Source organism: Dipodomys merriami, unplaced genomic scaffold (assembly GCF_024711535.1).
Source record: "Dipodomys merriami isolate MVZ:Mamm:240054 unplaced genomic scaffold, mDipMer1.0.p SCAF_4, whole genome shotgun sequence".
NCBI classification, from domain to species: domain Eukaryota; kingdom Metazoa; phylum Chordata; class Mammalia; order Rodentia; family Heteromyidae; genus Dipodomys; species Dipodomys merriami.
In genome coordinates this window covers 13,160,343-13,232,431 of record NW_027205603.1, presented here as the reverse complement: position 1 = coordinate 13,232,431, position 72,089 = coordinate 13,160,343, and positions in this window count along the sequence as shown.

Below are 72,089 nucleotides of genomic sequence, written 5' to 3'. Positions count from 1 at the left end.
AGATAAAGTGGAAAAGGACATTGAATACCTGTTGCATATCTTATGATTATTTTAACCAAAATTTAAAATCAATAATGCGTAAATGCTTCCATCTTAGTCCAGATCAAGAGTGGTATCGAATTGTGTTGGTGGCCCTGTATACCCACAGTAAGAAGGAAGAGGAGAAAAGGAAGAAAGGGGAGAAGAAAATTTCTGAACAAGATATTGAGTTCTTTTTGTGCTTTGAGTGCTAGAGTAGAAAGACTGTAACTGCAGGAGAAAAATAAAAATAAAAGGTTTTATCTAAAAGTTACTGGATGGCAGTTTGAAGAACATTGCTAAGGGGTCTCTACCTTAGCATATGCTTTGTAAAGTGTAGATTTGTAAAGTGGTTGCTAAGTTATGTACATATGCATGTACATATATATATATATATATATATCATATATATATATGACAGCCTCAGTGAATGGGTACATTCTCTCCTGCCTTACAGTGAGGTGAGTTAGAGCGAAGCTACCTCACTGAGAAAAGCATAACTCAACAAAATAAACACCAGAAAATAGGCACATGAAATGGGTAGGATAGGATCTAGGGGAAAGGGCATACAAATAAAAAAAAGAAAACCAGGAGGAAGTAGAATGCAGTAAAAATTCAATATATATCTTCCAAAGTTAAGAAAAGTGAGGGAAAGAGTAGGTAGGGAGGGGTGGATGAGAACTTGAAAGATCAAGATGCATCATATTCATTAACTGCTTTGTTGAATGACAACCACTTTGTACAACCTCTTAAAGACAGCACCGTGTTTTCTAAACTGGAACCAAATATTGCATTCTCTTCGGCCATGACAGTTCTAACAAACTAAGGCAAGTTTGTGACGTAAGCATAGATTATGATTTTAATGAAGTTTAAAGGACGGTTTTGGTTTTGTCTGTTGATCAGATAGGGATAAGAGAGGCAGGGGAGGGAGGTGGGGAGAAAGAAAGAAGACAGAAGGAGAGAGAAGAAAAAGGAGAAAGGAAGAAATGCATACACTTAAATCCACAAAAGCCCAAGCAGCAAATTCCCCATGCTTTCACTAAAACAACCAGACAATTGTGTTTCTTCTTCCACGTTGCCATTCAATAATGTGTTTACTCATTTTGTCCCAAGATTATAGCTTTGCACTGTAGCGTGGATGGGGAAATTGCCACTCTCCTGTGTTTTCACTGGAAGGCAAATATAGAAAAGAGAGCCAATACTCCACTGGGGGTTACAGATGTTTGAGAGCATAAATAGATTTTCACAGCTTCCCAAGGCTGAGCAGTCCTTGCTAAACATCTTTTTATATGCATGTAAGGGCTGAACATTTTCATGAGGATAATTTTTCCAACAATAATAATTAGGATCAATGAAAATCCCTGATTATGTCTTGAGTTTTATTTCCTAAAATGTTATCTTTGGGGCAATTTAAGCAATTGGTAGCTGGAGCAAACAAATCCCCGAGGACCACTTCTACTCCTTTCTTTGTATCTCATGAAGAAATAGTAGTGTCTAGCTCTTGACTCTATTGTTATTTCAAATGTTTATTGATATTTTAAAATGTACCTTTAACATGAAATCTACAGTCTCCTCTTTTGATGCTGTCCCTAGTAAAACACAGGCCTCAGAGAACTATCTTTCCTCACCTAAAGAGAATTTTGAAACAGATGCACCACCCCTGCCAAATATAACTAGTTGAGGTAGGTCCAAAAGAAGGCAGGAACACAGAGCAGCTGATGACAGCTTGTAGTCCTCAGACCTCCGCTCACTTTGTGACCTAACAGACTTGCTTTGTTCTCTCAGGATTAAAACAGTCAAGCAGGGCCCTCTGTCCAAGGTAAGTTCACAAGGGTGGATCAGCAAAAGAGGAAAACAAAAATCCCAAGGTATTTGTTGTAATATTAGATTGTGTAATACACATGGAAAGAAAACTAAACAAAAAAAATAGTGACAAAGGGTTACTCATGAAGCCTGTGAAAATCAATATAAAGGGGGATGTTTCTGCCACACCACCCTCCACAGGAGAAGAGGTCTAACTAGGAGACATCTTGCCTTTACCATCCAATTACCACACGTCCATGGGCCTGGTTCCACACAAAGTGGACCTTAGAGAGCCCCCTTGGATGAGCCACTGTCCACGCATTCACATGAGATCACCTTGAGCAAACAGGAAGATAAGCAAGAGAGGATGGCAGGGGCCCAGCCTTGGGAAATATGTAAAGTGCTGGGAAATTGTTGAATTTTACTGATTCATGTGTCAAATGCACAAGAGATTTATGATGGTACAGGTAAGAAATAAATACTTTGTGTCACTTTTTGTTTGTTTTGATGAACTTCCTAGGATATACGTGCCTATGCACAGACAAATATTTACTTTTTTAGCTATAGTAAATAATGCTGCAATAAACATAGTCATGCTGGTAGCTTTAGTGTGGTCTTGTTTGTAAACATTTGGGTAAATGCCCAAAAGTGGGATTTCATGCCCCTCAGTAGATGAATGGATCAAGAAAATGTGGTATATATAACAATGGAATTCTATGCCTCTATCAAAAAGAATGACATTGCCCCATTTGTTAGGAAATGGAAAGGCTTGGAAAAAAATTATATTAAGTGAAGTAAGTCAGGCCCAAAGAAACATAAGTCCCATGGTTTCCCTTATTTGCAATGTCTAGTATATGTCTGAGTCAAGCAGAGAAGGTCAGATAAGTTGATGTTAGGGAAACAAACCCTAAGATACATATTCAAATTTTTTTTTGTTTCATGCAATTGTTTCATGCGATATAAGATTATTTCTTTGTTGCTTTGTATGTCCCTCCCTCACAGTATAACCCCTGCTTTCACTGTATTTGATGTCGGTATAATTTGTGGAGGGGAAGGGGAAAAACAAATCATTTAAATAGGGATACAGGTGGACCCATTGCAACAATGAGATGTACAAGTCATTATGTCGAAAACGAACTTTACAATTTTGGTGGGGGGAAGGGGAGGAGGATTGGGTGGGGGGGCAGGGGAGGATAGGAAGGGATGGGAAGGGGAAACAAAGGACGAGGCTACAATGCTTGATAAGAAATGTACTCATTATCTTGCCCATGTAATTGTAACCCCTCTGTACAGTATTTTCACAATAAAAAAACAAATATTTACATTTTTGTAATGTATTTGGTTCTTAATTTTCACATCCATGTTTATTATGTGTCAGAGAATAAATTCCTATACTAGATATACTGCAAGTGTATGTGTAGCATACTAGAGTATGTATCTGTAGTACATAGTATATATATTATATAGTATAATTTATGTAGATATACATATATGCTATATATATGACTAATAATTTGATTAATTGGTGTGAGGAAGACATTCAGTGCAATTAAAAAACACACGAACACAGTATTAACACCAATCTGAAAGTTTCTTTTTTCCCAGCTTTGAGTCCTTCTCTCCCAGGCTTTCTCCTGATTTACCACCATGGATGAATTCTGCTAGCTTTTGAGCTTCTTGCAAATGGAATCCTACTATTATCTGCACCCTTTCAAGCTGAGCTTCTCTTTTCTACAAGATGTTCATAAGATTTGTTTCTGTTGTGGTCTTAGCATACTCAGTTTCATTATAGATTTCTAACCATAGTTCCATTATAGTGTTCTATGAGTAGTATAGAACATTGAATGTTTTACAGAATATAGAACATTATAGTGTTCTATATTCCATCTATGAATATAGCACACTTGGGCTGTTGTCCAGTTTCAACTATTGTGATGTTTAGAACATGCCTAAATATCTTATGATGAACAAATGCACACATTATATCTGGATATGGTTTAAAGATAGAATTATTATGATTAAATAGTTTTGTACAATCCTCTCTCCATGTTAGAGAATTCAAGTAGACCAACATTATTTTTAACAGTAGTTATTGCCTACCATTTTGAATTTTGTTATTCTTAGATATTCAACAGTAACTCAGCTTCTAATGGCTTTTCTAGAATAAATCAACTGCTAATCATAAACTAGTCCAACCTTAGGTCTTTCTTGGAGATTTTGCACAGAGAAATGATTTAGTGGGATTACTTTAAGAAATGCAATAAAACAAAGTGAGCGAGAAACATAAATGTAATTATTGAAGGTCATAAATATAAGATCACAGCAAATGGTTCACTGAATTTTGGCTGAACGCTCTCTAGAAAGTCAACTGCTATGACCTAAGCATCATAGAAAATTCTTGCTTTCTCAGACCAGCCCAAAATATGCAGCCTTAGGATGGCCTCCATTAAGCATATTAGCTTTGAGAATCCATTACAACAGTGTGGGAACTTTGCAGAATATGTTGGACTGGGTTGCATGTATAATTGTTCACAAACTCTAGAAACAGTGGATAATTGGATAATAAGAGCAGATGGTCTCTGAGAAGCAAGTTGTTAGATATATATGTTTAATGTTGATCATATATGATAGAATTGAATGCTAATAAAAAACTGTGCTTTTTATCAATGTATTTTTCCTTCCAAGTCACTATTTTCAAGAATCTACAACTCATTTTTATAAAAGAACATGGGTTAATTTCCAAACTAATGCTAGGAAGGCCATAGTTCAGTACAGGAATTTATTCTGTGAAACATAATAAACTTGGGTAGTGTGAAAATTAAAAGCCAAATAAAATATAAGGACAAAGGGTGAGCCAATGCAACAGTGATGCTCACAAGACACTTTGTTGGAAATGAACTTTACAAAAGAGGTCAGGGAGAGGGAAAGTGGGAGAAAATGAGGGAGGGGGTAACAATGTTCGAAAAGAAATGTACTCATTACCTTACTTATGCAACTGTAACCCCTCTACATATCACCTTTACAAAAAATAAAATTTAATTTAAAAAAAGTAAAGTGGAAGAATAAACATTTAACTACCTGTATATCCTAGGAAGTTCACCACAACAAAGAAAAAAATGTCACAAAATATTTATTTATTAACTCTTCAAACCTAGACCTCATTTGCATTAGGCACACCAATAAAAGGCTTAGAATATCATAGTCTCTTAAAACAAATTTTCTCACAGAATCATTTTATTCTCAATTATCAGCAAAATTCAACAATTTCCCAGTGCATTATACATTTCCCAGTACACTGTAATTTTCGTCCACAAGTATGAACTAGTTTAAAAAAATCCTTGAACTTAATCCAATTACAGACCTCCCTTGTTCTGGTTCTTCAATTGCTAGCCCAGCTAATTGAATTTAGTTGGTCCAAAATTTGACTAAAATATATCTTTGTAGGAGATTGTGAGTTTCAAGAAACCACTTGACAATTCATTTTCCCTTAAATTAAGAGAATAATGGATTTATGTTACCAGAAAGAACAACTAATTGGCTCAGCTACGAGATAGGAGTTCCAGTTCCACATTTAATTCTAAATCAGTTCCAGATATAAAATGTGGCTTTTCCCTGGAGGTCTTTCTGAGTGGAGATGAAGACAGACACTTCATGTTATAAACATGTTCTTGGCAAATACCATGTAAGTGTACTTTCAGACCACAATGTGCTGATATTTATGCTCTGGGTAGTACATGACACTCCCTAACAAGCCTAACAAGTTGAATTTGGCAGAAATTTTATGAATACAAATAAAAATGGACACAGGCAGAGTTTCCCCCTGAATGCACACAAATGGACTCATAAGGTGACTCTTAAAGCCCAGTACGTAGGTGAAGAAACTGGATCTGGAAAACGCAAAACATTCTTTCCCCTAACCCCCTGACTGTATTGGCCACAAATCAATTAAGTACCAAGAATTATCATGGAATAAACCAAAACTGTTAACGATATAGAGAAGATTGAGGGGGGAAAATATCAAACAGGAATGCAAAACCAGATGACTGAGTGATGAATTCATTATGTGAGACTACCCCTGAATGACAAATTCAAATATAATTGGTGTAATTGACAATTAGTAATCGTGTATGTTTATAGGGTACAGTGTGAGGGGCTTTTGTTTGCTGTTTTTTTTGTAACTCAAGCTGGCATTGAACTCACAATTTGTATCCCTCAGTCCCCCAAGCACTAGGATCTCAGGTATGCACCATTATACCATTATGGCAAAGCAAGGTTTTGACCATGTATGTATTGTAAGCGGATTAAATTACAGTACCTAACTTCTTCATTATTATATTGTGTATTAAATTATATTCTGGGAGAATAGGTGAATATTTCTTAGCAATTTTGACACATATAATACATTTTGATTGGGCTCATCTGATGGGTCAATTGACAGCTAAAACTTACTCCTCTAGTTCAAGTGCAATTTCACATCCTTGATGAACATCTTCCTTTTGTCCATCCCTGTCCTCTGGTGACCACCTTTTGACTGTTCCTATGCATTTGACTTTTACAGCTTTCACCTATAAGTGAGATCAGACATTTTGGTCTTTTTTTTTATGCCTGCAAAAGAACTGTTGGGACCTGGCTCAAGTCGTAAAGTGCCTGGTTGGCAAGAATGAGACCCCCCCATTCAAATACCAAATAGCCCCCCCAAAAACTAATAGGAGAGAAACATTTCCATCTACTACATTCTGCTTAGTGGAGATCATTTGTATTTGTAGGTCTAAAAAAGCTAATGTTTGCTGAGCACATCAGAACTTTTCAAGATTTGTCATTTAAGACTTTGTGATGTTCTTTCTCTTGAGGCAAATGCATAAGTATTTGATTACAGTTTTGCAACAGATGCCTTAGACTAAATTTGTGGTTTCAAAACAATGGGTAATTTTAAGAGGAAAAAATCTGTTTTTCTGAAAGGAACTTGCCTCTCACTGGGCCATACGAAAGTTGCTAGTAACAGAAATGCCAGCCATTTTCATCACGTGTATTTTATGGTGACCGATTTTATTATGGTGGGAAATTACTAAAAAGATTTGAATGATTTTATATGTAGACATACATCACTTCATTAAAAGAGTTCCTCATGATTTGAATAGTGCAAAATTAGCTAGTGCTTGGAAAATATTCAGTGTAGAACATTAATACCAAAATAGATGATATTTTTATACATATAAACTAGGTCATCACAAATATTTATAATAATTTAGGAACATAATTAACATATTGAAACTGTCCACATACTGTTATTAAGGATTTTAAAATAAGACTGGGACTGGCTCCGGCTTAGTTCCAAGTTAATAAATAAGCATGCTTTCTATGTAATCATCAATTTGCCTTGCTATTTTATTTTTAAATGGAGTGCTTATTTCTATGCAATCTTATAAAACTGCCCCAGAAAAATCATAGCAATCTTTGCCTTCCTCCCTTTACAACAGGAAATCCTTTCCATGTGTTCCTGGGATTAGAGGTGTTTTCCCTGTTGCATTAATTTTTTCATATAAATTTTTCCTTGTTTTAAGTTTAGACTTGTTTTCATTCTGCAATGTCACACACATCAATGTTAATTGCAAGTACGAATTTATTTAACCTAAGCATGCTAAGTGATTTGTATGTGTCACAGGCTGCATAAGATGAGTGTGATACAATGTTGTCACCCAGTAATTTACAAAACATACCCCTGAGATCTGTTTAAATAATTTGGGCTTTTTGTAATGCAAATAATGCACAATTATATAAGAAAAATAGCAAACCATTGAGGAAAGTTGCTGCTTACATGTCTAGAGCAACCAGTAAAGATTCTAGAAGAGTTTGAATTTAGGGTCAGCTTTGAAGGAATGGTACATTTTGACCTGATTGGTATATTTGTCTTGACTACTGAAGAAATTAAACGTTATTGAGTCAAGAAAATTAATCTCAAATGAGGCCTAAAAATCCAATAGAAATTAAAAAAATATTTCCTGCAAGGATGAAGGTACACACTCTCTGAGTTAGTAGTAGTAGATTGATGCCTGTTTACATTTTCCATCTGATATATTTAGCATTTGTTAGACATTTGGAACTTGATGAGAACTTACAATCAAATGCTATTTAGTTTGAGCCTGTCTCAAATGATTTTATTGAATGAATTAAAGTAATAATTAAACATTGGGAAGCTTTGATGTGTGATCCTGTCTTTAATCAGTACCTCAGAAGAGACTATGAAGTTAGATGTTTTGAATATAGAAGAGTGAAAAGTAGAAATAGGAAGTTTGAAAGAAGAGTGAAGATGACATTTTTCTGGTAGAGCCTGGTTTATCATCCTGAAAGGCAGTCTATGAAAAGAGGTTCTGAGGTAGGCAAATGCCCACTAGAGAGATCTATGAAGGAGCCCGGAGCATTCAGAGAGACTCTGGCAAAGAGAATGAGACAGAAAGCAATTGTTATTCTAGCTTGTTCTGCTTCCATAAGTTTAGAGGTCCATTAATTATAATTTACTGCCTTCTCCTAATGGTGTCTTCTATTAGCTTTGCTTCCTTCAATGAGAGAAATAGAGAGAGAGAGAGACCTCAGTGCATATTCAGATAACTTCTCCCAACCTGTTTTATCATTATGATTAAGACAAATGCTACATAAGCTTTGCCCATTGACACCAGATTCCAAAAATAGGTTTGCTTGTTGGAGTCATCTCTTCCATGTGCTAACCAACAGATAGATTAGATAGATAGATAGATAGATAGATAGATAGATAGATAGATAGCAATATCTATATATACATATATAGATATACACATATATCTATGTGTATACACACACACATATATATATACATATTCCTTTATTGTTTAGAGTAAACAGAGTGAGTTTATTTAAAACTGTAAGAAAAACAGTTGAAACAGACTCTCCAAAGACAGGACTCAGGAGGAATCTCGAGTTGGTTATCCAAAATACCTTTGTCTGGACCTGTCAGATATTTGGTCCCCTGTTCCCTCCCCCTTGGAGGAGCATATCTTTGGTTTGATTGGTTAGTCATTGGTCACTGGAGAGCTGGAGAGCTTTCTGATTGGATCGTCTACCCCAGTATGGAGGGCTGAAGTCAGAGAGTGTGCTCTCCTTCCCACCTTTCTTGAAGCACTGTGTCAAAGTTCTGGAACCTAGGCAGCCTGATGGAAAAGAAAGGTGATTTGTGCTGCGTCCTTCTTTCCTGCCATGTTTACCTTTGTCCCAGTTGCCATTTTCTACCTGTACTTACCTAGCAGGGTCAGCTAGCGGTCCCTGACTTCCATCACACCATAGCCTACAGTCAGTTTCTCCCTACATTTTCCCTTAAGGCAAGAGTGTTTACTCATCACTCTCTTATCCTAACTGGAAAGCTCAGGCCATCTGATTTTCAACCTTAGCTGTTCATCCTCACCTTCTGAGGGATTTTTAAAATTGCCCTGCCTTAAACCAGCTGAATCAGCTTTAAAACCTGCCCAGGCAATTATGAGGTGCAGCCAGGGTGAGACCCACTGAGGAATATCTAGAGGTGATGGGCAGAAGATCCCTTAGCCAGGAAGACAAAGGGAGCCACTCTAATTCACTTCCTCTCTTTACTTCAAAGCACTTGTAACTACACTGCAGCATCAAAGGCCTCTAGAGCCCCTGGGGCTGTGGCTGCCAGAGGCCTCCCAGCTCTGAAGACCCTGAGGGGCTTTGAAGTTCGCTGTGCATTCCGATGGCTAAGAAGAAGAAATGGTCTATTAGGAGAATCAAGGCCAATATTTGCCAGACAGAATGGCTTTCTCTCTCTTTTCCCAGGGACTTTGAGGTGGGAAAGATAAGCATCGACCCCCACTAAATCTTTTCTCTTTAGATCTATTAAATTATTTTTCATTCGTGATAAATAAACACTTGGTGTCTCTGTTAAAGTTAACAAGGACTGTTGATTTTTTAGCAATCTATTCGCACGCCATTAAAAGTTTCTCTGAAGTAGTGTGAAAATTGTTTAAGAGTTTGATGACATAGAAATACAGTACATTAAAATACAAAGAAATCTGCCCCCTCATGGACATCTTGTTTCTTTAGAACATAGTTTAATTCAAATATCCCTTCATAGGAGAAAAGAAAATGTGCAAAATCTCTTTTCTAATATCTTGTAATATCATATTGTAGTTATGTATGTCCTGTCGAGAAAAAAGGTAGAGATTCTTAGGTTCCAGTACTCAGTGTGATAACACACCATCGATGCTCTAAGTACTTCCTTATAACTCTTCCTAGGAGCAAAAGATTGCATAGTATGTCTTTGCTGAATTTTCATACCATGACCTGGTGGTTTCTTCAATGTTAATATGAGGGAAGAGAGAGAGATTGTCCATTTTGCACTCTTACAGTTGATAATAACCGATAAAACTTGAAGACTTGATGATTGGACTATGTTTAGTGTTCATATGCCCATATCATGTCTCATCAATAATTAACCATCTTCCTGATAATATTCAAGAGCCTAGAAACAGGTTATCAGTATTTAGAAATATGTCAATTTGGAAATATGATTAGTAACCAAGTTATTGTATAGTTTATTATAAAGTAATTAAAATTCATTCTGTAATTATGCATTATAGGTAAGTCATATATTAAAGAGTAAAGCAATATTGTTTTTTTGTCAGTCGTGGGCCTGAACTCTGGGCCTGAGTGCTGTCCATCAGCTCAAGACTAGTGCTCTACCACTTGAGCCACAGAGCCACTTCCAGCTTTTCCTGTTTATGATTGCTGAGCCTCATGCATGCAAGGCAAACACTCTACCACTGAGCCACCTTCCCAAGCCCAGTATTTTTAAATACCTACATATCAAAAGAGTCATCTGTGCCCCCAAAGCTGTTCTTTTTTAAATATCTCAAGAGTATCACTTCTTAGGTGATAATTGGACTTTACCCTTACAAAAAAAGTAATATCAAGCCAACGTCTTAGATTAATAAAAGTTAAATAGAAAGCAATTTACATTGCTCCTATGTTTTATAATGAGGTAATCTAAGATTACTTTTTAACTTCTTTTATTTCCACTCCTTCCATGGTCCATTCCTCTCCCATAGGGTATCAATCAGTACTTCTTCGTTCAGTTGGACTAGAAAGTTTATGTGTGGGACCCTATGGGAGCTATTTGAACTCTCTCAGCCTGGACTCTTCACTTGCAGATACAAGTAGCTTTGCTCAAACCTCAGCTATCATTTTGAGAAGTAATGAGAGTTTATGTGAAACTCAAAACATCAAGTATGAAAATTAGGAGGCATTAAATCCACACTGAAATTCTTCCTTTCTGATGAAGAACACGAACAAAACTGATTGACTATGAAGAAAAGATAACAAAAAAAATAATAGCACTTTTTTTTCCTCGCTTTACTTTTTGTTTCCACAACAGTACACAGGAAATATATTCTATTTTCCATGTGCTAGCTAAATTCCATCCATGTCTGGTGGCATACCAAGTGGGTGACAGGCAGGGGTCATCGTTAGATTTCATTGGTCTTGTTCAAGTCAGGCCCTGTATTTCCAAGAGAGCCATTTTTCACTAGATTGGTGGCGTTTTGCCCAATATCTCTTAACACAGTCTGATGATTTTTCACATGCCTAGTGATCTTCCTGCCCCCCCCCCCACCCGTTTGGATATGTTTTTCTCATAATAAAACCTTCCTGTAAAACTCAGGGCAAATTTTATTTTAATGTGGAAATATATTCCAGCTTGAGAATGAATCAATGCCACATTTTTTTCCATGGAATGAAAACACGATGTCATCGAGCTTTTGTGTTTTCACAGATGGTATTCCTTTTTGGCCTGGATATGAACTATCCAAACATATTTTGTAGTTACATGTGGGTGCACCTTGAAACTGGAAATCAAGAGGGAATAGTCTGTCTACTGAAATTTTCAACTGCTTACATTTCTATTTTAAGTAATTCTGCCCACCAGAAAAGCACATATTTGGTATATATTTGTATCGACCTATCAGCTCTACTCACCTCATAATGGGACTTTTTAAGATAAAGAGAACACAGTTTCCGGCTTCCTGTGACATGAGGTAGGGACCGGCAATAGTTTCTTTGAATAGTCCTAGGATGTATTACTAACCTCTGTCTCTTTGCCTAATGATTCATGCCCTTAATTATACAGCTTTTGAATAGCTGGCAAGATAACTCAAGACCTCTCACTCTCCTTTAGCCTTTGTACACTAGGCTGGCTGTCTACCACTGGAGTCACACCTTCAGTTTCAGCTTTCTGCTGGTTGATCAGAGATAAGAATCTCTCAGATTTGTGACTTCAAACTTTGATCCTCAGATCTCAGATTTCTTTGCAGCTAGGGTCACAGCTGTGAGCTACTGCTGTCTGGCTCAATAGCATAAATATGTACATATATGTTATTTAGAATATTCAACTTGAAATATTCATTGTTTACATATGTGATCTTTACTTTTTAATAAGACAGAAAATGAAGATAAATGGTGTGGGCTGTCATTCCTACCTATGACTAGCATTAATGAGTCTACATGGCTATCCTTAATGAGTCTTTCAAAGTAAGTTTTGTACGTTTCCATGTAACTCTGTCCTAAAACATTTCCTATAATGCTTTATATAGATCAGTATACACAGCTTAGAACAGAACTAAAAAGAAAACATTAGGTAGAATCCAAGGCCAGGAAACAATGATGTTAGCCATGATATAGCAGAAAGCAGAAAGATTTGGACCTGGTGCATGGTGATGAACTCTCCAATTCTCTGGAGACTCAAGAAATTTCTGAATTATGGACTCTGTGCTAATAATATCAGGACAGTTGGTTATTCCAGCCAGCTGCTGGCCCCGGTTGGGTTCATATGATAACTCCACCTATTACAAGCCTTGAGGTCTTCGGTATAGGAAATTTCCAGAGCCTCAGATGCTGTAGCCTGTTGATATCCCTTCTCTCCCAGCCATGAAGCAACTACAAGAGAAAATGTCCCCAGGAAATTAGTGCCTAGGCCCACTAATGATCTCTTTCCTGGTCCTAAGGACTCTCTCCACCTTCTCTTTAATTGCTTTGTCTGGCTCAATCGAAACAAACACTTGTTCCCGTTATTTTCTTCAGTTCAGAACGCTTCCTTTGGGTATGGTGTCCTCTTCCCAGCATCCTCTCCTTAGAATGCTTTTGGAAGTCACGTTGAAAGCCATGCCAATTCTATTCATTTTCCACAATCAGAACGGAAATGTAGTGTGATGGATCCCAAACAAAAATGCAAACATCTGCTCTTTGACATCCTCCCGCTGACTGACTACCTTTACTGATTTGATTGAGCTACTGTTTTCATTGTTGTTGTTTTTGTAAATCATGCCTCCCCACATGGAAAACAGAACTGGTGTGCTGTGATTTCTCTTTGAATCCAAAGAAACTGAACCTTCATGATTTTCAGTGCTTAAAATCCTAGGATCAAATGGACAGCTTGCTTTCAGTACCGTGGTGATAGTGCAGTTAACTCAGGAGCTAGGGCTTAGAAACATCTCCAGAATCATTCCTGTCCACGAGTGTTTGTTTTCTTTTCAGTGACTCTCTCATCTGGATTCTGGCTCTCACGGTAGTCTCATCCTCAATTTATTTTGTGGTCAGAACACTAACCATGGAAGACAGCCTGTGGCCATTGTTTGCTGGGCTGTACAGAACAATCTATAAAGTACAATTCTGTTATTTTAGGAAGTCAAGGCCCATAATTCTCCTGGCATTTTTTTTTCACACAGTGAACATTGCCAGGACTCTGAGCATTGTTGTGTATAAGCTGCTGTGATCGTCTGTGCCAAATTTTACTTGCCTTTTCCATTACTGGCTAATTTTAATCCACTTGCTTTTGCTGATGTAAATTTCCTCTTTCTTTTCCTTCTAGACATTAGTGAAAAGCCCCCACCATCCCCACTAACCCCCCCCAAAAAACATGACCATAAATGACTACATCAGTTCTTTCTGATTAACACATAAATATCTTTATAATATTTTCTTTTCTATGTATCACTTAAGTATCATAAGGTTATTGACTTTACCTCTGAAAATATATAAGCAAATAACAAATTCTGTAGTATCATAGGATTTTTCAATGAAGGGAAAAATAATCTATATTCTTCCTTTCTCTGTTTCTGTACTTGCTATGTCCCTCACCAACTTTTCCATACCTATTGTAACCCTAGATCATAACTACCATACACTCAGTTTTAAAATATGACTCGGCAATTAGACAGAGGCTAGGACTCCAAATATCTGCCAGCAACCTCCCATTGATTTTGCAGTTTCTTTCAGGTTTATACAAACTTAATTGAATTTAATTTTTCTTTTAAGAGTAATGTACAGTTGTGCACATTACTGCTATCTTTCAGAGTCCATGGCAGAGAAGTTGGTGGCTTATGTTCAACTTAACATTTTTGATGGAGAAAAATCATTTGTCTTTTAATATGTTCTCACTATGAAACACAATAAATTATTTTATTATTTTATTTTATTGTAAAGATGCCATAATCAAAATTTAAATAAAGCAAAGTAAATAACTTAATAATGATGGTTTAAAAAAACTCAGCTTTTTTTCATGATAACCAACAGATCCTGGAAACTGTCATGGTTCTGCTTTAAATATACATATATTTTTAAATATACATATATATATGTATATGTATATATATATATATATATATATATATATATATATATATATATATATATATATAAATTGGTCCTAGCTCATGATTCTTTGCTTCATGAGTTGTGGTGGCTCAATATGAGAGAATATGAGGACTTGAAAATTGAAATTTCTCACATTACATACAGTAGTAGAGAAAAGGGAAGGGGCTGGTTTTGTATTATCTCCCTCCAGAGCACTCTTCCAGTGACTTATGACCTCCCCATTCAAACTTACCTCTCTGTTTCCTCCTGCTCCCAAAAACACCTAAGTAGAGACCAAACTTTTAACCTCTGGGCCTTTAAGGGGAAATACAGATCCAAACCAGAGTAGAACTATTCTATTTTTCAAAGGCTGTTAAAATGTGAAATAAGGATACACTTAATTCTGCACTATATTGGACTATTTTGGTATTAAAGAAACAAAACAGTGAAAGTGAGCAAAAATGAGTCCTGCAGAAGTAATAGAGTATTAAATTTTACCAATATAAGTATATGCAATTCTCTCATACACTAACTTGTTGACTATTCGTTAGCATTTCATTACAGGAATTGCAAACATAAAATGCTATAAGAATTACACAGTGAACACTCCTATCCCCACTACCTGGATTTTATATTAGTTGTTAATATCTCTGTTTTGCTCCTTATCCATCTGTTTACTCTTCTATCCATAATTCAGTCCTGTTACAAGTATAATTTTACTTGGTTGAATTATCTGGTTATCCAACCATAGGAATTTGGAAGCAATGCCTATGGACAAAGAAAGAGTACTCAGAGATAGTTCATTCTAGAACATTGACAAACTTAGGATTTCTACGGGTGGACACCTACAAAAGGGACAGGCAGGAAGAGAAGAGAGCTGAGCATCATAAGACTTAATGCTATTGTGTATAACATAGGAATACATGGGCTGGCTAGCTCAATGGTATATGGCTTTCTTATAGTACAAGAACCCAGCAACATATATACACACGCACACACACACTAAAACACACACACTAACATTCACACACACAATAGCAAGAGTCAAGTCATGCCATACACATACAAGCGTTTCTTATGAGGTTATGATCTTCAGGAAGCCCAATACGATGGTAGAGTCTGTCTTGACGCTGAACTTTAGCAAGGCATTACTAATGGATCCAAGTTGGAACTATTTACAGTAATAGGACTTCCTTATTTAGTGTCTTATGCTAAAGCAATACTAACTAATTCCAGTTGTTTGGTTTCATTTAAGTAACCAAACAGAATGTTTCAATATGGGTCTGTGTTTTCTGCTCTACTTATTGGACACCAACCATTCCTTATAGCACAAACTTATACCCCAAATTCTGCAGAAGTATTAAACTTCTTATCCCTTTGTTCATATGCAGTAAAACTATTTAGATCTTACCAGTTTATTTGGGGTATTATGTTTAACAGTATTCAGGGTAAAAATTCTTAAATGCATCCCGCATTTAATGGAAGATGTAGAGGTTCCTATTTCTTGCTCTATGGCCCTCACAATAACAATATTAAAACTTAGAGCTGTAGAATAATATGAATTGCTATTCTATTAATTCTATTAATAGAATAAATGTTATATTCAATTATTCTATTGTCTCTCAGGTATAATTTGATCAATCTCTATCAGACAAATTGATTTAAAATCTTAAATTACTTCGTCATCCATAAGTTATCTGCCATCAAAAAAAGTTCTCTGGCATTAGTAATCATTGCTATCCTAATGCAAGTACCACAATATATTTTGGGCGTCATAGTACTAATAATAACTGGATTAACATCACCAGTGCAAGAATGAGCAATGCAAATCTTAAGCGTGAACAAAGTCACAGCCAAAAACTACTTCTAGCTTAAGGGTGATAAGTCATTCTTCCACTTAGAGAGTTGGGAAAACTTCCAACAAGTCTCAGCAATATAGCTCTTCCATCAATTCTAATTTTAATCATGGAGTTACTCATAATTATATCTTCACCTTTGTGATTTCAAATACTCATGATCACAATAGAATTTAAGTCACTAAACATACACACACGCATACGCACACGCACACACACACACACACACACACACACACACACACACACACACACACACACACACACACACACACTCCATACACAGTCTTGTCCAAATCAAATTGAGACTCTTTTCTGTTCATGGTAAAGTAAAATCCCTTTCAGCATACCCCAGTAACTTCCAAAGCAGCTGAATCAAAGCAACACCTTACTGATGTACATGACAATAAACCTGATTATGAATTAAACATAAAATCAATAAGTATAGAGTCTCTCTCACTCCATATAACCACTCCTCCAGTTTTTGCAAATTTAGGTATTGTTCACATTCCCTTTACTTGGGAAAAGGCAAAGAAAATTGAAGTTTTGCATTACAATTCTCCTCATCCTGAGATGTTTTGGCAGACTGGGTTTGACAGGATGAGTTTTTACAGGCTTTGCTCTTGCAGAAAAGAAGAGAGCAATCCAGGTTAACACATAGCATATGAGGGCTAATTGTGTGGGTTGAATGCTTTTGAGAGTGGGAGACAGAAACAGGACAAGTGCAAATTTTCCTGCACAGCTCAGAGTGAGTGTGAGTTGAAGAAGAAAGCTTGAGTGTGCAAACACACAATCATTTTCTGCCTATTAAATTTCACTGGCATCACATCGTGGTTTTATCATTTGTTAAAATCTGAAAAAAAACTAACCAATTGGACAAACTTGGTGATGTTGTGTCTCCCATGGTAATGTAGGCAATCACCAAGCAGGAACAAAGGCCTGACTTCGAACTCCACTACCACCAACCAAACAACCAACCAACAAACAAACAAACACACTTTGGTAAGTTTGAGTTTGAATCTTTCCTGATTTCTTAAATTATTGATTTTCTACATCCATGTTACCAAAGGGAAGAGAATATGGAACACTCTGAGCAATAAATGGCATGATTAAGCAAGAAGACATGGAGTTTAAATGTATTTTTAAAGGCTACTAGGAAAATTAAATGGTAGCTTTAAAAAAAATTTTTTTTAGGTTCCAGCCTATTACTGAGGAATTTCACTTCTCTAAAAATTCCTGAAAGGGAAATACTTGGCTCATTCTCCCCCATATCATAAATGTGGCATTACTTATACTCAGTGCAGTACATTCTCTGACATGTTGACCTTTTGACGTGAAGTGGAAGCGTTCTTTTTTAATTCATCTTCATTCTAATGAACTAAATTAATTTGTTTAGAGGGTTTTTTTTTGAGATTTACTTACAGGAATGGGCAAATGGTGGTGATGATGTGTGTCAAGCTTACTGGGCGGCTGGATTATGTGTGTGTAATTTACCTCCTTGCAGTATTTATGTAGCTGGGCTCCTAGAAAGAGAGTGTTTCCCTTCCTTCTCATTCCAAGACCCCTGAGGGCATCAAGACTATCTGATTACCAAGCACTGTGCTATAAGAAGGTTACCGGGTCAGGTCCAACAGCACCCTACATTCCCAACTGTGTCTTTAAACACTTCTAGTTGTTTCAGTTCTGTTTATGGTAAAAATTAAAACTGTCACATCTTAGTGGCCACCCTCATGGGCAGGTGGCGTTTGAGGGTGAGATCAAGGTGTTCTCCACTCCCAGGGGGTGGTCTGTGGTCAGCATGGGGGAGCACACATGCCATGAGTCTTCCTGTGCACTGGTAATGTGTATGGCAGCTAAACATGCAAGAAGAACCATCTGTCACTCTGGCGAGTAGATGGAGCCCTAGCCGAAGCTGGAACTGGGTCTTCAATGGGTGGTAGAGCCAAATGAGCTTACAGGTTTTAAGGATGGAGATTTCTTTAAATGCTGAACATTTTGTCCTTTTGTAGATGCCCTCAAAATTCTGCCATCTCCAGGACAACATTGTAGATGAACCTGCTATTACAGAACCATTCAGGCCACACACTTCCATACATGCTGTAATACATTAGAAGTTGGTGATGTGTGCTCCGAGTTGCTAAATAAGCTATGCATTCATTTGTTTCCCCTCGTGCACAATTCACATCTTGTGTGTAGCGAAGAAAGACCAGGGGTTCTGCAGATCACCCAGTCCAGTGAGTAGCACTCTTTCCTGCTGGGTCATTTTGTTTCTATTAGAAAGGGTCACCTCACCCAACTTATAAACCCACAGGCCTGAAATCTCACTGAGAGGAAATGGCTTGATTTCTCCTATCTTGGGAGAGACACTAATGAAGTGTAACTCTTCCTGGAGTCCCTACAGCTTTCAGCTTATCAGCATCAACTAAAGATTTCTAAGCAGAATGAGAAATCAGCAGCAAAGGGTTGGCTTTGATTTATTGTGCCCAGTGCAGGGTCTGAACCTGTACCAGGATAAATGAGGAGAGGATGTCTGGCAATCTCTCAATTCATTTCCCCCCAAAGTCAACTTAGGATGGCTTAAAATATTCTACTCCTTTGTTCTTCTATCCACTTTTCCCCTCCACAAACTTGGCTGGAAAAACTTGACTTTCTTCTAGAGTTTGACAAAGTTCCAACATGAAGAATAACAACTTTCTAATTGAAAGCCCAGGGCTAGTGTTTATTCCTGGCTTCAGGTTTCCTTCCTTTTTCCCAATTGAGAGCAAGCACATCTTGAGGAATCTATGCTCTGTGCACCCCAAAATCCCCTCCTCAGATAGGGCTTCATCTTGTTTCATGAGCTGGTATGGGAGGTGATGTTGAAACCAATCACTGCCAAGGTTTAGTATTTCAGCCAGTCTTCGGAGCTCTCCAAGTTCAGAGCTGGCTACTCCAAAAAATCTATCATCGCATGCAGCTGATGTAAGCCCCATGCAAGTCAGAAGACAGGGCCCTAGGGGGGTGTGCCTTTCCACTTCTGTGTGGAACATCCTTGAAAGCTCTTTGTAAGAGAATGACTCAGGCCAGGAGGTATTTTTAGGAATCCGTTGACTTACTTGTAGCTCAGAGAAGCAAGGTCCAATTGGAGAGGAGTTCCAAGCCTTACACTCAAGCTGCTTTGAATGGGGTAATAGCACTACGGTATCTGGGCCCCGGGGACTGAGTCACCTTGCAAGTGAGCTGCAGAAGAAAACAGAACCAGGCTGTTGCCACAACAAGGAATTGATAAGATAGGAAGGGAAATAAAAGCCAGGGACAGCAGCAGCATAGATTTCTTTACAGAGGGACACTTGCTGGTTCTCCACTCATCTTCTAGTACTTCTCATTTACATTTAAGGAGTACATTTTAGACGTTTTGGTGGAAGGCATTGAAATATAAATAATAGTTTTTGAGGCAATATTCCAGAGTGTTCCTTTGTGTGTGAGGCCTATGAGACTTTAAGAGTGAGGAGCAAAGGTCCGTTTTCCATCTGTGAAAACAGCAAGTGTTTCTTACCCTGGAGTACTTGAATCTTCAAATGTGTGGGGGGTGAGGGGTGTGTGAAAGGGAGAAGATTGAGCATGGATGTTTGTGTTCTCTGTGTGTTCCTGTATTTTTTTGTATTTGTACGTATTGTTCACTGGTTAATTTTATGCATGTGTATGTGATTGCATGTGTGCATATGCAGGTACACACATTCTTCAAGTATTTTTTTTAATTTTATTTTATTTTATTTGAGAACATACTGTACAGAGGGGCTACAATTACATGGGCAGGATAATGCATACATTTTTGTCCACACACATGGGCATTTTTTTTTGTTGGTCATGGGACCTGAACTCTAGTCCTGGGTGCTAGCCCTCAGCTCTGTGGCTCAAGGCTAGCACTCTACTGTATGAGCCACAGCACCATTTCTGGCTTTTTCTGCTCAAGTGGTGCTGAGATACCGAACCCAGGGCTTCATGCATGCAAGGCAAGCACTTTACCACTGAGCCACCTTCCCAGCCCCGTGCATTTGTTTTTGTGTAGCTCAGTTGCTAAGTATCCATTTTAGTTCCACATGATTCAGTCTATCCACCAATTAATGAGTAAGTGAGTGGGGTGTGGAGTTTTCAAACACAATTTTCCTTTCAGTGGTAGGAAATAAATAGCCATCCAATACCCCGAGAGTAATGTTTTTGTGTGGTCTGGGTTCAGTGACAGGAATTTCTCATTTTCCAGTAGTGACTGAAAGCCAAACCAAACAAACAAGCTAATACTAAAAATGAAAGTTTGGTGCTTGTGTGTTTATGTGTGTATGCTACAGTTGCAATCAATCTCATTATGCAGTCCACCTGATTTATCATCTCTTAAACTCTTGCTATTTCTCTCCTACATGCTTAGGTTTTCCCGTATCCAAGAGTTCGATTCTTTTTCAGTATTCACTTGGCCAAATGTACAGGACCGCTCAGCTAAACTTTCTCTCCACGAATGTGTGTCTGTGTTAAGCGATATGCTACCTGGGTTTGGCCAGAGTAGAACTCACATTTATGAACTTAGAGGTGATTCTTCAAGCCCAGCCTTGATACGCTGTTTCAGAGCTCTCCGGAGTGCTTTTCTCAAGTCCTCCCCTTTCACCAGCACTATTATGAAAACAGATGTTGCCTCCTCAGTCCAAGAGGGAGCTACCACAAACAGTTCTAGCAAGTATGTTGGAAAGTTGATGTTTCCTTTTAAATAAACAAAGGATAAGGAATCTGGCCCAGCCAAGAAAGAAAACCAGTTCTCCAGTTTCACTCAAAATTAAAACCACTATAAAGTAGTCCTTTGCTAAAATAGACAGAAGGGAAAAAAACCAAAAACTAACCAGGATCCTTTCACTGAAATTTTGACCAAAGTTTCCATGTTTTGGGCAGTGTGAAGGGCAAACATGGAGATCACTCTTGATTATACTGGGGCTTTGACCCCAACTGAGGAAGTATTAGATGATTCTTGCAAAATCTTGGTAACATTCGCATTTTCTTATAAATAGGAGCACTCCCTCATTAGTGGGTTTCCTCAGAGAGTCGCTTCTATTCTTTATCTAGTAGGCCGCAGGTCCTTCGGTCCCTGAACAAGATGGCTGCATTTTCAAGGAAATGCCTCTTGTTCATTTAAATATCTCAACAAGTAGGCGATAACAATTCTTAACTATGAGCGTAGCTGTTTGGGAGGCTGAGAATAGAAAGAAAAGTTCCCTTCCCCAGCCCACAGGTGGTTCAAAGTAGCCTCTCATGTCTAGCTATAAGAGAAGCTGAAAAGGAGAGGGTCACAGTTCTATTACACCAAGCAAGGCAGAAAAAGAACAGTGAGGCTCCATTTTCACGGAAGGCAAGATAGGCCCCAGGATGCAGGCAAAGACAGGAAGCCTAAAGTAGACAGATTGTAGCTCAGAAGCATATCTGGGCAGTAAAGGGATCTCACCCTAAAAATGACCAGTAAAAGATACTTGAGGCAGGCCTCAAGTGATAAGAGTCCTAGCCTAGCAAGTACAAAGCCATGGGTTCAAATATCTGTACTGCCACCAATGCCTCAATCTCATTTGATGAAAGTGTCATCACTGTTGATAACAAAACACCAGTGTTTTATTTTCAGATGCTCCGGGGTTTAAATTAAGTGCTTCAAGCCAGACCCAGTAGCTTACGCCTGTAGCCCTAGCTACTCAGGATGCTGACATCTGAGGATCACGTTTCAAAGCCAGCCCAGGCAGGAAAATCCGTGAGACTCTTATCTCCAATAAACTACTCAGAAAAGGCTGGAAGTACTGCTGTGACTCAAGTGGTAGAGCACTAGCCTTGAGCACAGAGAGGCTCGAGGACAGCACCCAGGCCCAGAGTTCAAGCCCCAAGACTGGCAAAAAGAAACTAGGTGGTCACACTTCCTGGGCAAGCCAGTACTAAGGCTTGAACTCAGGTCTTTCTGCTCTGTTTCAGCTGTCTTGATCCCAGGTAGTACTCTACCTCTTGAGTCACACTTCCAGTTCAACATTTCTCTGGTTAAAAAGGAGATGGACCTTCTGAGACTCTTCTGACTAGGCTGGCTTGAAACCTCTATCTCATAGGCTTACAGGTGTTAGCCATAGGTGTTCATTGACACTGCCTTTAGAAAAGTTGTTTCTGCTTATACTGGGGCGTAGACCCAGGTCTTCTACTCTCATTTTGTTTTTTCACTCATAGCTGGTACTCTACCATCGAGTCACACTTGCACTTCTGGGTTTTTTCGTCGGATATTTGGAAATAAGAGTCTTTGCAGATTTGGCTTCCTGAGCTGACTCTTAACCAGAATTCTCAGACCTCAGCTTCCTGTGTAGCTAGGATTAGAGGCTTGTATTAACAGTGCCTGGGTTGCCAGTGCCTTCTTAATAATCAAAATTCCTCAGATGTTATCATTCTCTGTCAAACATCCTCCCATTCATGGCTGCTTATTTTGACAATTCTATGCAAGAATTTATGAATAAAATGTAGATGAAATAATATTCAGCTATAGATAAGCAGATATAATTGTTTTGGCTTTGTCACTAACTTGTACAGTCCTCAAAGACAAATGAGGATTCTCAACCATTCAAGATTTTTTTGTCAATTGTTTAGTTAAGCAAAGTGGTAGAACCAAAGTATGAGGAAAGGGTTTCACAGAATGCTTTAGCAACTGCAACAGTACGTACGGTGCCAGCAAAGGTAATGCTAGCTGCTACAACAAGCATGGGTTCGAGTATAAATAAGCCATAGAGTAACAAAGCTCTATTTTCTGCTCCAAAACCATGGAAGTCTATATCTTTCTGAGGGATTGTGAAGAAAGAGGTGACTTGTATCAAAGAGGTAACCACTGATTTCTCTTTCTTTCTGGAAAACAATTGGGCCATACGTTTCCTGGTAGTTATATAAGTTGGTCAGGTGACCAATACACCAGGAATAGAATTTGGTCTGAAAGGACCTCCTTTGTTTTCAAGCATAAGAAATCTCCCATGTAAAATTCCCAGCCTCATCCACCTTTGTTACTACTGTGATCCAAAGGGTATGGCATCCTGAGCAGTACTGAAGTCCTTGGAGCCACAGAGTTTAGGAATATGAGCCTCTGAGTCACTTTCTTCAGGAGAATCATCTACTGATTAGAAACACTCATTTCTACACAATCCCTTAGGAGAAATAGGCTTCCATTTCTTTGGAGCAGGAAATAGATTTCTATTTTTACAGGGTACTTTATAGTTAGATAAGAAAGCTATGAGTTGTAGCTGCTCATAGCAGCTAGTATTACCTTTGCTAATCCATTCTTTTCCCGAAGAATTGCATGAATATAACCTGACACACTTAAAATTACTCCAGAAGCTGGAAGTGTAGCTCAGCAGTAAGTGCTTGCTTTTCATGTGTAACACCCTAGTTAAATCCTCAGCAGTGCTAAGGAAATAAATATTAAACGAATAAACACAATTTCAAACCAGTCAGTAGATACAAAAGTAGAAATCTATGTAAGAGACTCAGACGATGCCCTATAACCTGTGCATTATTTTCCAGCCCAGTTGGAGTTAAGTGTTGAATCTGATAGGATTTACTTTTCTTACTACTGCTTCCCTCTCTTTTTTATTTTTCTGTTTTAATCTTGTGCTGTCATATAGAGAGACCATATAAATTATCTCTGAACATATATTTGTGTGTCAATTTGTTCTGCTAAATTTAAATTCACATATTCTCGCAGTTCATTTTTCAGAAAGCTGTCTTTTGACCTCTGTCTTAAAGACAGGCAGGCATTTTGATTTATACCTCCTATTTCAATGCTTATGTGAAGTCAGACAGAAGAAAATCAACTCAGGAATGGGGGCTACTTCCTCTGCACGAAGACTGAGACTGAAAATCACTCCAGTGACGCCGTGCCAAGGTAGCTGTTTAATTCTCTGAACCTGCTCATTTTTCTTGCTTGCAGAATATGTGGATGGAATCTCAAAGAACAAAGGGCCCAGGAAGATGGACATTTTAATATTTGTACTCTGACAAGGAAGTGTGTTTTCAGATTCTCCACTACATGGCATTATCAGAAATCATGACAAGGAGAAAAGATTACAGAAGTAAAAAGCTTTTCTCCTCTGCTTTATTTGATGGAATCTGCTCTGCATTACTCTATTTCTATCTCTTTCTCTCTCCCCCTGCTAACTCACTATTTTCTACTTTAAGCCAATAAACATGGTACAATGTTTGTTAAGAAATGTGGTGTCAGGAGCTCTCCTGTAGCCTGAAACAATTAAAGAAAAGAAAGGGAAACTGTTAGGTAGATAGGGATAGAAAAAGACAGACATAACTCATGGCACAAGATATGGGGGTTTACAGAGTTTCTCGTTCCCTTATTACCTCAAACTCCTGCTCCTACTTCTTTTTCCCATAATACCCTGGGCTTCCACATTCAAAATCCTGTATCTGTAATGAGATAATGCCTTGTGTATGATCAGGCAAGGCCAATGCATGAACGATTAGATTTACTTCTGTATGCATGCCCTGTGCCAGGGAACCAATGAATGATCTGGGCAGCATATGCACAAACCTCAAAAGGAAAGATACCCAGGAAAGAACTATAACTTCCCCAAGAAGACAAACATGAACTCCAATGCTGGGGCCTCTCTCTATAGAGAGTCTCTACTATCACTTTTAGTAACGTTGCTGTTTCATCACACTGCATTCATTACTCCTATGCCTTTTAATTATTCATCTGGTGGAGAAATGGACTCTGATCTGTAGATAGGATGGGTTCATATCTTGGTGAGCACAACATCAAAACAAGCATAGTCAGGAAATGAGAGCAGAAGAAAAGATTCATTTTCTGCAGTAGGTAAGGATAGCAGGGGAGTTATTTCCAAAGCAAGGCTCTCTTCTTCTCCAACCCAGGATGTGAGAGGTTTTATTCAGAGATTTTATTTATATGTATCATGTAGGACAGCACTTTATGGGACAGGTACACCCCTGAATGTGTTCAATTAGAGAGCTAATAGAGAAAGCTCAGTTTGAGGTCAAGTTACAGAAGGAAACATGGTGACAGGTTTTGTTTTGTTTTTGTCAATTGTGGGCCTGAACTCTGGGCCTGGACACTGTCCCTCAGCTCTTCAGCCAGACTAGCACTGTACCACTTGAGCCATAGCACCACTTCCAGCTTTTTCTGTTTATGTGGTGCTGAGGAATCGAACCCAGGGCCTCATGCATGTGAGGTAAGCACTCTACCATTGAGCCACCTTCCTAGCCCATGGTGACAGGTTTTAAGGAGTTCTTACTCAAGATCATGGAATTCATGTGAAAAGTTAGAAGGGAAACCTTTTGAACAAGTTCAGCTTATAGCATAATGAATGCAGGATAGTGCATCCTTTGGGCTGGTTCAGTTTTCTCAAAAAAGCTGGCAAAAGGGAAAAGACTGAAGGTGTGTTGTGTTTGTCTCAATTAATATCCAACATTTGTGTACATTTGTGTACTTCTGTAAGTGCTTACTGTGAAAATGAGTGCACCTAAGAACAAAGAAATGTATAGATAAGAGTGAAGAGCCTATGCCTGTATCTCAGAGGCTGGAGTTTCTAGTATCTATTCCTGGATTAAGGAACAACTTGCGTATATACTCATGTTGTGGAGTGATGTATTCATCTGAGTATAGGGTGACAATATACTAAGTAGAAGAAAGGTCAGCAATCTATTAATTCCTTGACTTCAGATCTTAGATTTACAATAAGCTCTCCTTATTCATGGGTTTATTGCATATGGTTTTGACCAAGTGCTGTCAGAAAGTAAATGAATACATAAATCAAAAGAAATTTCAAAATCAAAAATTTCAAAAAAATTTAGATTCTCTCATGAATTAATGCACTTCAAATGACGTGAAGAAGTTCTCAGTCATTCATGCATTGTGGTCACTTGGACTTAAACCATTTGTGCCAACTATTGGGTGTTTCCATGGCCTTTGCTTTGTGAAAAGATGTCGCCTCCAAAAGCAAATGGTGGCCCCAAAGAAAGACAAAAGTTAATGTGTTTAGTTTAAGTGGTGAAGTAAAAGTTTTAGGTTTGTTGAAAGGCAGTATGTCTTCAGTAGAAGTTGAATGACATTATGGGGGGAAAAATGAATGAAGAATCCGAGGTATTCAAGATGAAAAGCATGAAATAAGATCTAGTTTGGGTGAGCAGTATTAATGTGAACAAAAACAATTTTGGTGGCCAGAATGTAGTCTAAGCACTAAACTCTGTTCATCCTTATCATCTGTGGCATTTTTTTTCCAGTAGCAGTCTCTTTGGAACCAAGAACCCACAGAGATAAAGAATCTACTGTACTATGTTCTTGCTAACTGTACCACCTTATACATGGCAGTGCTACAATGCCAGCCATATTTCTCCATCTGCAGTTTAAAAGCTTTGCAATAGCTGCATTATAATGTTATTTCCCAAAGACCCAACAATTATCAACCAACTAATGATCAGATCAACTTATTCACAGAGTAAAGAGTTGTGCATTGGCGGTAATAAAAAGGAATAAAAAGGACTTCACAAGATTATTTTTCTTGTCCGAAGTGGTTTCCTTTGGAAATAATAATCAGCAAACTATTTGAAGTTTTGTTTTGGTTAATTTAAATTATCCTACCCCAAAATTGATTGTGTAGTTCAATTTGGTCAAATATTTTATTGATTTAGATTTCATATTCAGATACTGTAAGCTCCCTAGTCTAAGTAGAAATGTGTTGTGGAAAGTACACGGATCTGAGGGTCACAGAACACCTAACATACTTGATTATAAAAGGCTTTGAACTGCCAGAGTTTTATATTAAACTTGAACAATTTTCTTCTAATGAAAATATATTTTATAAATTGGACTTTGAACAATATAAATTAATCATTAATCACCACTGTAAACTTATAGTGTCTTAGGCATGAGAAGGGAAAATGGAAATGATTTAAAGGAGTGGCTCAACTCTACAGTTTTTCATGAGGGGTTGGTTTGGGAAACAAGGATGCTAGATGAGTTCCCTATGGTTATGGAAAACAATTACCATAAGCTTAGTAGCTCTAAGCAACACAGATTCATCTGAACACTTTGGAGAAGACAAGTCCAAATGGTTTCCCTTCGCTAAAATCAGAGCTGCTTTCCTTCTGAAGAGTCTGGGGGATAATTTGTTGGGTCTATAGCTCCTCTCAGTCACTTTTGGCTATGCCAAACTGGATCTCTCTCTCTCTCTCTCTCTCTCTCTCTCTCTCTCTCTCTCTCTCTCTCTCTCTCTCTCTCTCTCTCTCTCTCTCTCTCTCTCTCTCTCTCTCTCTCTCTCTCTCTCTCTCTCTGTTATTGTTGAATTCAGTTTAAACAATGATCCTGATCAATCAATTTAATTATAATGCTCCACCTTGGTATAGGACCAGTCTGATTATTATCAAGATCCACACTTCCATTTTGATAGCCAGAATCCCCTCATTTTTGTTGCATCCTCATAGTAGTCTTCATCTGCTCCACTCACCCGTGCTCTGCTCCATGGCTATCTAGCCTCACTTGTTCTTGGCAGAGTCAGAGTGGGGGCCAGTAAGAGACTTCCATTAAAGTTGTCTTTATGGCTAATGTCATAGTCCCTCCCCATTACAACTCTGTTTTTCCATCTTCAACAAGAGCTCAGATCATTTCTTTCATAAAGAATTTCCTTGTCTTTGCTAAAAGCTCAGGTTTCCAGACTCCAGAATTTTTCACTATATTTACTTGGCTTTGTCTCCTTCCTTTATTGTCAAAGTCAACACACTTAAGTGTCTCCCTGACTTTGTCTCTTCTGTCTCCCTGAACTACTTAGGACTTCTCTGGGTTCATTAGATCCACCTGGCTAATCACAGACAATTTCACTCATCTTAAGGAGCATTAATTCCACAATCAAGCTTAGTCCTCTTTGCCGTGTAACCCAGCTATTTGTAGGTTTCAGGTAGATGAGTATGTACACATGGAAGAGCATCAGAAAACGCAATGCTAATTCTGCTACCAGGGCATAAGAATTATTTCTGACTGAAGACAGTGGGGTAGCTGATGCAAAACTAGCTCTCTTCCCTACTCACTGCTTAGGGAAAATCATAAATGTATAAGGCATCTCTACCCAATGCAAACTCTGTCTCTGTCTCTGTCTGTCTCTGTCTCTGTCTCTTTCTGTCTCTCTCTATCTCTGTCTCTTTCTGTCTCTCTCTATCTCTGTCTCTCTCTGTCTCTGTCTCTCTCTGTCTCTGTCTCTCTGTCTCTGTCTCTCTCTGTCTGTCTCTGTCTTTGTCTCTCTGTCTCTGTCTCTCTGTGTCTCTCTGTCTCTGTCTCTCTCTTTCTCTGTCTCTCTCTCTGTCTGTCTCTCTCTCACTCTCTCTCTCTCTCTCTCTTTCTCTCAAGGAATGACAGAAGTTAATCACCTGACAACTCTAAATCCTTATCAGCCTGGAAACATACCAGAATTATAAAATGTTCATGCTAACATCTTCCTAACTGTCCCTTATCCACCTCCCCTGGAAGTTCAGAATTCCTTCCTTTTAGCAGTCACCTCATCAACACTTAATTCTTCTTTTGCTATGATGCTATACCAGTCTCTTCTAAATACCTTTCAGTGTTACCTAGGAGTTCCCTTACGTGTATTTAAAATGCATGGATTAACAACAACTTCTATTTAATTTTCTTTTGTGTATCCGTCTCTTTTTTTTTGGTCCAGCCAAATTTACATGGCTCCAGATCAATGAACATGGTGGAGAAAAAGGCAAGGTTTTCTTCCCCTACAACACATGTGAGGAAGCTCATTATTCTGCAGATAACTTCCATTTAAGATTGAGTGAGCTGATTCTAACTGGTGTAGTCAACTATCTTTTGACTCAGCAAGCATTAATGAAGCAAATGCTCTGTTCCAGGCTTGGATTTCAAAAGCTGAACAAGACAGATGCAGATACCTGCCCCCAGTGAGCTCCTACCATGAAGAGAAACAGCAAAGAAGAGCTATAGCAGCACAGCCAAAAGGATGTCAGCATTCAGGTCTCTAGAGAAGACCTACACTTGTTTGATGTAAATTTTGTTGCCCATTGCTATCCAAAAATGGGGTTTCGTGCATGAATAAAAAACAGAGATCATAGCAGACTGTTTCCTTCCAGATCGGAAGGTTGACAGAAAAAAAATCTCCCCATTTTCTGTTTCACAGAGCCTGGGGAGCAGCTTGACTAAGCACCAAGTAATTTCTCTAGAAAGCAAATTAAAACATAGGTAAGTTCCTTTGCAGCTGTCTTGGGGTTCTGTCTGTTTTAAAACACCCTGTACAGAGAGGAGCTATTGGTTTTCTAGGCTCCTGATGAATGTCTCCAAGTTGGACAAAGGTTAAATGATGTGAGTGACTACCAAATGCATTTTGTCCTGTTGCATAGAACTTGGCACCGGTGTGGATGCCCATCAGCAACTTGGGACCAAGGACTTTTAGCCACCATTAGTTCTAACTGCCATTAGAGAAAAGAAATGCCACTACTTGCCAGTCAGTAATTGCTGATCAAAGAGCAAAAGGCAATAGGGCACCAGTGGCTCATGCTTTTCATACTAGCTACTCAAGAGACTGAGATCTGAGGACCATGGTTCGAAGGCAACCCAAGCAGAAAATTTCCTGAGATTTTTATGTCCAATTAACCTGCTAACAAGCCAGAAATTGAGGTAAGATTTAAAGCCCCAGTATTGGCACACACACACACACACACACACACACACACACACACACACACACACACACACACACACACACACACACACACACACACACACACACACACACACACACACACACACACACACACACACACACACACACACACACACACACACACACACACACCAGAAGAGACAAGAGAAAAAAGCAAAGAGAAAGATAGAGTCCAATGAAGAATCACTTTTCTTTTTAATCACCCTTCTTTTCTCTTTTTTTACCTGGTAGGTGACTCACACGCCTCACCTTTCCCCCCAAATTTTCAGCTCCCTGCTGCCCTTTCCCTTCCTCCTCTCATCTTTTTTTTTATCCTGCTAGCTATTTGGAGGGAGAATATCTATCTGGAAGAAAAAGATAAAAATGCTTTTACTAAAAAAAAAAAGATCAAATTTCTCATCATGGCAGCTGCCTGGTCTCTTATCTCTGGCCACTATAGCCCAGCAGGGATGTTCAAATCTACTGGACTCTTTCAGTGTGACCCCAGATCAAAGGTCTTGCATTCTCTCACTTTTTATCCATCACAACATTCTATCCTATCACCCTTTCTGACACTGCCAGAGAGAAAGTAAAAGCTTCAAGTGTTTCTTATGGCTACAGCTTAACTTTATAGACAGAGGTGGAAGAATCTGGAATAGATATGGCGTCTTTCCAAATGAAAACTAGCCAATGGAGAAATGTGAAAAATATTTACTAGCTTCTGGTGAGTTATGGTGTCGCCAGTATCAAGTTGTATTTATTGAATATTCTATCAGCCACTGTGATGTTTATGGACTAACATTACACTGCCCAGGAAAAATATTTAATGCATAGCCAAATTTAAGCACCATAGTGGCAAATGTAATAGCTAATCTGTTAAGTAATGGTCACAACATTTTTGGTTAGCTATCGGTGGGAGCATTCTTTTACTATCTCTTACACACAGACCTTGTTTCCTTTGATACATGCTAAAAACAAACTCTTCACAATGTCCTTATTAATTTTTTCAATAATAGTGCTCATTTTAAGAGCTATATTTCTTATTATCTGTGTAGTGCCCTTTAATCAAAACTAATCAGAGATTTCTAAGAAAATGAGGGGAAAATGAATAATATAGCCCTGTCAATGGACTGACATGTCTCTAGCTATTTATCATAAATCAAATCAAATGCCAGTGATTTTTCCTATATCCATATTCCTGATCCATTTTCTCTTCCTCCAATTCCTCCTCTTTCTCTTCTCTTCCTTTTCTTCCTCTTCCTCCTCCATCTTCTCCTCCTCCTCTTTCCCTTCCTCCTCATCCTCCTTTTCCTTCTCCTTCTCCTTCTGCTTCTTCTTCTACTACTCTCCCCATTCCTCCCCCTTCTCCTTCTCCCCTTTCTTCCTTCTTCATGTCCTTTTCTACCTCTTCTACTCCTCCTTCTTCTATTTTATCAATTCCTGTTTTATTCATGAAAATTCAAAGTTACACAAGTCAATTCAAAGAACATTTACTTTCAAATATACAGTTGAGATTTATTCTCAACTTTTTATCACCACTAGTCTGAAAAATACTTTGATACCTGTACAACCTAACATTTTCACTACTGGTTCATTTCTTTCCATGACTTTCACTGACTAGGACCACAAACAACCTAAGCACCATCACTGGCATGGTATGTTCTCAGGGTGTTGTGGACATCATGAAGTTGTACTCTTTGCACGTATCAATTCAAACAACCTCCTACTTCCAACAAAGGTCTTATGTTTAATACGCATTCCAACATTACTCGATCATAGGGTATAAGCAGAGGAAATATAATTTGTTTGATATTGGAATGTAATTCTTGAACTAGCTCTTCAGAACTGACAATAGAGTTCTTTTTCATTTTGTATTATCTTTAAGTAGTTGTACAAAGGAGTTGCCATTTAACAAAGCAGTCTATGATTATAATGTATCTTAATCGGTGTCATCCTTTCAACATTCTCACCCATTCCTCTCTTATCCACCCTTTCCCTTACTCTTTTTGATGTTGTAGGTTATAATTCAATTTTTACTGCCTTCTTCCGCAAATCCAGATAACTGAGCTACGTTTGCAAAAGAGAATTAAACATTCCCCCCCCCCCCAATGGCCAGGAAAAGTGATTTCAACATTTATTCATTGTGAAGTTGATGTATGGTAAGAAAACAGAAGCCATATTTGAGAGGTTGAATCTTGGAGTCTTTATTAAAAAGCCAGCGACTGCATGGTGGACTCCTGTCTCAAAGACTAGCGGCCAGCAAATACACAACAGTATCATGAACCTGAGCCATGAAGTCCAGAGAAGAAAGAAAGAACAAAAACAATACCAACAAACCAATTCAGCTCCAAAAGAGAGCTGAAGTGGGTCTAGAGAAAAGCCAGGAGACAAGAGATAAGACACTGAACACAGAGACACGTGGTATGGCATAATGGCACCTGAGCTGGTCTGGCCCTAAATAGAGTCAGGTCAGGGGGCAGTGTCACAGGAAACTCCAGGCTCAGGCACTGGACTGACAGGTTTAGTAACTTATCATCCACCCCTTCCTCCATGGATTCAGGCACGCCTATCACCTGGGAGGCGGGGCTTCTGAGAAGCAAAACTGTGCTACACATACACGCTAACATGTTTTCGTTCTGCATCTCATTTGTTTTCAGCACTGTGTGAAACATGGATGATACAGAAGGGAGTGAGCCTGACAAGATTTCTGCCTTCACTGAGTCTGTAGTTCAGATGACCAGAGCATCTTGACACTAGTAAGTGCTTCTAAAGAGAAAAAAATAGATGGTGTGAAATTGTGATAAATCTGTAGACTGCTCACTTCTAAATTCTGGTTCCAACATTCACATTGACTGTGAGCAAGGTAAAAAGTCTCTAAACCTCCAGGTTTCTATATGTAAAATCTGAGAGTCCTGTTACTTCCTGATACTGTGGTATGAGGAAGTAAGTGCACTAACTCTTGTGAACTATTAACAAGAGCAAGTGCCTGGCACAGGGTGGAATTAATGCATGTAAGTCATGATTAATGTTAAAAGATTAATTCATATACGAATGCTATAAACTTTATAGTTTATAAATCGTTTAAATAGGAATACAGGTGGACCCATTGCAACAATGAGATGTACAAGTCTATGTCGAAAACGAACTTTACAACTTTGGAGGGGGGCAGGGGAAGGATGGGAAGGGATGGGAAGGGGAAACAAAGGAGGAGGCTACAATGCTTGATAAGAAATGTACTCATTATCTTGCCCATGTAATTGTAACCCCTCTGTACAGTAAAAATAAATAAATAATAAATAAATAATAAAAAACTTTATAGTTTATGAATTTGTTTCATGTATTATACCCTAGCCACACAAATTGGATTTGAAACCCATATTAACATGCATACTTTCTCTTCATAGTGAAGTGATGTAGATATGACAGTACTGTCTTTGCTATTACATTCCTATGCCAAGTTGAACATGATGTAGAAGGCAGTTGAAGACCAAGTGATTCATCACTTTTACTTACTAAGCAAGGATGGAACCAAGTAAGTACAGGCTAGCCCATCTCAGGTTGCTCTCAAATCCTTTGTCTCAGGATCTGTTTCTTGGGAAACCTACATTAAGACCACAGACATGTTTCTCTTCTTTACTTAATTATTCACATTATATATTGCTTAAAGGAATATGAATTCAAGGAAGAGCAGAAACTATTCTACATAAATAAATCAATAATTATAACTAATATTACTAGGAATTTACTTAGTGTGAGACACAATTCTTAGAACCTTAAATTATCAGTTTAGTGATAAAGCTTCCAAGAATAAAATTAATGGCTTTTACATTGCCTTCCAACTGTCTCAGTTTAGTTCTCAGTACATCTGCTAGTAGAGAATCTCCCTATAGCCAATGAGGAAAATTCCATTTTTTAAATTTTCTAAACCAAGTTATTGAATTATGTTAGGCCAATGTTATTCTGTCTTCACTGTAGAAGACTCATCAACCAAACTGCAATTCTTATACCTTGTGAAGGTCTTCAAGAATCAAACACGAGCTTATATAATTAAGAATTAAATCTGAGTTGTTACTTTTATGTTATTCTAAAAGAAGTAGGAAATTATTTTCATGACTGTATGTGTATACACACTTGCATGTATGTGTGTGTGTGTGTGTGTGTGTGTGTGTGTGTGTGTGTGTGTGTGATTTCCACATTCAGAAAACAGGGTTGTCAGACACCAAATAGAGGGTTACTTTGCTTCAAAAATTAAGCTAACCACTTAGTAAAAAGATGGTCTTTACTTTGATTAAAACTTTAAGTTATGTTTGTCTATATACTTGAGGATATACAATTTTATTTTATTTTATTGGATTAGATTCTGAATTCCAGTAAAATTTGCTTTGAGGACTAGAGAAGAAATTAGAATCCATGAATAGGAAAAGGAAATTAGATGAACCCTACTACTATAATAAAAAAGGTACCTTGTGGCTTAAAATGTATGTTTGAATAGACTATGAGCAAATCATTTATATCTTTGTTAAACAAAAAAGAAAGACTTTACTTTTCACTATGCACTCAATTAATCATTTATGGAAATTGCATTATTTTAACTTATTCTTAAGTTGGCTGTGATGATTTACTTTATTTCAGGTGTCTCTGAAAACATGAACTAGACCAACTCTCTCTGTCCTAAGAACTTGCTGATTACCTCATTTATACTGTTGATTTGGGTCAATATTAGTTGAAAGAATGCTCAGTTTAATATTTCCTTGCTCTAGTAACCTGTCACTCTATGAACCCAGCACTCCACTTTCCCTTTTTGATCTTGTTTTGTTAGCTCCAAATTCATATTTACATAGTCCCCAATTCTGACTCATTCGATGTTGGTGTTGTTTTTTATAACATTTGTTTTCTGAGTATTTGAGTTTGGTATCTATCCTGGCTCTTGGATTTTTGCCTATCTTGATGACGTCTATGGATGCTTACATTTAGTGGTTGGGAAGAAAATATTCTGATGTATTTGATGAAGTATGGAAAGTACTGAATGATTTTTTAGTCTCAATTATTTAACCAGAACCAAATAATTCACTATTATTTTTTGTGGTAAGAGAAGAAATATATTTTAGAGACAGGTAGATTTATAGTTGTTGGCTCTTAGAGCCATAGGAAGCCTAGAATGGTAGATTCTAGATGTACCTAGACATCAAGGTCTAATGAGAAAGTAAGCCATTGACCAAATGGAGAAACACATGAAGGGAACACTCCTCTTCCCAGTCCCTCCTAGATTTGAACATGAATATCAGTATCAAGTGAGTGACCCCCACCCTTTTATTTTTGCCAGTTCTGGGGCTAGAACTCGGTGCCTCAGCACTGCCCCTGAGCTTCTTTTGCTCAAGGCTAGCACTCTACCACTTGAGCCACAGCACCACTTCCGGCTTTTTCCATGTATGTGGTAGTGAGGAGTTGAATCCAGGGCTTTATGCAGGCTAGGCAAACACTCTATCACTAAGCCACATTCCCAGCCCTAACCCCACAGCTTTTAACAGACTCATAAGCCTTTTGGATCCTAAAGAACAAGTCGAGAAGGAAGGGATGAGACAGCAAATATCATCAGTAACAAAGCAAAGCTGTGACTCTGTCATTTCCACCTTGTGTAACTTCCCACCCAGAGAGAAAGCTCCAAAGGCCTAGTCTGTTGGTGCTGTGAGGATTTTTCACATGCTGCTTAATTCCTCTTCCCATCATCATCTGATTTAAGACTTAATCTACTCCATAAACTAAGCTTTCACCAGCTCTGAGACATGCTGCCTAATGTGGTTTTTGATGCTAAGAAAGATTTGAGGAAAAAATTAGAAGGGCAAGCTTTGAAAAAAATTAAATCTCAGGGTGATGAAATGAAATATTTACTTAGATATTTATACATTTCATAATAAAACATCATCACTGAGCAATGTATAGGTTTGTGCATTAAAAAATAAAAGTATTCTGTGTACCTTCAGGCATGGAAACTGGTACAATAATGTATCTATTGCTATATTGCAGTAACATTTTCCACAATATAGCTTATGCAATAAGAAAAATGAGTAATTTCTATATTTTTCTATGTAATGTTTATAATTATATACCCTTACTTTCAGATGCTACATTTTTAATGATTAAAACTGTAATGTCACTAGCTATAGACAATGTAATATTGCATAAAAGTGAAAATATAATGTCCCTTTGGTATCTGTAGAGAAGTTACTCATTTTTCCAGCACTTATCAAGTTATGGCTTGCTTAGAGTATTGCATAATTAGGATACCCAAGCATTTGGTGACTATAAACAGATTTTTGCCAACCAATTATGATAACATAAATAAAATAAGAGCAGAATGTCATAGAAGTTTTAGAATTTTATTAGTCATTAGGGACTTCCCAGATATGAGAAAATCATTAAAATTTAAGCTGTTCTAGTAATTTCAGCTCTTCATTTAATTAGAAATACATATGTAGACTTCAAGGTCTAACATTATGGATATAATGATAGTTTGAAACCAATGGAAGAAGCATGTAATTGTGCACTAATATATCAGAACATGCTTAAATTTGTTTAAAATGATATGAAATACATATAGGGAAGAGAGCACTGAAGCCCATGTTAGCTTGAGCTTTGGGCCCAAAATAACAAAATAAAACTTGGTAGCACTTGGAACCATAATCATATTTGGCAAATCTTGCTGTCTGACATTTACACTACTTACATGATCAAGGAACTTGGAAGCTAAGCCATGAGTTGAAGAATTAGCCTCAGACCAACTTTTTCCTTGAGGTTCTTTGCAAACATTAAACATAGCCTCATTATGGGAGATCCTCACAGCTCACCCTAAAAGGGATCTCACATTTCATAATCATATAGTCAATGCAACATCTATGCAAATCAACACCTAAAATAAAGATCCTCCAGTATCAATTCTACAATTTGAAATAATAAAAAAATGGCAAACCAAAAGTAATCTTAAAGGGAATGATATTACAACACTCTTGGAGATAAATAACACAGCTGCTGAACATTTGAAAAGCAAATGCCTGAGCCAGGTAACTCTTTGTTCATGAACCTAATGGGGAAACTGTTTAATACCTTATATACCCTGTAACACCCTGTACAAGGCAGTTTGCACTGCTGAATGTTCTAGAAGACCTACTGTATTATAGGATAGCAATAAGACCAATTGAAGTTCCCTTATCATCAGCAGTTAAACCAGAGGAATAAAATAGTCTTTTTAAAAGAGGAGATAAATGATTCTAAGTCTAGAATGTTTCACTCAGTGAACTGAGAATGTGGACAAAATATTGTCTTTCAAACAAAAACAGTACTGGTTGCCTCTATCTTATGCCTAAATCCTAGCTACTCAGGAGGCTGAGACCTGAGGATCAAAGTTCAGATCCAGACCAGACAGACAAATCTTCCAGACTCTTATCTTCAATCAATCAGCAAAAATCAGAAGTAGAGGCATGTCTTAAGTGGTATAGCACCAGCCAATGACTGAAGCATGAGGTCCTAAGTTTCAAGCCCTACTGTATAAACACATCTATTTCAGAAAAAGAATTAAATGTTTTCACATGATGAATGTGAATTCTCAGGGAGTAAATAGAAATAAAGGAGTTGAGAATATGTGTGAAAAGTTTAAAAACACAGTCAATAAAGAATCTAATTTTTGACATGAAAGAAATAAGACTAGGGTACTTGAAAACACAAAATGTAAGTTGAAAAACATGGTCAGGGATAAAGCTACCTAAATTTCTTCTGCTATTTTAGGACATATTGGAATTGTTTTTCATTTTATTGGGTAAAATGCACATATGAACATTTCTGTGATAACCTCACATAATAGAAGGAGAATCTATAACTGTTTAAAGTAGTAAAAGAAAAAAAATGGAAACAAGGGGAAAAAAGAAACTCCTCAACCAATTTATACAATGGCTAAATAAAAGTAAAATATAAACAAAGAACATTAAGATAGTAGCAATAAATCTATGTGCTGTAATCATCTAATGAACAGGAATGAAGTGAATCATACAGTTAAAAACCGAGGTACCCAGGCTGGATTTAAAATATCCAGCCATATGCTGTTTATAAAAAACATCTAAAATAGATTAGAAAAAATCTGCAGCTCAAGAAACAATGTGTGGTTAGTAAACAGTAAAAATTTAAAGTGGAAATCGACAGTGGCTATTTAAAATCATTCAGAGGCAGGAATTTGGTAGCTCACCCTTAGCTACAAGGGGGGCTGACATTAGGAGGATCACAGTTCCAGGACAGCCTGGGCAGAAAAGTTTATGAGACATTTATTGGGTTCAGTGGCACATGCCAACCTCCCTAGCAACCTGAAAGGCTGAGATCACAAGGACTGCAGTTAAAGGTCAGCAGCAGCAGAAAGCCCACAGATTCTATCTTGGTGTAAGAGGATGGCTGGATGGAGCTTGTCTGTCATTCTAGCTCCAGTGTGAAGTAAAATGTGGGAGGAACAAGTCCAGGCACAGGCACATTGGCAGGAAGTAAAAATCGGTGTGTAAAGGGATAGAAATATAGTCCCGTGGTAGAGCATCTATCTAGTAGCTATTAGGCCTTTAGTTCAAACCCCAGTACTGTAAAAATGAAAACAGAGTAAATAAAATAAAATCACTTAGGCAAAACATTATCTTAAGAAAAAAATGAAAAAAAATTTAAATTATTTTAAGAGCTGGGAGCCAGTGGCTCACAACTGTAATCCCAGCTACTCAGAGGGCGGAGATCTGAGGATTATGATTCAAGCCAGTCCAGGCAGGAAAGTCCCTGAGACTCTTACTCCAGTTTACCCCTAAATATCCAGAAGTGCTGCAGTATCTCAACAAACTAGAATACTACCCTTGAACAAAAAGGCTCAGGGACAGTTCCCAGGCCCTGAGGTCAAGTCCCATGACTAACAAAAAAAAAAAGAAAAAAAACAAAAACTTATTCTTAGCTGTGCACCTGTTGCTCACACCTGTAATCCTAGCTATTCTGGAGGCTGAGATCTAAGGATCACATTTGAAGCCAATTCAACCAGGAAAGTCCAGGAGACTCTTCTCCACAATAAACTACAAAAAATAACTGGAAGTAGTGCTGTCGTTCAAGTGTGGAGTACTAGCCTTCAGCAAAGAGAAACATGACGACAGTGCTCAGGCCTTGAGTTCAAGCCCCAGGACTGACGCACACACAGAAGAACAAGAAGCAAAGAGAGAGAGCCCTTCATGATTTTACTTTTTAATATTCAAAGACATAAAAAATGAAATAATATAAGGGGATATGATATCATCTTTAATAAGTCTAATTTCATTGTATAGTCTAATTTAATTTATTAAATCTAATATAATAAAGTTAATAAATCTTTAATGAAAAGCAAAATATAAGAATGCACAACACAATCAAGTCACATTTGTTGCCTATGACTTGCTTATCATCAGAACTTGTAAAGAAATAGATAAGATTCTACACCTAAATCACAGCAGGGAATCTGTAGATACGTGTTCTATTTTTTCTTGAAGACAAATTTCTATTGTGCAGAGTTTTATTATGATTTATTTGCAATATATGAAAGCATACAGAAGTAATAAAGCATAACAAGTTGCAATATATTTTTTTCTAAAAATGTTGCAAACCCACACTGTACAACTCTGTGTTTAGGAACACATTAAAACTTGGTGAGTTTAAGATGTGAGTTTATTTAAAAAAACATTCTGATGATACAGTACAATGTTTTTTATATTAAGTGAAGTAAGCCAGGCCCAAAGAAATATAGGTCCCATGGTTTCCTGTATTTGCAATACCTAGTATATGTCTGAGACAAGTAGAACAGGTCAGATAAGTTGATGTTAGGCAAAATGAACCCCAAGATAAATATTCAAATGTTTTTTCTTTCTTGAGATTGTTTCTAACATATTTATATGATGATTTATTTGTTGCTTTGTATGTCCCTCCCCCATGTTATAACCCCTGCTTTCATTGTATTTGATGTTGGTATAATTTATGGAGGAGAAGGGCAAAAACAAACCATTTAAATAGGGATACAAGTGGACCCACTGCAACAATGAGATGTACAAGTCATTATGTCGAAAAACGAACTTTACAACTTTGGCGGGGGGAGGGGGAGGGGGGAGAGGAGGTTGGGGGGAGGGGGATGGGGGAGAGGGGGAAGGAGTGGGGGGAGATGGAAAGGGATGGGAAGGGGAAACAAAGGAGGAGGCAACAATGCTTGATAAGAAATGTACTCATTACCTTGCCCATATAATTGTAACCTCTCTGTACGGTACTTGCACAATAAAAAGAAGTAAAAACATTGAAGCTTGTATGGAACAGTAGCATATAGATATATTTCAGATAAACATGCCTTTCAAGAAAAGAAACTACTAAAAATAGTAGTCTATCTCTCTTAATTTTTTTGGTCTCTTAAGGAATCAAAGTGAGACCATATTATTGAATTACTGCCTGCAATTTTGAGAGAAGTAGATAGATTATAAATGTTTGCAAGGGGGCTGGGAAGGTGGCTCAGTGGTAGAATGCTTGCCTTGCATGCATGAGGCCCTTGGTTCGATTCCTCAGCATCATATAAGCAGAAAAAGCTAGAAGTGGGGCTGAGGCTCAAGTGGTAGAGCGCTAGCCCACAGCTGAAGAGCTGAGGGACAGCGCCCAGGCCCAGAGTTCAGGCCCCATGACCAACAACAACAACAAAAAATGTTTGCAAGGCTGTCACATTCAATCATACTGGAGTAAGTATGTGTAGGTGTCTTTCTCTGATGATGTCGGTCATGTAGGAACTTGGGTAGAGCTTGTTACTGGCTGGCCTCTATCTGCCTGGTTTGTGGCTGCTTTTACAGGCAGGATATCTGACACAAAACAAATAAATAAGGTAAGCAGGAATTAAGATTCAGATCATTCAGTTGATAGGAAGGACTATGTATCTGCAGCTGAGTCAGGAGGAGAATGTAGGTCACTGTGTGTGTGTGTGTGTGTGTGTGTGTGTGTGTGTGTGTGTGTGTGTGTGTGTGTGTGTGATTATTGTGATTAACCTTAACCATGTACCCTTAAGTAGTCTCACTAGTGAAAGGGGTTTTGAGAGCATGGAGAACAGAGCTCTGAGCTCCTGGGGCTCGAGGAGCCCCTTGAAAATAAACTGAACTACAGCAAAAGAAATGCAGCTGTATGGTAAATAATGCTGCAATAAACATAGTGGTGCTGGTAGCTTTAGTATGGTCTTGTTTGTGATCATTTGAGTAAATGCCCAAAAGTGGGATTGCTGGGTCATAGGGGAGCTCATTGTGGAGTATTTTGAGGAACCTCCATACTGCTTACCATAGCTAAGACATGGAAGCAACCCAGATGCCCCTCAGTAAATGAATGGATCAAGAAAATGTGGTTTATATACACAATGGAATTCTATGCCTCCATCAGAAAGAATGACATTGCCCCATTTGTTAGGAAATGGAAAGACTTGGAAAAAAAGTATATTAAGTGAAGTAAGCCAGGCCCAAAGAAACATAGTTCGCATGGTTTCCCTTATTTGCAATAACTAGTATATGTCTGAGACAAGCAGAAATGGTCAGATAAGTTGATGTTAGGTGAAATGAACCCCAAGATAAGAACTCAAATGTTTTTTCTTTCTTGTGATTGTTTCTAACATATTTATATGATGTTGCTTTGTATGTCCCTCCCCCACAGTATAACCCCTGTTTTCACTGTATTTGCTGTTGGTATAATTTGTGGAGGGGAAGGGAAAAAACAAATTGTTTAAATAGGTATACAGGTGGACCCATTACACCAATAAGATGTTATGTTGATAATGAACTATACATCTTTGGCGTAAGGCTGGGGAGGGGGTGGTAAGGGGGGGGTAAGGGGAGATGGGAAGAAATGGTAAGGGGAAACAAAGGAGGAGGCAACAATGCTTAATAAGAAATGCACTCATTACCTTGCCCATGTAATTGAAACCCCTCTGTATGGTATTTTCACAATTAAAAAAAAAAAAGAAATGCAACACTAGACACCCAGTGAAAACTACACAGAGGTTTTAGTAATTGCAAAACTTCATTATTTTAGCACATACAAGAGTATAATCCACCAGAACAACTTTTTGTTGTATATAACGCATATTTGATACAAGGATTTAAATAATCTGTAAATAAAAAGAATAGAATTCCACACACTGCTATTAACATAAATGAGATAGATAGATAGATAGATAGATAGATAGATAGATAGATAGATAGATAGATAGATAGACAGATAGATTTTTGTCAATGGTGGGAACCTCAACTCTGGGCCTGAGCACTATCTCTCAGCTCTTCAGCTCAAGGCTAGCGCTCTACCACTTGAGCCACAGTGCCACTTCCAGCTTTTTCTGCTTTTGTGGTGCTGAGGAGTCATGCATGCAAACACTCTACCACTGAGGCACCTTCCCAGCCATCAAGGATATTCTTTATATAACTTGTGCTATTTAAAAACACACACTTTGTATTTGAGAGCAGTTTTAGGTACCCAGTAAAAACTGAGCAGATGGTAGAGGTATTTCTCAAATACCATTTGATCCTACAGATGCATAACCTTCTCCATCATTAATACCCTAGACCAGAACCATATCCTTGATGAAGTTAATGAATATACATTAAAAAACCAATATATCCAAAATGAATAATTTACCCTACAATTCATTTTCCTGTCTGGCATTCTATGGACTATGAGAAGTATGTAATGGGATGGTTCAACTATGGTGGTGTCTGGCAGAAGAGTTTCCCTATGATAAAAATTCTCTCTGCTCCTTCCTTTATCTCTTCCTCCGCTTCTATCACCCATAGCAACCATCAGCCATTCCACTGTCTCCAGAGATCTTGCCTTTTTCCACCTGCCATACTATTACATTTCCAGATTGTCTTCTTCCACTCTACAATACCCATTTCATTATTCTTTTCATAGTTTGACAAGTCGTTTTATTTTAGCATTCCATTCATATTCTATTGTTCAGATATATCCTAGGTTGTTTCCATTCACCTTCTGAAGGATGTTTGGGATGTCCACAAATTTTGGAAGTAATAATGTAAAACTATAAACATCTCTATGCAGGATTTTGTATGGATGTATGTGTTCTCCTTATATGAGGAAATACTGAAGAGTGCAATTGCTATGTGCCTTGGTATTATTCTATTGAGCATTGTAAGAAATAGACTGCCATCCAAAATAGCCACATTCACAGGGGACACAAACACATAGGGCGCTACCTCTCATTCTCCATTCTCACCGGCTTTTGCTTGTAGTATGCTAGACTCTGGCCATTCCAATAGGCATTCCAATAGTGGCAATTTATGTTTGTTTTGATGTATAGTTAATGACATTGTGTTGATTATATTTCATCTGCTTATTTCTTACATGGATTTATGGTGCAGTTACTTGTGCTATTTGTTTTTAAACATTGTAGTATGCCAATAATCATGTTCTATGTGTCTGCCAGAAATAGTTCTTTACTACTTCATTGGAAGTCATGGATACAAGCTTACTGTCAAAATATCTGGGCTTGGACTCTCCCAGTGCAGGGACTGCACTCATAAAGCCAAGTATAACTTTGAAACCATTTATTTGAGTTGTGTTGTAACCTTAGCTATCCAAAACAGGTCTACAAAAACCTTCATCTCATGCCGTAGCATCTTCCTCACTTGACTTTTTGACACGTAGAGCATCAAGTGTAGTACAGATTAAATTCAACCCTCAGGTCAACTATTCAAGAAAGAGATCAGTTTCTATATTAAGACTAAATTAAATTACTGTGACTAAATTCAGTTTTTAAAAGTACATTGTCCTATATCCAACATTGTACTTGGCTATTATGTTGGGATACAAAACGATATTTTAAAACAACTCAGATTAAAATTGGAAAAACTTAACTATTTATTTAAAACAACAACAACAGAACTAGGGCTGTACACAGTGGTTCAAAGCTGTGTTCCAAGGTCCAGCAGCACAGGAGGTGGGAGATGGAGATGATCAGGCCTGGACAGGGTTGTTGCAGGTCAAGGATGGTCCCTGGCAAAAGCATGAATCTCGATCTGAAAAAATAAACGAAAGCCAATAGGATTCCGGGCATGTTTCAAATCTCAGTCTCTCAAAGCCAGTTTTCTTTTAAGAGAGAACAAAAGGTATCAGAATGGATTATGGAGGGGGAAAAACAAATGAACAACACCACTTTTGTCAATTCTACCTTCACCCCTGCTTACAACTCAGATACAATAAAAAATTAAGAGTTTTTTTTAGATCATTTTGGTATGAAATGTAGTGTTGTTTGCATGTTCTTTGTAGATACCCCCTAACACAGCTATGGAGAAATCAGCCTGAGAGCTTTATAAGGCCCATGAAGTAAGTCATTTGGTCAGGCTTTGCCAACACAACCACAGAGAGAACTCAAAATTCAGTAAAGCTACGGGTTATTTTTGTAGCGACATGAATTTATATTAAGTGAATTGTAATACTGATGTAAATTTTAAGAGACAAACAAGTAATGCCCATTCCAGGAGAGACAGGACGCAGATAAGTACATGATGGGACAGGTGCATGTCCTCAGTTGCCTTGTCTGTAGTGACTCAGAGGACAGTCAGGGACAGTCAGGCCGGAATTGCACACACGGGGAAAATGTTAACACACTGTCGTGAAACTACAGCGAGCTGGTTATGATGAGACAAGACACCATGCGATGATTTCTCATGATCTTGATGACCCTGGTGCCAATGACTGACAAAAATGTCCAACTTTCATCCACATGGTCATGATCCACAATCCTCCCAGAAACTGCATCTTGGATGAGGATGACAGAAATGACAGGCCATAGAAAAGACGTCAAGGATCAGTACAACAAGGCTTAGAACTCAAAGCCAAATAACGACATCGTGGGCAACACGAACACTGCACCCATATTAAGATGAAGCAGTGACATTTTGTATGAATGGACACAACCATGGGACAGTTCTTCTTACAAATGCTAACAACCATAGGAGAAACTTTGGATGCTCAGCCTTCACCTCTCCAAGAGAAAAGGGCAAATGCTTATTTGTCCTATTCTATAAGCAGTAATATTTTCAGAAGATAAATCAAAGGGAAATGACATGCAGCCATGACTAATTCACTTACTTTTGGGAAAGACACGCGTTGCATGAAGAGGGGGAAAGATGTAGATATGGAAAGAGTGGCTGGGTTTGACTGGCTGTTATTTGTGGAAGGAAAGAGGAAGAAGAGTCCTTTGTAAGTCCAGTCTTTGAACTTTGATGACCAAGAGCAAGGTTGCTTTTCTCTCTCTCCACACAACAGGACTGCATGACCTCCAGTAGAGTCTGAGATATGTCGATTCTCAATTATATGATAAATGAAAAGAACCAGTTTGCTTAAAAAAAAACCACCTCCATTCCTCACACTACTGCTGATACAATCCTTCCCTAATTATTTTCTTTCTGATAGGCGGTAGAAGAGAAAATAATGACATTTATAGATGATAAAGCAATCAGAACTTTAGTGTTGACAAGTTGCAAAACTTAGGTATTGTAATTCCTACCTTTTAAAGTGGAAATTTTCTTTTATTTTTCTTTATTTTTTAAAATAGATTTTTGTTATTGTTCTGGTTCCGGAGTTTGGACTCAGGACTTCGTACTACTTGGGTTACACATTCTCAGTGAATTTTTGCTTTAATATTTTATCTCAGGGAGTCTTGTGGTTTTGCACAGTAAGGTTCAGACTGTAATCCTTCTCATTTCTGCCTTGTCAGGAGTCAGGATTACAGGTATGAGAACAGTTGTTCTACTCCATCCTTCTTCATATCTACTGCCTCTGTCTTAATTAGACTTATTATTATATCTAGAGGATATAATAATACAGGATCATGACTTTGAATCTATTATTTCACTCCTCAGTTTCTGGGGGAAAAAAAGAGCTTTGTACATGTTGTTAGTGTCCAACAATAATGGAACCTGGGGAAAGGTACTTCTGCTGCAGTTCTGTTTACCTGACTCTAATTCATCTATACTTGTCAAGATCAACATTTGTCTCCCCAGACCAAATATCCTACATAGAATTTCTGTTCATCCTTCTGCTGGCTCTAAGCTAGAAGCCATGCCTACAGGCCTAATGTCTTCTCTGGGGCCCAGTGGCCTTCCAACTGCTGGTGGAGAAATCATTGCCCCAGGATTGCTGCAGTGGCAACCCCCAGAGACCACAGGACAGTGAATGAGAAGAACACCAGGGTAAAACAGGTCAGGGGTGATGTCTCATTCAGTAGTACTCATTAAGAGTCTGGTCTATTATAAATATTCATCTTAGCACCTATGAAAATATTCTCAGGGCCAAGGGCTACAAGCCATAGGATATTGTTACAGTATAGCGCCCTGGGCCTGAGAGAAACCCCATCTCATTCTGTTTATTTTTCTCATGTCACTTTCTTCTTAGGAGGTTCCATTTGTGAGAAGAAAGAGAATATGTTTCTCTCACCTTAAAATGTTATTTGAAGTTTGGCTTTGGGTATCCTGTAGACAAACTATCTAGATGATACAATAAAAGTTTTCTTTGAATCATGACAAAATTATTGTATTGAATGCTCTAAAATCAAACCTGGAAATGTAAAACTCACTTATGCCATATCTGTAGGATGTACAATAATGGATTGCATTATAAATTTTAGAATATGTACTTTGTTTTCTTTTTTCCAGTCTATTTACAGTCATCCACAAGCAAAGTGGAAATGTGGTTAACACAATTCAAAAGTGTTTTCATAAAAATCATACACAGTGAGCTGATTAGATGGATATAAAAGACTATGGATATGTAATAAAACATAGCCGTGGCTTTTGCAATATCCTCAGATAAGTGAGAAAGAGGATTTATTCTAGCCTTTAAGTGGAGTGAAAACCACAAGGAGAGAGGCATCTGTAACCAATACCGCATGGCCCATGCTGGGAGCAGAATCTAGATTGGCTTCATTCAGTCATAACTAACTACAGAGAGGGTAAGAAATGATATACAACTCCAGACAACCAGGTCCCAGACCACTAAAGGCTTTAAAGATAATTACCAGCACCTTTTTTGTTGAGCAGAACCCCAGCATAAGCTAGTAAACTTCAGTATTTATTACTTAGAGTCACTCTCCTGCCTAGATTACATAATTGAATCAGACAGCTCTGAAGTTTGCAAGTTAATAAAATGTGCATTTATACCTACACATTTCTCACAAGAGAAAGATTTGAAGAAATATATCCATCCACATTTAAGCCAATGTTTGTGTGCTTTCTTTGTATTCTCTTTAATATGTAAGAGGTATGAAGTAGTAAAGAAAATGTGTTATACGTGTTCACTTAAATTCACAAAGAAAGGAAAAAAAGTTCTAAGCTAATAAAGTATCTAGAAAGGAAGTGAGGCAAAAACAAGATTATGTTGTATGCATAATAAAAGAAGACCTAAATAGAATTTGAGTTGGAATATATTGATTAAATTTTAGTTTGGGGAAAATTTTGCATGAAGAGATACTTTAAGATCTGCTTAGTAGAATGTAAATTCTAATCTCAACTACTAATTCACAGAGAGGAAAAGTAAAGAACCCTATATAAACAAATCAAAACTGACCAATAAATGATTTAAGAAATATTTATTTATTTAGAGAGAGTTTGTATAATTTTCTCACAACTCATAACATTATTCAATTTAAATTATGGATTGCAGTATTTCAATGCAAATGAAAATACTATCATCATGAGTAAAATGTAAGTTAAAATTATTTAGTAATTTAGGATTCCATAGACCATCGTAATTGTTCAAATCCACTCATTTCCCCAAACATATGTTATCTTAAATGCACAAACACACTCCAGAATTAAAAATACAATATCTTAAAGGATTTTATGATATCTGATTGCATTAGACATTTTTGTGAGCTTGTTTTAGAAGTTATTTTTGTTTCTGTAGTTAATCAAGCTAGCAGTAGTTATAAGGTCAAAAACTAAGGATTTTAGGAGGGTGAGGAATAAACTCAGGTGGAGGGCCATAATGTAATATGAGCTGTGAGACACAGAGCATAAAATTTTAGACTCATTAAGTTCTTTTTTGGGCATTAAATTATACATTGCTTACTAAAGTGACTAAAATGAAAAGGACACACTGTACTCAGGAATATATACAGGTACCTGTTTCTTCATCGCTCTAATTCTATATCCCTGTGAGTGTCTGTCTTCCTAAAGACATGAAGCTTAAGGCACCCCAGTTTATAATAGTCCAGAGTGGAAAGGAACTTAGTTATCTACCATCAATATAAAGATACTTAACTACGAGCTGTAACCTAATAGAACACAGGCCACAGTATACAAAAGAACAGACATTCCTGGATAGACCAGTGGCATTTGAATGTTGGGATGATGTAGCTAGACCCCAAAGCTCATGCTCCACTTGTATATTTCCAGTCGAGTTTGGCTTATTTTTGTCGTCTCGATGTCATAACTAGTCACTTTGAGGTAGAATTATGAACTGGATCCCAAAGGTGTCAGGACAGGAAGTCTGGAAGTGCCTTGAGTCATGATGTAGGTCAGGAATGCAAATTCTTATGAATTTTTTATCAAGCCTGCTGATTCCTGCCCTTCATGGTGTTATGTAATCCAGTTAGAAGATAGATAGGAAAAAAATCAATGCAGCAAGAAGCTAAAATATAAACAACCTCAACAGTTAGTTTGTGTGTGTGGTTGAAATATGATATATGTGTTAAATGTGTTTTATGTGTTAAATGTGTTATACGTGTTATTCACCTCATAGGAGATTCCTTTCTTTCTCTCAATCTCCTTTTTCTGTGGATTTTGTAAAAGCATATTATATTTATAATCAGGAATAAGCAATCAATTACTTTTCTAACCCAGCAGTTATGGCAGAAATAAGACATTTTGTATATTTTTGTAAAATTGATTCACAGAGGACCAGAGATATAACTTAGCATGTTTGGGGCCCTGGGTTTGATTACTAGCACTAAAAAGGCAAAAAGATGGCTTCAGTCCAAAATTCACTTTGTACTTACTGTCTTTACATTTTTACTTTGTGGAAAAATCATATTTATAATGATGGCTTACTATTTAGTCTACAAAATAAAACACATTTTTCTATCTACAATGCGTTCATTTTTTGTTTTTATCAGTGTGCTTTTATATTTTGGAAAAGATTCATGAAACGTTTCCAAAGATTTAACTCTTATAGTTTAGGGGAGAGAGGCAGGCAGTGCATATGAGAAGGGATGTTTTGTTGGCCTGTACGTCAATGTGGTCTGGTGAAATTGAAAACATCTTTGCAGAGGAAATGGCTCTCTAATTAGAACAGTGTGTCCAGCATACCAAGAGAGGTTGAGCGAGAGATTGCCCAGTGCTGGAATCAAGCTCTTAGCCTTTCGGGTTAAGTTTTGTTTACAAGCTGATAGTCACTACACATCTGTTTCCACCTACTGTATGTTTCCCGGGTTCAAAACAATCAGTTTCCCACTTCACACATGCCTTCTGAAAAAAGTAATAATTTGGGCTTATCCTGTCATATTGTTTGTATTTTCAGTTGAATATTGTGATGAGATAATTGTCGATTCACATAAAGTTGGCAGAGATATCCTCCATTAGCATTTTGCAAAATAGTGGGATGATATTAGAAGGAGATATTGAGAATCATAAAACTCATCCATCTTATTCACAGTATCCAAATTTTACTTGTGTGTGTGTGTGTGTATGTGTGTGTGTGTGTGTGTGTGTGTGTGTGTGTGTGTGTGTGTGTGTGTGTGTGTGTGTGTGTATCCGAGTATGTGTTAACCTTCACAGAATTTTACCATGTGTCAGATTCTCTATCCACCACAGTGCAGGTACAAACTAGTTCCATCACCACAAGGTTAGTTATATAGTCATTATTCCCAATATCCTCTTTTATTTCCACATGAATTCTCGAACTTCACTAAACATTAATTTCTTTATTTCTCAAATTTCGTCACTTTTAGAAGTGACAATACTAAATAAGTATTTCACTTTTTAGAAATGAAATAGTAACTTTATAGGTAGATAGTATAACATTTGGAGAGGTGTGTTGTTGTTGTTGTTGTTGTTGTTTTAATTCCATCCATACAGCAGAATTCCCTTAAAATGTATCCAGATTCATTGCTTCATATTACACACACAGGTTCCCTCAGCAATGTGTTACGAGTCTGTTTAACTTTCAATCTAGTAAGTTCTTTGGGTTATTTCCAATGCTTGACCATTACAGCTATATCCTATTTTATCTATAAAATGAAAATGAATGTCCACTTTGCTGGAATATGTTCTCTAAAGTGGATTTATCAGATTTTATGGTCAGTGCATATTTTATTTAATAAGAAATGGCTGATTTCAGAGTAACTAGGCCATTTGGCAGGAGTGCCACAAGAAAGCCTGAACCATCTGGGTTCAGTTCTTCATCCCAGCAAGGGGACTGTCATGGTTATTTTCTTCATTTAGTTGTCCTCACCAGTGTGTGAATGCTGGTGATTCCTTGGGTTATTCTAAGTGTCATTTTCCTAATATCCAGTGAGATCAACTATCTTCTGTGTGCTGCTTCGCATTTCTGTGTCATCAGTTAAATAGCTGTTCATGTTCTTTCCCCCACTTTTTCAAATGGATTATTTCTTTACTGCTGAGTTTTGAATTCTTTATACACCCTGGTTACTAGATCTTGGTCCATCGCCAGATATGTAGTTTAAAATGTTCTCTCCCAGGCTACAGGTTATCATTTCCTAGGCTTTCCTAGAGAAAAGAGATTGTTTTAAAAAAAATCTGATGAAATCAAGTTTATATTTCATTCTTCTCTGAGTCATGCTTTTGCTATTTATTTTATAAACTCTTTGCCTACTCTTTGGTAGTGAAAATTTATATTTTTCTAAATATTTTATAATTTTACACTTCAATTTATGACACATTTTGAGTGAAGTCTTTTGAGGGAGGCTTAGGTCAAAGTTGATTTCTTCTTGACACATGCAATTCAGGATTTTTGTATACCACATGTTGAAAAGTCATTGTTCTTCCATTGAAGCATTTTTTTGTCCCTTTATCAAAAATCAATTCAACAGTATCTGTGAGGAGTTCTATCCTGGTTCTCTCTCTTATGCCTTTGATCTATGGCTTTTACTTTAGCCCTTGGAAAATATGTCATTTCTTTCTTTCATGATAGTTAATGAGAAACTCATAATCATTCAAATATGTTTTCTGTTGGTGATTGTCATTTGTCTATGATATAATTTTAAAACTTCTTTGCCTTTCGTTTTCAGAAATTTAATTGTAATGTAAATCAGCATAGGCACTGATAAGCTACCCAATTTAGAGTTATTTGGATCCTTGGTTTTTGAGTCTGTTCAGTAAAGAAGGGAGTTTCCAGATATGGAGATAGAAGCTTCCAAGTACAGGCACATTTTGCAACAGAGCCTCCTATAGTTGCTTACTCTCCAATTTTCCCTAAAGGCTCTCATCTCTATTCTCAGTGGCAGAAGGAAATCTCGGCTCGTGAGGGCACAAGAGCCTTCCTGAACCAGGGCATCTGTGTCTTCTCTCCAGTGCAATTGTTCATCCCAGAGCTTCCTGATGAGAAGGGGAAATGAAAATATTTAGTGACCAGAAACTTGTGGTGAGACAGCCAGGTCAGTGGTATGAGAAGAGACTTCTAAATCTGGTTCTTTATTGTAATAGTGTCCTTTAGGTTGGTACTTGGCTACCTCAGGTTTCCTGCAAAAGGTGAATCTCACGTCCACAGTGCTTCCCAGGTAATTTTACCTGCAGGATAGTGTGTAGAATTTTTAGGTAAAGAACTAGTCAGTGGGGTCATTCACCTATGTGGTAAAATTTCATAAAAGAATGAGTCCACCTTGCTTCTCTTCTTCTGTTCTTTTAGGTGGGGAACTTCTGGCTTTTACACCTGGTTCTTTGAGTTCCGTAGGGGTGAGACATAAGATATCCTCCTTCTGTGCTGCTTTTTCCATCCTGGGGTCCTACATTTGTTCACTTTCCTTTAAACCATTGTAAACATTTTCTTTCAGTTGCTTCTCAGGAATGTTAGCAACAGTCACTATTGGGGGACAGAGGGAGAGGTTTGGGGTGGTACCTGCATTACCTCATCTAGACCACAAGTTCTAGCTCTTTCTTTTCAAATGGCAATTTATCATTTTTCCCAGCTTAATAAAAACCAAAATATCGGACTGACATCATTTCGCCCAATACCAGAATAATACTGAGCGATTACAACCTTGACACTAAACTCATCTGGTGAATAACTAATGATGCTGCTTTTCAAAAAATCCAGATATTGCCATTTGGGAAGTGGTGCCTATTTATTTTTTAGATTTGCTTTCTTTTTCTATGCTTAAACAATAGAGCTCCATAATTATTTTCCAGATATTTGGGTGTGCTACCAAATAAAGAACAAGTGGAAATAGGTTTATTTTTCAGCTACTACTCCCTTTTAGTATCCTTTTGTATATTATGAAATCAGGGCCTATGTGAGACAGAAACCCCAGTGTTGCTCACCAGTGATTTACAATCCTGTTTGATGACCACTAGAAGTATCATCTGGAGTACCAGGGTGGTGAGACAATCAGATGCAAAGGCCGTTTGATTCTGGATAAGGGAGACGGTAGAAAACACTGTCTGGAGATGCTGTGGGCTAAGGATAACTTTAAACAAACAATACCAACAATAAACAGGAGTGGTCCTTATGTGATGCTTATTAGCAGAAACAACTCAAAAAGAATCTAGGAGATGGAGTTCAGAATGGATGGTGGGAAATGAGATTAGGGTCAATGGGGAAGTATGCATCCTTGCCTCTTCCATTCAAAGGAGTGGAGGCACCTAGTTGTCACTGGGTATACTTTATGGAAAGCCATAAAGTTTCATAGAAGGTAAGCTTATATATTTTTTTCTTTTTAGGCATAAATTGTACATGAGAGCATATGTCAAGGTATGTTTTTGTTAAGAAATAGTTCAGTAAAATGTTCAGTGGTACTTAGAAATCATTTTGAAGGTAGGGAAAAAATTTGCCTATGGCATGAAAGCAAAATTGTTTTGGATCCAGGTGATTTTTTTTTACAAGCACTACAAACCCATACTGTTACATCCTGGGTATTTAGATGTGTACAGATAGGTACACAAGCAATGAAACTGCAGATGAATTTGCCCAGCTGGATAGTATCTACATCTCTTTCTGGGTAAATGTGATGGGAAACATGTCTAGGATTTTTTTTATGGAAAAAGCTGGTCATATATTTGCATTCAGATGTGCATTCCTGCAGCATCTCTCTCAGTGTTGCTCTTTAAAACGTTCAGCTCTGTGGGAACATTTCAGGTAGTTGTCACTTGACCTTAGCCAAAGAGCAGAAAAGTCAACCAAGTGGATGCCACTTCATTTCTTCTACTTCTGCACATCTTTGCAGATTATGAAGGAATAAGGACTAGCCTTTCATTAAGGCTACAGAAACAGGAAAATATGCTCACGAGTAATTAATTTCTGCAAGTTAAATTGGCTGTTATCAGTTATTTAATTGACCATAAGAACCTAACTATGTGTTTTAACCCATGCTATTCATTCAATACTAAATAATTCCAAACGGTTATGTTTCAATAAGTTCCAGCTCTTTTAGGAGCTACAAGAATTATAGTGACACACACAGCCCCTCCTTTGTAACAACCCTCTGTCTTACAGTTTTCTTTTTATGTTACTGACACCAGAATTATTTAATCAATCAAATCTGCCTTTTATGCTGGCGACTGCAAAGTATAAAGCTAATTAATTAGTCTGCTCCACAAGATTCTCTGGTTCCATATATCACACCAGGTCAGAAAACTAATTCAAAGCACAAGTTTACTAGAACAAAATACTCTGCTTTATAGTTAGTTGGAAAACTATAAATTAAATGGAGTTGAACATCATCTTCCCATACCTTTAGCACTTTATTTCTTTACAGTACACACTTTCAGGAATCTTTAAGATATCTCCAAGGTGTGAAGATAACAATATTTCTCATGTTTACCTGTTCAGAAAGTATACATACATGTACAATTGTATTGTGTTTGTGTGTTTTGTGTATATATTCTCAGAGATTGTGACTACTGGAATATATTTTTTATAAATTGGAGAATCTTTTGATAGTGTTTTAGTTAATTTCTTTCTCTAAACTTTTAAATCTTACATTATCTTTATTCTACACCAACAAGAGAAAGTAAAGGACATACTAGCTAGATCATCAAGGGGAAAAACAAACTCATTTTGTTATTAATTATCAGGATTATCACAAATGCAAGAACTCCAAAAGAATGACATTTTCTTTTAAGTGATTTTCCAATCTCCATGTTCAAATTGAATTATAATGCTATATTTACTAGATATGTCAAAAGTGAAGTTCTTAAATTAATTAGAAAATACCAGTCGCATGACTCCACAAAGATGTACAGGTCAAAGATAATTTTCTATCCCTTTCAATATGTGGATAACTTGGCAATTTAAAGAAATAATAAGAATCAAAATATTTGAGTTTCAGTTTATTGTTCAATTCCTTTGAATTGATTTCAGCATGTAATATTAGGCAATAAAAGCATGTCTACTGAATTACTAAGAGGAAACCAAAATGTTATTAAAAATACAATAAAATGAGTCCATGATAGTAATTGTGTTTGAAAACATTGTTAAAAATATTCCTTCCATAACATAGATCCTCAATACAAACCATATACATAGCTTGAATGTATGGTCCCTAGGTAGATACTTATATATTAATAATTAATTTATATCAATATATGCATTATATATTTATAATTATATGTACAAATATACTTAAATAAAACTTGAGTTCTGAGTCTAATCCATATTTTAAACACTGGGTTAAGCAATGAACTTTAATATATTTTGTATGGAATTTTATATACCCCTTGCTTGTGGAGGGAAACTTGGCCAATATACTTCTTGATGACTTATTATGGAATAGTTCAACAAAATATTTGTCTTGGAAAGGGTATCTAGTGCTCAAAACTTCTTGGCTTTGTGATCAGAGTTCATCCCAAGACTTTTTCACATTTTACTCTGAGGAAAGGACTAAAGGGTTTCCTGAAGTTGGTCTTCCAAAGTAGCAACATTTAAATTTAAGAGGAAATATTCTTCATAAAGTTTTCTCCAGTGCTAAAAATTGTAAGTTACAATTTATATTTAAAAAATGAACGCATTTTCTTGTTACCTGAAGGTCATCTTCCTAATGTAATCATTGAATATAAGGATTAAGGTAGTCGATTTATTTTTTAAAGGATTAAGATACTTTAAAAGTACCTAGATAACTTAAAGTAAGAAATATATACAATTGAAATTACAATTTGAAATTATTAAAAAATCCAGAGTAAAACAATGAACATAACAAAAGCCAAACAAGCAACAGTAGAGTTAATGCCTAGTTGGACTTCATTTCATCAATAAATTTTCTTCCTTTCCATAAACATAGGCTATCTTTCCATTTTTGTGTATTGCTTCCTTTACCTCTCCCATATTTTATACTTTTCATTATAGAGATATTCATCTCCTTTAATGAATTTATTCTGAAGTATCATTTTTGTAGCAATTGAAACAGGGTAATTTATAATTCAGATACTGTATTATTGGTATAATAGTGCTACTGATTTTGTGTCTTATAACTTGACTGAATTTATTGCTTCTAAAAGGTTGGTTTTCTCTGAGTCTTTAGGGCTTTCTACCTCTCAGATTATTATTTAAAAATGATGAAAAATGGGCTTACTTTGAATGCCTTTATTTCTTTCTCTTGCCTTATTGTTCTGGCTAGGATTTTCACTATTGTGTAAAGCAGAGGCAAAAATAGGCATTCATACTTTCTAGTAATGTAGTATTAGCCGTTGGTGTATTATATAACCCCTTTGTGTTCCTAGTTTCTTTAGCATTTTTATCATACAGTGATATTGATTTTTAATCAATCTTTTTTCTGCATCTATGGAGAGAATTCTATGATTATCTTTCTTCTTCTGTTAAGATTAAATGTTCTGCTTATTAATTTTCATGTGTTGAGCCATCCTTGCATTCCTGATGTGAGTTCCATTTGATCAAGTAGATTGTCTTTTAAAATGTGTTGTTAGACTGTTTCATAATGGGTATGTTTTGTTGGGAGGGATTTTTGTGTTGATGTTCATCAAGGTGTACCATTTTCTTTTTTTGTGTGTTGTATCTATCAGATTTTGTATAAAGGTTTTGCTGGCCTCAGAAGATAAATTAAAAATGATTATTTTACCTTTCAATGTCTGAAATAAAATTAAAACAGTGTTAGTTCTTCTTTAGCTGTTTGTCAGAGCTTAGTGGTAAAGTTGACTTCAGATTTTTCTGCTTCCTTCATAATTCCATCCTGGTGAGGTGGTGTTTCCAAGAATTTATTCCAGCTGGAGGAGTGAGAATAGAATGTAGGCCACTCTGACAGCTAGACTGTATTTAGGGGAATTAAAGACTACATACCAATGGAAATTCGGTTTAAGTTCTGACTTTGACTCTTCATGAGTTTCTGAGTGATTTGTGAGATGCACATAAATTTCAAAATCATCAAAGCAAAGCTAAAATGTTAAAGAGCTATTTCAGCTGTTGCCTATCTCAGAGAATACAATGTTTAATTCAATTTCAGTCAAGTTAACCGTATTCCAAAAGAAAAAGGAAATCTTTAGGGCCGTATAACAATATGTTCCTGACAATATCCAAGTAAAAAGAAATGCAGTCGTACATAGAAAACAAGAAAATGTGACCCACACAAAGAAAAGATGAAATCAATAGTAATGACCTAGATATAGAACTGAAGAGCAGGCTTTTAAATCAATTACAACCATGATGTTAAGGGTGTAAGAGAAAATAGCATTACAATGAATATAAAAATGTAACATGTTGCCAAATAAATAATATCTAAAAATAAACACAGATGAAATCTCTTTTATATATGTGTGTGTATGTTCATATGAAATATATCATTTGATGAATTTTAAAAACTTCAGTATCATCCAATGTATTATCATTTGTTATTAGAATATATAAATCACTGTTGGGACATGGAGGTTAAAATTATACCAAATCCTAAATGCTAATATATGTGCTTAATCTTAATTCATTGTTTTATTTTAGGACAAAAGGAAATCAGAGGAAATGTGTTTGCCAATAAACTTTAATATATTTCTCCCTAGAGCAATGATTATAAGATTAAATCTCAGAGAAATATACCATACATACACCAAGCAATTCTAAATATGTCAGTTTCTACTAATTTGGCCAAAGCCAGATTTTTTATTTTTTAAGAAACGATCAGTTTCTGTTGAATTTCATTTTAGGCCTTATGTTCAAAATTTGTAAAACTGTCTCTTGCTGGCTTGCTGATAGTGAAATAACAATGAATTCCGCTCCAGGCAGGCTGCTTTTCAGGCAGACCTGTCAGCAAGGAGACAGACAGTTCAGGGTAATTCATTCTTGCCACAGGCTCTCAAGTGACTTGTGAAGGAATCTGGCATTTAAAAAATATAAATAGCATTAACTTGTGGTAAGAAATAGAAAGCCTTTTTTTTGGTACTTATTGAGAGGTGTAAGATAAGTAGTGAACAAGAAAAAGTCATGGTGAGAATTAATGACAAGATAAAGAGGGGAATATAATCATGAAAGGTTTCTGGAAAGTATACCTTAAAAGTCCACAGATTTCCAGGAATAACTGACAACCCTGTGTTTTGTAAATGTGTGTTATTTTTGCAAGTCTATATTATTTTTGTCAGCTTTGTAAGTCACCATTATTATTGTGATACAGACACATAATTACTTATACAAATGAAATTTGGGCCAAGATGAAGAAATAAAGTAGATGACTAAAAATAGAAGGTAAAGAAGTGGAGACACGCTAAGCAGGCTTGGAGCTCTTTCTTGCTTTCTGTCCATTAAGTCAGCATGCAACACAAATTTCAATAGCAGCAGAAAATGTTAAGGCCATAATCAAACTGTCATGAGATTCTAAAGCACACCTGAAGGCTGGACTTCTTCTTAGGTCTTGCTGGCAGACTCACACTAATGAATCAACTGACTGAGAGAATACAAAACTTTTCCCTGCACACTAAGTTCCTACTTTATGGAAAATAAATCTAAGAACTTTATGGTGATAAGTGTTATTACTCCAACAATTCATCCCATGGAATTCATATATAATTTCTATTTCTAACGTCACTACAAAAGTACTAAAGAAAATATGAGACTAAAATGACAACAAGCATTCAGGAAACATTTTCTTTTGATCTCCCCCTTTTCTTGAATGCTCTAGTATGAATTTGTGTACAATCCTAGTTGTCCCTGTGTATAACAAAACTCTTCCCCATTTAGAATTTAGTTGGGCAAGCCTATGAAGGCAAACATGGAACCATCTTCAAAATGTGTATTTTTCTATAGAACAGATCAAAGGAATGGAACAATCATGATGTCAAAGTAGCATCTACTTTTCCCTGGGCAGAAATGAAAATGATCTTGGTGTCATCTTTGTACATCTGGGTCATTTCACAAGATTCATTCCTCTGTTGATGTAACATGAGGAAGTTTTGTGTCTCATGACATTTCTGTATCAATGGAGACCAAGCCTCAAACTAACTACTGAAAATTGTGAATACATACCTCAAGTCAATATTGTGCAACAATAGCCACCTAGACTATGAAATTCATGAAGACTTCCCTCTCCAAGAAATGCAGAATATGGATAGACTTAGCATAATTAAAATGCTGCCTGCTTAAAATCTGTTTCCCACTACATTTTTTGGACACTTTTTATTTAGATAGACTACATTTGTTATCTGATACATAAATTCTATTAGGCTAACATAGCCTGTTGTAGCAACCTGATTTCAAGGTATGGCTTTATACCATAAGGAGCAATGATGTTCTGTTCAGATAGTGACATTTTCACTCTTACTTACATTCACTACAGACATGACACTTGGTTGGTCAAAGTCTCCTTGTTTCTTGGCAATATTATAAAAAAAATACTCCCATGCAGCAGTAAATTTTGGCATTCATACATAGCTATGAGAATGATAACATGGCGGCCCAAGTCTTGTTGCCAGGACAACATCTATACCAATGTAAAAGGAGGTTTTAGATTTGTGACTCGTTCTTCTGTTTATGCATTCTGAGCCTGGATGAGATTCTGTCTCTTAGAATTGAATACATTTTAGTTGAGGCCTTTTTCTCCATGAGTCAACATATCTGCTCTATTGGTCTCAGCATCCTCTTCTTTTTAATCATCCAAGGCTGTATCCCAGCTGTGTGCAACATGGAATGTTTTGGCTGATATCTTTGTCCTTATTGAAACATGTAAACCCATGTATTAGAGAGTGCCAATAATGACTTACTGTCCTGGTCTTTGGCAAAGGTCACTTTCCTCCTAATCTATAAAAAGAGTGCATTTGTATGTTGCTTCAGTACTGCTTCCTCAGTCACTCACACTGCATATCACCTATTGCTCCAATTTACAGGAAAAAGGAGTAACAAAACTGATACTAATAGAATTTCCAGACAGACCACTACTGTGTGGGCTAATAAAGGAGAAGTAATAAAGGAAAGTAAATTATCAGACTGCAGAATGTGATGGGTGTCCTGCTTATGTCACCTGCCTTCCCTAGCTTCCACTAAAATAACAAATAATTCTATGAAAAGTGAAGAGATAGATGGCAGATAATGATTACCGTGTTTTAGACTTCATAATATCTATTTGTGCTCAAAGCAAAGGAAAAATTCTCCTGTTCAATGTAGCTGAGCTAAAATAACTAAGAACTTAAGTATAAAGCCCATTCAGCATAACTTCTTCCACTTATTGACTATCTCCAATGCACATTACACTGCTGTTGAATCTTTGTAAATATTATTTAACTCATTGCATCTTAATGTTTTCTATAGATCTTGCTTTCTCTGTTTTCTTCAGTTTATGTTGAAGTGAGGTAAGTGAAAGACAGGTTAAATAACTTCCCTGGAATACCTCAGCATGTAAGCTTGAATTAAAATGCAGCCTAGAGGTCTGGAATATGGCTCCCATGGTATAGTGCTTGCCTCTTAAGGGCAAGTCCTGCATTAAATTGCCAGATTACTTTTAAAGAAGGAGAAGGAGGGGAGGGAGGGAGGGAAGGAGTGAAAATATTTTTCCCCAAACATTTTAATATCTCTAGGAAACAGACAAGTGGGCTACTTCTGCCTCTATATCAAACAGCTCTAGTTATGTTTGTCCCTCTATCTCTAAAAATGAAAGAGTAAGCACTATCTAGACCATTTCCCAGTGTATTTAGAGAAGATACAGTGTGATACTGGAGTGCTGAGGTGCTATTGATGCAGGCTCTTCTGTTATTATAGTGTGCTACACCTACTCTGTTGGAAAGGGTGACCTGAGATATCAGGCTGTTTCCTCTGAAGAAGGAAATAGTGGGGCTAGGAAGGCGGCTCAGTGATAGAGTACTTGCCTTGCATGCATGAGGCCCTGGATTCGATTCCTCAGCATCACATAAACAGAAAAAGCTGGAGATGGGGCTGTGGCTCAAATGGTAAAGCACTAGCCTTGAGCTGATGAGCTGATGGACAGCACCCAGGCCCAGAGTCCAGGCCCCACGACCGGCAACAGAAAAAAGAATTAAAAAAAGAATGAAATAGTGAGCCTCAAATGTTAGCCGCTGAATGTTGCATCAGTGCTTATTCACCAATGTGAATTCATGAAAATAGGACTTAGGTTGGGGAAAAAAAAATCTATCTAGATAGATAGATAGATAGATAGATAGATAGATAGATAGATAGATAGATAGATAGATAGATAGATAGATATAAAGTCATTTAACCTGATCCTGATTAGCTGATAGATTTGGAAGAGAGTTTCTGGACCATGAGGTTAAATATTCTTTCTTTGTTTCCTTTTTCTTTTCTCCTCATATTAAGGCTGTGGTACATTCTGTATTGTAAGACAAAAACATCCATGAATTTGTGTGTGTGTGTGTGTGTGTGTGTGTGTGTGTGTGTGTGTGTGTGTGTGTGTGTGTGTGTGTGTTTTAATGTGTTAACTTTTGGGAAAATCTCACACAATTTGTTTATCCATGCTGTGGTCCAGGTGGGTCTTGACAACAGTACTTAAGAGAGTACAGAAAAAGCCCAGGTAATGCGGAAAAAGCCAGTCTTAGCATGTGATGTGCCACCAGACTTCTGAAACCTTGTAGGATGGTTTTCTTGGTGGTACCCCCCAAAATTCTCATCTTCAGAATCAAAGATTAGTTCTAATTTTTCAATGTGAACATTTATTCCAAATGCTGGGCTCTCTGATCCATGGTTCCCAGAACAGAAAGTTTAGAAACTTAGAAATGGATAACTTTCTTGTAACAGTTAAAATCAACATTGCCTGTGGGTTGAATTAAGAGCTATATCCATTTTATTCTTTCAACCCCTCTTCTTTTTCTACAAGGCAGAAGTAGCCCACTTTTTTGTTTCTTAGAGATATTAAAATGTTGCAGAAAATATTTCAAGTATATGGAAGAATACCTTGAGATATTTGAAAGTAAGGAAGAGATTATGTCATACCATGTATGAAAAGCAGTAATTCATTCTTATGTATGCAATATGAATTGTGACAAAAGTGTACTGATCAAAGTTTTACATGGGCTTTATTTGCTGACAAAATACTCAAGTATGCACACATTATTCTAATGATCAATAAATAAATTAGTAAGTTGAAGCAATTTAGTCATCAAAAAGAAAAACATATTTTAGTCCATTTGGTTTCTTAGTTTGAGGGAATGTACTGTTGAACATTGTTTTTATTCTCAAGTTGATATACATTAGAGTTACATAAGTAAGGTAATAAGTACATATTTTGTCAAACATCATTACCTTTTCCCTCATTTTTTTCCTACACTATTTAACATTGATGAATATTTTTCATCACTAATGGTCACTTGGTGATTGTCACAGATTTTTGACATCAAATAATATCACATGACCTTTTCTTGATGGAGGGAGCATCTCAGAACATGGATACTGTCCTTGAGCTTCTTTACTTAAAGCTAGCACTCTACCACTAGAGCCACAGCTCTACTTTTAGCCTCTGTCTCTCTCTCTTTCTTTCTCTCTCTCTCTCCCTCTCCCTCTTCCTCTCTCTCACTCTCTCTCCCCTTTTCTTTCATCTGTCTTTCTATTTTATTTTATTGTGTTTTTTATTGTGAAAACACTGTACAGAGGAGTTACAGTTACATGAGCAAGGAAATGAGTACATTTCTTATCAAGCATTGTTGCCTCCTCCTTTGTTTTTCTGTTACCATCCCTTCCTTCCCACTTCCACAACTGCACCCCCCCCCCCACACACACACAAATTGTAAAGTTCGTTGTTCAACATAGCGTCTTGTACATCTCATTGTTACAATGGGTCAACCTATATCCCTATTTAAACATTTTGTTTTTCCCCTTCCCCCCTGCAAATTATACCGGCATCAAATATGGTGAAAATGGGTTATACCATGGGATAGGAACACACAAAGCAACAAAAAAATCACATGGTACCTTATAAATACACTAGAAACAATAGCAAGGAAGAAAAAAACATTTGTGTCCCTATCTTGGGATTCATTTTGCTTAACATCATCTTTTTTTTTTTTTTTGGTCCGGTTGTGGGGCCTGAACTCTGGGCCTGAGCACTGTCCCTCAGCTCTTCAGCTCAAGGCTAGTGCCATACCACTTGAGCCATAGCGCCACTTCCGGCTTTTTTCTTTTTGCTTATGTGGTGCTGAGGAATCGAACCCAGGGCCTCAGGCATGCAAGGCAAGCACTCTACCACTGAGCCAACTTCCCAGCCCCTTAACATCATCTTATATGGTCATATGTACATAGCTTTTGACCTTCTTTGCTCGTCCCAAACATATACTAGTTATTGCAAGTAAGGGAAACCATAGGACCTATGTTTCTTTGGGCCTGGCTTACTTTACTTAATATAATTTTTTTACAAATCTTTCCATTTCCTAACAAATGGGGCAATGTCATTTTTGCTGATGGAGGCATAGAATTCAATATATATATATATATATATATACCACATTTTCTTGATCCATTCATCTACTGAGGGGCATCTGGGTTGGTTCCATATCTTAGCTATGGTAAATAATGCTGCAATAAACATAGTTGTGCTGATAGCTTTAGTATGGTCTTCTTTGTGATCATTTAGGTAAATGCCCAAAAGTGAAATTGCTGGGTCATAGGGGAGCTCTATCCTCAAAGAAACAACTGCCCAATAAATAAGTGAGCTAAAGACTTAATGAGAAACTTCCCTGAAGAAGAAATAAGAATAGTCAATAGACATATGAAGAAATGTTCAACCTCTCTAACCATAAAAGAAATGCAAATCAAAACAACATTGAGATTCCACCTCACACCAGTTAGAATGGCTATAATCAAGAACTCTAATAACAACTGCTGGAGGGGATGTGGCCAGAAGGAAACCCCTACTGCATTTTTGGTGGGAGTGTAAACTTGTTCAACCACTTTGGAAAGCAGTATAGAGGTTCCTCGTCTTTTCTTTCTTTCCTTCTTTCTTTCTTTCTTTCTTTCTTTCTTTCTTTCTTTCTTTCTTTCTTTCTTTCTTTCTTTCTTCCTTTCTTCTATTTTTCTTTATAGTTAATTGGAAATAAGAGTTACAGACTTTCTTGCCCTGGGTGACTTCAAACTACAACCCTCAGATCTCAGCTTCCTGAGTAGCTAGAATTACAGGTGTGAGTCCCTAGAGCCCACCAACTTTTTGTTAAATTAGAACTGGAGATTCAACTCAGAGCCTCACACTTGCTAGTCAGGCACTCTGCCACGTGGCATATGCCCCTAGTCCCTCTGTTTTCATTTGTTTTAGGTAAGGTCTCAGGCTTTTCCCCAGTCAGGCCTTGGAACACAATTCCTCTACTTCCACTCATTACCTCGCTGGTGTTATATGTGTGTACAAATCATATGTCTCAGTCATGATTTTTAAAAATAATTAAGCCTGTAGGCATTGTGGATTACATTAATTGTTTTTTAAGTGTTTAACCAGCCTAATAGACACAAAAAAATACCAGTTTGTTGTAGTATCTAATCTTCATCTATATTTGAATTTTGTGGAGAATTTTTATGTCTATGTTCATTAGAAATACTTATTTTTCTTGCATTGTTTTTCCTGGTATTAGTAGGAGAATAATGCTGACCACATAGAAGATAAAATATATATCAATAGTTTCCTCAAACATATCACAAAAACTGATTTTCTTCCTTTAATAGATTTTACCATTAAACTTGTAAACCTAGCTACTCAAGAGGCTGAAATCTGAGGATCAATGTTCAAAGTCAGCCTACATAAACAAACTATGAGAGTCTTATGTCCAATTAGCCAACAGCATTCAAAGTGTGGTTAAAGTTGTGGAGAGACATTCATGAGCAAAATGCTATGACCTGGTTTATGTGACAGGGCAAATCTTTGTGAATATCTGATGAATTAAATTCCATACTTCCTCTCTTTTTATAAATTATTAATAAGTTCTCTCAAGCCCATTCTTCCCATTCAACATAAAATCATACCGTGCAAAGTGTAAGAACACTATAAAAAGTTGGAGGGTAACATTATCTTCTCTAGACACTTATAGTGTATCTGAAGAGATAAAGGTGACTTTGCCTAAGTGTTTAACAAGTGACCAAAATAAAGTATAGTAATAAAACAAATAACTAAATAGGGATACAGGTGGACCCACTGCGACAATGAGATGTACAAGTCGTTATGTCGAAAATGAACTTTACAACTTTGGGGGGGGACGCGGCGGGGAGGATTGGGGAAGGAGGGGGAGGATGGGAAGGGATGGGAAGGGGAAACAAAGGAAAAGGCTACAATGCTTGATAAGAAATATACTCATTATCTTGCCCATGTAACTGTAACCCCTCTGTACAGTATTTTCACAATAAAAAAAAGAAAAAAATGATGCAATATATCCAAGGGTTTTTTGTTTGTTTGTTTGTTTTGTTTTATTTTGTTGTTTTGTTTTGTTTTGTTTGGTCATGGGGCTTGGACTCTGGGCCTGGGCCCTATCCCTCAGCTCTTCAGCTCAAGACAAGCCCTCTACCACTTTAGCCACAGTGCAACTTCCAGTTTTCTGGTGATTTATTGGAGATAAGAGTCTCATGGACTTTTCTGCCTGGGCTGGCATTGAACTGCCTTCCTCAGATCTCAGCCTCCTGAGTAGCTAGGCGTGAGTCACCAGTGCCTGGCTCCAGGTGTTTTTTTTTTTCTTTAATGACAAAAATCCCTGAAGAGATTGTATTAAGTTCAAAAGGGAAGAGTCATTTGGCTCATAAAACTGGCAAGTTAAGAGAAAGATCTGACTCTAGGCAAATATAGCATAAGCCCCAGATATACCTCCAGACATGGGTTTTACCTGTTGTTGGTGAATATCTGATCTGGTATCAACAATCTCTAGTACCATAACCCCCCCGCCCCCCACCCCGGCCCCATCTATAGAAACTGAGAACTTGGCTACTCAAAAAACTACACAAATGGATCTCAAGTTTGAGTCTGCCTTGTTTTCTGATTCCTCATTACATTCCCATTCCACACTGATCACTTGCCCGAGGGAATGGCTGTTTCTGATAGCTTCTCCTCGATCAATGCTTGTGTCTGAATAGTGGAGACAGAGTTAACATTGCCAGAAGAATATCAATGACCATACACGCTAACATCTTTAATAGACATTTAACTCACTCTCACATCTGATTAAACACACTGATCCAGGTTTAGTGAATTCAAGATAGAACCTGAATTTCTGCATTTCTAGTTACCTCTGGGGTGACATCAGAGCAATTAGGCTGTTAAAGCCTGGTTACTATGAACTGGGGAGTCCAGAAAGCATTTCCAAGACATAAATGGGGCACTTACGTTTGCTTGCTTGCTTGTTTGCTTCTTTTATCAATGATGAGGATAGAAACCAGGATATTACTGGATACACAAGTGCTGAACCACTGATGTTTTACTTGACCCAGAGATACTCTTGACACATGGAGGAGGGATGAATGGAAGTGGTAAAGATAGCCAATAAGTATTAAGACCAGGAATTGAAAAGAAGCCTGATGACGGTGGCTCACAGCTATAATCCTAGCTGATGAGGAGGCTGAGATCTGAGGATCGTGGTTGGAAGCCAGCCCAGGCAGAAAAATCCACTCAACCAATCAAACAAAAGTGGAGCTGTGGCTCAAAGTGGTAAAGCTCTAGCCTTGAGCAAAAAACTCAGAGCCCAGGCTCTGAGTTCAAGCTCCACAACAGACAAAAATAAGTTTAAAAGAATAACTTTGATGAGCTGAAGGGAAGACACAAGCGATTCTCTGGATCCAACTGACTTGACATGGAACCCAGGTGTGCCAATCACTGACATCAAAGTTACCTAGCTATTCTGTATCAATTATTCCTCCACTGTAAACTTGGAAAAAAATTAGCTCTCAAACTCTCATGTCATAAAGCCTATAGTGACTATCAAATCAGTTACTCTCTTTTAAAATACTAGACTAGCATTGCACCTATACAATGTACTCTGTTGATTTTGTAAAATAAAAAAATAAGAAATAAGCTAGATGTGGAAGAAGTTACAAGTTGAGTGATAGTGTTTGTAAGGGTGATAGCATTATGCTCAAAACTACAAAACTCAGATTTCATTGTGCATCAGAATTACCTGGAAGGCTTGTTTCTAATTGATGTGTTACAGTGGTAGGTTATAGTCTCAGTTAATTCACACTTATTAATTAAGTGTTCTTCCACTTGATCTCTCTCTCTCACTCTTTTGGCCTTAATTATTTTTTACAGGGTCTCACATGTTTTGTACATGATAGTATTAAACCACAATCCTCCTACTTACATTTATTTTAGTCGCTAGAATTGTATCTTGTTCTTTGAGATATGACATCACTAACTCTTTTCCTGGATGAACCTCAAATCATGATGCTCCTATTTCAATCTCCCTGTTAAATGGGTTTATCAGCATGAGCCACTGTGTCAGAAGATCTGTTAAAAATAAGTTATCTTCTGGGTCTTATCCCATTGTTTCTGATTCTGTCACTCTTAGAATATGCATTGAAATCATTTCTCTCACAAGCTCTCCATTGACTTTGAATGCTGCTCATTTGATTTTTGTGAGCAAATGGGCTGTGAGTCTCAAATTTGAATGGCTGATAGATGATGACTGGGAAGCCCATCAGGCACAAAATCAAGACTTTAAATTGTATATGACTAAAGTCTGAACCAACAAGATGATATTGTGTGTTTTCCTCCTTTATCCTATGGCTTTCTGTCACGTAAAAGCATGACATAGAAAGACAATGGCCCCACTGTGTCACACATGTGCAAATGGTCTCAGATTTTAGGTTCAAGAAAGCATCTTCTTTCTTTCCTTGAAGATCTGATATATAATGTTATTTGAGTCTAGTCTTCAAATTGTATAATTTCTGGAATGTGTCTCTGGGTAGAGTAGACTCAATAAAGCAATAAAAATTCCAAAAGCTTTCTTCTAGTTAATTTTCAATCTTTATAACCTTGCTCATCATCATTCTCTGAGAACTCTCTTTCTCCCTCTTCAGGCATGAAAATAAAGTTATTGAAAGCAGGTGGGATAAACCTAGCTGAAAGTGGGCAGATTGGAGTTTCAGGGAAGTGGGTGATTTGTGCATAGATTTTAGACTCTCTGGATGTGAGTTTGGAGCATGAACCAAGAAAGATAATTAGGAAACAATCATTGAAGGTGTAAAAGCCAGACCAGGAGTTGGGGTTTTACTTTGTACTCATAGCGAGGCTGTGAACACAGCATTGAGTCATGGGATAATGAATGTTCAGTCCAATTGGGCAACAATTTCTGTCTTTAAACAATTCCCCATTAGTTTGCCGGTTTCCAGAAGTAAACTCACAATGATGAGTTATGAAAAGTCAGGTACCATTTATGAACATTCCCATGCAAGAAGAAACAAAAGAGGAAACTAAAGTCCTAATAATTTAGGACTTTTTGAGTCTCCATCTATTACCAAGTCTATTAAGATTTATTTTCTTTTTGACCTTGGAGAAAATTCTTCTCTACAATAGGCTTTCTGTCCAAAGCCCCATAAAATGATGTGACTCATTTCCCTAAGTGCACAACAACTATGGGAATGAAAATAGTTGGTGTTCTAAATCTAAATCTTCTTTAGGTTTGCAGGATTGTGCAGATACATCCCATTGCACTCATCTTTCAGGGTGTTTCCTTTCTAAAACTCGTGTTAAAATAAGTTATGACCAGTTGGCCTCCCAGGGATATTGTGAAGATAATTTCACATTCCTAGAAAAGAGTAAAGATAATAGGATTCTCAATTGTAGTTGGATTAATAATCATAACAGCAGTGATGCCGCAGCATCTTGCTATGAATATTGTTATTTACAGTCATGGAAAATTAACTCCATTCTAAGATTTAAAAATCTATGAGGAGATGAAACTCTAGCATAGTCCTGGGGTTGCTCATTTAAAAAAATACATATATGTATCTTCTGGGGAAGGGAGGGAGAGATTTTATTTAGACTTAGCATTCTGCCTTCACCTATACATAACATGGTTTAAAAAATCAAATAAAAGCACCGATGGTTAACGCTTATAATCCTAGCTACTCAGGAGGCTGAAATCTGAGTATCATAGGACTGTAATTTTTAGAGGATCTAGGTTCTAGTCCAGCCTTGGCAAAAAGAAAGGAAAGGAAAGGAAAGGAAAGGAAAGGAAAGGAAAGGAAAGGAAAGGAAAGGAAAAAGGAAAGGAAAGGAAAGGAAAGGAAAGGAAAGGAAAGGAAAGGAAAGGAAAGGAAAGGAAAGGAAAGGAAAGGAAAGGAAAGGAAAGGAAAGGAAAGGAAAGGAAAGGAAAGGAAAGGAAAGGAAAGGAAAGGAAAGGAAAGGAAAGGAAAGGAAAGGAAAGGAAAGGAAAGGAAAGGAAAGGAAAGGAAAGGAAAGGAAAGGAAAGGAAAGGAAAGGAAAGGAAAGGAAAGGAAAGGAAAGGAAAGGAAAGGAAAGGAAAGGAAAGGAAAGGAAGGGATGAAAGTTGAATGTGATTGCATGTGTCTGTCATCCCAAGTGGGTTAATCATAGCTAAGGTATGTGCCAGGCTAGACACAGAGTATTCTAATAACAGCCAGGGAAAATTGAGGCTGGAGGTGTCTCTTAGGGGTGTGATGTCGATGTTTAGCAATCACTAGGTCTTGAGTTCAAACTCTAGTATCGCCTTGAAATGAAGTAGACCCACAAATTAAATAGACTCCTTTTTTCCATGTATTTTTTCATATCCATCTTTTAAACCATTGACATAGAATGGTGTGCAATGCAAATAGGACTGCCCTGGCCACTAGGTGAGGAGACCACCTCCTATCTGGCACGATGCGCTCCTCATAACCTCTGTCCAAAGGGGAAACCTTCCAGGTTTCTTCTGTTAAAATGCTGTGAAATGTTAAAATGTTAACATGGCGGGACATAGTTAACCGGATTCAGTTTTGATTGTCAAATAGGACTAATAAGGATGGAATTACAGTTGGGAAAGACGAGACCTACTTTATGGTTCTGCATTGGTGAGAGGTCATGAACAAGAGACAACCCAATGTCCATCTGTGTGACTCATGGGTATTTACAACCTGCTCCCATGGCCAGTTCTTCATGGACCTATCTACAGAACCAGCTCCTTCTGTGTTTCAAGGACACAGGAGCCTGCCCTGCAGGGTTTTACTTTCTACATTCTTCTCCAGCCCTTCTTCAGCATTCAGGTAGAGAAAGAGAGAGCGTATGATTGGCCAAGCCAGGGATGGTGGGGTGGGGGGCAGGGAGAGTTTTTAGTGGCTAGATCATGAAGCAATAATAAATCCTACTTGCAAAATTCACAAGGCCCCCTGTAACTGTGCGGTAGGCTGGGAACTGTCTTGGTCTTTTGGAAGAAATAAAGGAAATCTCATTAACATCTGTACCTGGGCCTTCAGCAAGTCTTAGGTGTCGGAAAAACCACACGTCCCTCTAGCAAATCCAATGCCCCTGTGATCCCCAACAAATCATTTCCTACATTTAAATACAGCCGAGTGTTCTTGAGCACAAAATTCCCCTGGTCTCTCATTCTTGCTGTTTCCTTTCAGTTTCTCTCTGTGTGTCTCTACTAACTTCATTTTTAAGAATCACTATCTCAAGCCAATAGTTTACACCTGTAATCCTAGCTACTCAGGAGGATGAGTTCTGAGGAGGTGGAATCCAGACTGAGCCAACAGATCTGAGAGATTTTTATCTACAGTTAGCCAGCAAAAAAAAAAAAAAAGCAAGAAATTGAGGCAAACTTCATAGGGTACAGCTCCAGCTTTGTGCAAAACAAGTAAAGGAAAGATTGAAGCCCTCAGCTGACACCACAGTACTGGGGAAAAAGTTGCTATCTCTAAGCTTTTCTTTTAATTCTTCAAATTTTTCTCATTACTCAGTGATTAAACCAAAAATGTAAAAGTTATGAGTAAGCAGGACACTAGTGGCTCATCCCTGTAATCCTAGCTACTCAGGAGTCTGGGATCTGAGGACTGCATTTTGAAGCCAGCCTGAGAAGAAAAAGTCCCCATGAGACTCTTAGCTCCAATTAACCATTAAAAATCTGGAAGTGGTGCTATGGCTTAAAGTGGTAAAGTGCTAGCTTTAAGGAAAAAAAAATCCAGGGACAGTGCCCAGGCCCTGAGTTCAAGCCCCACAATCTAACAAAACAAAACAAAAATATGAGTGTCTGGGACCAGGCAGGGGCTAAAGAATTTTTGGATTTTTTGGGGAGGATTCCCATCTTTTTTTATTATGCACTGGAAATCTTTAGGGTGCAATAACAAAATGGGTAAAAAGCACTTCCGTCCCTAATGCCATTCAGCCACATACGAGGTAAAAAAAAATCTTTGTAGTTTGGGAAGATATCATATAATGAGAAAACACTATTCTAACTCCATATCCTTTTTTTTTGAAGATGGGATGCAAAGAAAAATTTGAGGTTGCACAATTCAAATGTAGTTATGGCACACCTCAGATATATGATTTCCTTTCTGAATGTTTTGAAGAAGCTATCAGTAAGGAACTTCAAAAAATAATAAGCTGTATGAGATCCTGGTGTATTTGGGGTTGAAGTCTTCTATGCTCTTCAGCCAGTCTCTGTGGACTAATTGAATCAGCTTAATTGAGCTACAAATCTGAGGATGAGTTCTTAAGGGATTTGCAGCCCTGCTGCTTGCAGATAAATCAAAGTGATTACAAAACAGTCCTTTCTCACTGTGCTTGGCTTCAGGAGCCTCTGAAATGAAAAATAAAAGGAAGGGAACTGTGCACACTCAGAAATGTAGAGAGTTGGTCGAGATTCAGGATGAGTTTTGTGCAGATGTTACCGTTGGCTTGTGTTTAAAGAAAGTTTTCTCACTTTAAATCTGAATGATGATCTAATGTCCTATATCAATGAGACATAGATTGGGATATCTTTCTACCAATTGACTTTCTTGCTACTGCTGCTGTGATGTTCAGCACAATCTGATCAGAACTTTACAACTTTGCGGGGGGGGGGGGGGGGGGCGGGGGTGGAGTGTAATCGTGGAGATGGCAAGGCAGGGATGGTAGGGGAAAAACAATGGAGGAGGCAACAATGCTTGATAAGAAATGTACTCATTACCTTGCTCATGTAATTGTAACACCTCTGTACGGTCTTTTCACAATAAAAAAACTTATTTTAAAAAAAGAAGTGGTTCTTTTCAGGACAGCAGAGAAGTCATTGGATGTTAAACCTCCTATAATTTCTTGGCATCATATATATTAATCTATTTTCTGGGACTCATCACAATAAAACAATCATGTAACAAATCTTTCTGAATTTCAAAATGTATATCATCCTAATGGAATAAAATAAAAAATAAAAGAATCTGATGTATTTGAAAACCAGTTGTTAGAGACCTGATGATTGGAAGTTTGGAGGGATCC